General features: G+C 42.6%; 1 protein-coding gene across 1 annotated transcript; it reads left to right on the forward strand.

Moving 5' to 3' along the window:
- Positions 1 to 5,649: 5,649 nt before the first annotated feature.
- LOC145395286 (juvenile hormone esterase-like) lies at positions 5,650 to 35,887 on the forward strand. Its single transcript, XM_080268965.1, has 4 exons — positions 5,650 to 5,827; positions 11,744 to 11,873; positions 22,441 to 22,564; positions 35,813 to 35,887. Exons 1-4 carry the CDS (start codon positions 5,650 to 5,652, stop codon positions 35,885 to 35,887), a joined length of 507 nt encoding a protein of 168 aa, XP_080125091.1.
- Positions 35,888 to 72,089: the final 36,202 nt, after the last annotated feature.

A 72,089-nucleotide genomic window follows, 5' to 3' on the forward strand; every position in this document is an offset into this window, starting at 1 on the left:
AGACTTCTGTCACAGATCACTCCTGTCACCTTCCTCCACCCACTCCATCCCGCCTGCACTCTCTTTTTTACCTCTCTACCACACTCTCCGTTACTTTGTGCAGTTGACCCCAAGTATTTGAATTCATCTACCTTTGCCACCTCTACACCTTGCAGCCTCACGGTTCACCTGTCATCTCTCTCATTTACACACATGTACTGAGACTTGCTTCTGCATACTTTCATTTCCCTTCTCTCCAGTGCATATCTCCATCTCTCAAGCTCTGCCTCAGCTTCCTCCCGGCTCTCACTACATATCACAACGTCGTCCTCAAACGTCATTGTCCATGGAGGCTCCTGTCTAAGCTCATCTGTTAATCTGTCCATCACCATTGCAAACAAGAAGGGACTCAAAGATGATCCTTGATGCAATCCCACCTCCACCTTGAAACCCTCAGTCATTCCTACTGCACATCTCACTGCTGTCACACTTTCGTCGTACATGTCCTTCACCGCCCTCATTTACTTCTCTGCCACACCTGACTTTCTCATACAGTACCACAGTTCCTCTCTCGGTACCCTACCATAAGCCTTCTCCAAGTCTATAAACTCACAATGCAACTCCTTCTGGCCTTCTCTGTACTTCTCCATCACCATTCTCAAGGCAAATATGGCGTCTATAGTACTTCTTCACGGCATGAAACCAAATTGCTCCTCGCAGATCCTCACTTCTCTTCTCAGCCTAGCTTTCACCACTCTTTCCTATATCTTCATTGCATGGCTGATCAGCTTTATACCTCTGTAGTTGCTGCAGCATTGCACATCACCCTTGTTCTTGAATATCGGAACTAGGATACTTTTTCTCCACTCCTCCGGCATCCTCTCACCCTGCAAGATTTTGTTAAACAATCCGGTAAACCACATCACAGCCATCTCTCCTAAGCTCCTCCATGCTTCCACTGGTATACCATCTGGGCCCACTGCCATGCCATCCTTCATCCTCTTCATGGCATTCCTCACTTCCTCTCTGCTGATCTCTTGCACTTCCTGACTCACTACCTCCAACTCTTCCAACCTTCCCTCTCTCATATTTTCTATATTCATCAACTCTTCGAAATACTCCTTCCACCTTCTTAGTACACTCTCCTTACTTGTCAGTACATTGCCATCTGCATCCTTTACCATTCTAACATGCTAACATCCCGCACAGCTCTGTCTCTATGCCTGGCTAATCGGTACAGGTCTTTTTCCCCTTCTATATCATTCAATTTCTCGTACAGCTTCTGGTATGCATTTTCTTTTGCCTTAGCAACCTCTTTCTTGGCTATGTTCCTCGTCTCCTTATATTCCCGAATGCTTTCTTCGTCTCTGTGGCTATCCATATTCTTCTTTGCCTGCTTTTTCCTATTTATGTTATCCTGTATTTCCTCCTTCCACCACCAAGTCTCCTTGTCTTCTCTCCTCTGTCCCGATGTCACCCCAAGTACCTTCTTGGCTTTCTCCCTCACCACTTCCAAGATAACTGCCCATCCGTCCTCGTCTTCCCTGCCTCCGAAAGCCTGGCTCACCTCATCCCTAAATTTACTACTGAAGTCTTGCTCCTTCAGCTTCCACCACCTAATTCTTGGTTCAGCTCTCACTTTCCTCCTTGTCTTCACTTTCAGACTCATCTTTCCAACCAACACCCTATGCTGTCTTACTACACTCTCCCCTGGCACTACCTTACAGTCACTGAATTCTTTCACATTGCATCTCCTACATAGGATATAATCTATCTGCGTCCTCCTTCTACCACTCTTATACGTAATCCTGTGCTTCTCTTTCTTCTTGAAATAAGTGTTTACTACAGCCATCTCCATCCGTTTTGAAAAATCAACAACCATCTGACCCTCAGCGTTCCACTCCCCGACACCATACCTGCCTATCACCTCCTCATCACCACTATTTCCTTCTCCAACATGCCCCTTCAAATCCGCTCCCATAACCACTCTTTCCTCCCTGGGTATGCTCTGAATCACTTCCTCTACTTCACTCCCAAACTCTTCCTTTTCCTCCAAGTCACACCCCACATACGGGGCGTATGCACTGATGACATTAATCAGGACGCACTCAGTTTCATTACTCTATCCGACACTCCCTTCACCTCCAGTACACTATCTATATACTTTTCCTTCACTACCACCCCTACACCATTTCTCCTCCCATCCACGCCATGGTAAAACAACTTGAACCCTCCTCCAATCATCCTCGCTTTACTTGCCTGCCATTTTGTCTCCTGCACACACAGTATATCCAACTTTCTCCTCTCCATCATATCGGCCAGCTCTCTCCCTTTACCCGTCATCGTGCCCACATTCAAAGATCCCACTCTTATCTCCACTCTTCTACTCTCCCTTCTCTCCCGCTTCCTCTGGGACTGTCTTCCTCCTCTTCTCCTCCTCTCCTTCCTTCGTCCAACAGTCGCATATTTTCCACCGGCCCCCTGTTGGACAACAGCACCAGTGGCGGTCGTTGTTGACCCGGGCCACGACCGATCCGGTATGAAGTTTCCTTTTGTGCTCCGCATATTGAGTTGGCTGGGGTTTTTACGCCGGATGCCCTTCCATGACGCAACCCTCCCCATTTATCCTGGCTTGGCACCGGCACTGAGTTGCACTGGCTTATGCCCCCAGTGGCTGGGTTTTATATATATATATATATATATATATATACAGTATATATCTATATATCTATATATATATATATATATATATATATATACAGTATATATCTATATATCTATATATATTTATCTCTATCCATCTGTGTATCAATCTATATCTATCTATTTATCTATTCATCTACCCATCTATATCTATATCTATCTATCTATCTGTCTATCCATCTATACTGTATATGCATGTATATCTATCTAGCTTTCTGTCTGTCTATCTGTCTATCTATCTGTATATATTTATCTATTCATCTGTCTATCACTCTCTCTATCTATCTATCAATCTATCTTTTAGATTTTTTTAAATTTTAATAATGAATGGAGGAAGGAAAAACAATGGAAAAAAAAATAAGTCCATGTTCCTAAAGGCATCCTCCATTCATAAAATATTTATAACAACTGGATTTAAATTGAAGTGGATTAAATGTTTGTGGGAAACAACTCCCAGGAAGTGAATTCCAGAGAGTAGTAGTTCTGGGGAAAAATGATTCTTGATAAGCAGAGGTTCTGCATTGCAGGGGAGAGAGTGTGAGTTCATGGGCGCTCCCAGCTGCCCGAGTATTTCGGGAGAAAATGTGTAGGGGAGGCACAATTGAAGCCAGTTCTTCAGAGCACTTACGGTAAAAATATCGATAAAATAATGCTAAAGAAGCAACATTTCTACGTACTGATAATGGAGAAAGGTTCTGTGTAATGGCAGGAATATTGATTAATCTAATGGCTTTATTTTGAATTTTGTCCAACTGCCTCAGTGCAACCGCTCCACATCCACTCCACAGTGGTGAACAGTATTCGATCTGAGAAAGCACATGACTTTTGTATATTGTGGCCATCTGCTCGTCAGTGAAGAACTCACGAACTCTACGTAAGTCCCAGTTTTTTGGATGCATTTCTAGCAAGGGATTTAACATAAGCTGTCCAGTGAATAAAACCCACACTTGTAGACGAAGAATATAATTACCAAACAGTTTCGGTGGACACTGCCACCATCTTCAGTGGTCAAGATAGTGAGAGGGAATGACATATTGACTATACAAGGGTTCCTTTTTATGCGTGTGTGTGTGTGGAAGGGGGGGTAAAGGTGAGGTGGGGTGGGGTAGATTGTAAGCGGGGGTTAACCCCAGAGGGGACATTACCGGGCAGGTCAGGTGTAATTCCTATCTGACCCTACCTGTGTCTTAGCAGGAAGGGACATTTCCACTAGGGACCTCATTATAGGATCTAGCTTGTACATACCTTCACTAAGGTTGAAATTCTCGTATTTCTGGATACACATGGCTTCAATAATCTTTCGTTTCCGAAAGTCATGACTTCTATACAATAGATGGCTACCTTGCCAGTCAATTCTGTGGTTGGCTTCACAAACATGGTTAAATATTGCATTATTTAAATTACATGTTCTTATGGCATACTTGTGTTCCTTAATCCGTGTTTCCAAACTACGACCTGTTTCTCCTATGTAAACTAGTTTGTGAAGGCAACCACAGAATTGACTGGCAAGGTAGCCATCTATTGTATAGAAGTCATGACTTTCGGAAACGAAAGATTATTGAAGCCATGTGTATCCAGAAATACGAGAATTTCAACCTTAGTGAAGGTATGTACAAGCTAGATCCTATAATGAGGTCCCTAGTGGAAATGTCCCTTCCTGCTAAAACACAGGTAGGGTCAGATAGGAATTACACCTGACCTGCCCGGTAATGTCCCCCCTGGGGTTAACCCCCGCTTACAATCTACCCCACCCCACCTCACCTTTACCCCCCCCTTCCACACACACACACGCATAAAAAGGAACCCTTGTATAGTCAATATGTCATTCCCTCTCATTATCTTGACCACTGAAGATGGTGGCAGTGTCCACCGAAACTGTTTGGTAATTATATTCTTCGTCTACAAGTGTGGGTTTTATTCACCGTCTTTGATTATCACGCAAGAGTGATTCATCCAGCCATAAGCTGTCCAGTTTAAGTTGGGGTTTAGAGTAACACCTAAGATATCAATTGTAGTGGATATGGGAATATTGACATCATTTAATATTATGTGAGAGTCTGAGGGATTCTTTCTGTTGGAGAAATTAATGTATTTAATTTTCTGAGCATTAAATGAGACCAGATTTTTTTGTCCCCATTGATTAATTTTAGAAAGGTCCTGGTTCAGAGAAATTGTTGTGTTTATTTGGGAATTTATAATATCAAACTGTGTAAAGGAGGCACTAAATGTGAAAGAACTATGAAGGGTCGAGTCATCAGCATAAGAGTGTATTGGGTTCTGGGTAATAGATAGGAGGTCATTTATATGAATGAGAAAGAGGGTTGGCGCCAAAACTGATCCCTGAGGTAAGCCAGCATTTATGGAACGAAACAGAATTAATTCCATCTACCATGACCCGTATTTATCTATTATGAAGGTAAGAAGAAATTAGAGGAACCAGTGATGCAAGGCCATAGTGTGACGTCTTAGACAATAAGGCCTGGTGCCATACTCTGTCAAATGCTTTTGATATATCAAGTGCTACTGTGTGTGTTTCACCGTGTTGGTCTGTTGTTTTGTTAATCTGATGAGGAAGAAGGCAAAGAATGTCTACAGTTGAACGTTCCTGTCTAAATCCATACTGCCGATCAGTGATTAATTTATTGATTTCTAGATGCTTGAGTATGTGTTTGTTAATTGGTGTCTCAAAAATATTACCGAGAATGGAAGTTATTGCAATTGGTCTATAGTTTGATGGATCAGAAGTTGCCCCCCTTTTAGGAACAGGATGGATATTTGCTTCATATATATATATATATATATATATATATATATATATATATATATATATATATATATATATATATATATATATATATATATATATATATATCAGTCTCTCTCTCTCTGTCTCTCTTGCACACACACACACACACACACACACACACACGTATCCTCTCATTTCTCCCGCAGCTGATCGGTGACCGCATGTTCAAGACAGGCCACGAGGACAGCGCCTTGATCCACGCGTCCCACGGCCAGAGGGTGTACCAGTATAACCTGGAACACTTGGGTGAACACAGCTTTACCGACATCTACAACAAAACCGTCGAAGTTGATTGTGAGTTCCCCGAACCTTTGACTACGTCTTCACACGTGTCCTCAAGTATTTGTTTACAACTCACCTGGCAACATGTTTGGATGTACGAACATAAATGCAGCCTGATCTAGAGACAAATGTATACAAACGTTTCAGGCTTCTTTGAACTAAGTGGCAGCAGAGGTAAAGCGATGAGTGTGTTCACACGAGGTACAATATTTCACGATATTTCCAACATGATGTAGATGCTGCTGTTACGTATAGCGTTTGGAGCTTGTTCATTACTTTGTTGTGTTGCTTACATGTTGCCAGCATTTGATTCAGCACACGTGTGGACGCCTCCTGATCCTTGATGCACGTGGGAAATCTTAACTGTTTCTCTTAGTACCGCTGTACTAGTTTATTGAAATAAAAACGTTCCTGTAGATGTGTGCACATGTGTGTGTGTGAAGTCGTGTGGGAGAAGGGCTGTGTGTGTGTGTGTGTGTGTGTGTGTGTGTGTGTGTGTGTGTGTGTGTGTGTGTGTGTGTGTGTGTGTGTGTATGTGTGTGTGTGTGTGTGGCAGAAATGTTTTCCTTTTATATATTGGAATTTATAGAAAACCGATCGTGGGCGTAGCTAGGATTTTGTTATAGACGGGGTCCGAATTTGGTTACCATTAAGCATGAGATATACCTGCTTGGAAATAGTTATAAAATATCTACATTTCTACATTAATTTATATATATATATATATATATATATATATATATATATATATATATATATATATATATATATATATATATATATATATATATATATACAGTGTCGCTTACTATAAAGTATGCTTGTACGCAGTCGGCTTGAGCAGGCCGATTACACTTGGTTCAAAGACTACACACACATCCAAAGCCACTCCAACACTACAATTACACTTACAAGCACTTCTCACCTTACAGTCTCTACCAGACAGCCTAAGCCACTTGGTAATGATACATTGGCTGTATCGTCACGACTTCGGTCGGGATAGGTCAGTCTTGCAGTGGATACTCAAACGGCTGATGATGATGATGATGATGATGATATATATATATATATATATATATATATATATATATATATATATATATATATATATATATATATATATATGTCACGGGGGGATGGGAATTTGTGAATTAAAATTTACTTGATATTACTTGAAAATATACACAAAGAATCGACTTGTGAAAATCAAGTAGTAAGTTTTACTTAATGCTGGCTTACTTCGCCGATTCTCTAAGAATGAGAATTTATAAACTTTCTCAACAGTACACAGCAGAGACTAATTACTCATGAGAGCTGTTTATTAGTACTGTTAGCCTCTCGAGAAAGTGACTCCACCCCTGACAATCAATAATGCTAATAATATTAGACAGATTCTTGCCAGTGTTTAACTCCTTGCTGGCACAACAGATTTAAGTTTGATACAAAAGGTATGAATATTGTAAAGAGTTTGTGGAAACTAGGAGCGGCAACTAAAATAAGCTTAATGTGGAGAAATAAAACACGAGTCTAATTACATTAAGCTCAAAGAAAAGAACTGTAAATTTATTAATTACAGTAAAATAAATTTACGTTATATGATCCTTGAAATAAATCAAAAGGGGAATTTCATGGTCGTTAGGGGGCTCATGAATTCAGATAACAAGAGAATACATTCACTCGCTCATTCAAAAGCTCATTAAACTCAAGCCTAGAAAAACGAACAGAAATACTGGTCAGTGGAGGGGAGCCTAATGAAAAGTCTGGGTGCCTGTGTGATGAATACCAAACGCTGCTATTTGCTAAGCCCGCTTCGCCAATTCACCATCTAGGTGGAGATTCAGGAATCCACTGTACAATGAGGCGCTGGTCTAGGCTAGGCACAAACGATCCTATCCTCGAGGCGACTCAAACCTGACTAAATTCAAACGAGGATAAGAGGTACGGGTTGGCCGTGTTTGCCGGATGTAAGCGTGGCCTAACTCAATGGTCAACGAGAGAGGGTGAGCGATAGATGCTCAGAATAAATCATTCAGTGAAAGCACTATTGTCGTGTGTAAGAGTGGTCACTTATGATACAGTGACAAATGTTCTGAAAACCATCCCGATCGAAGTGAATAAGAGGACGGTTGAACTGAGTGATGCCCAGTGGGAATTCCACTAGAGTTCGTGGTTTTCTCACTAAAGTACAATGTCACGAATATATATATATATATATATATATATATATATATATATATATATATATATATATATATATATATATATATATATATATATATATATATATATATATATATATATATATATATCATCAGCAGCAGCAGCAGCAGCAGCAGCCATTACAAGTCCACTGCTGAAGAAAGGCCTCCCCCAACCTTCTCCACGAATTCCATGACTGAGCCAATCTTTGCCACGTTTTCCCTGCAAATTTCTCTATCTCATCCCTTCACCTCCTCTCTGGCCTTTTTCTGCTACGCTTAGAATCTCTTGGTGTCCAGTCAGTCAATCTCCTGCTCCATCGATTATCCCTTGTTCTTGCTACATGGCCTGCCCACCTCCATTCCTGCTCTTTTCTAACTTCTATAATACTGTATCTTTGACTTTAGTCTGCTCTCTCACCCAAGTTGGTCTTTTCCTGTCTCCTAAAGATATTCCCAACATTGACCTTTCCATTGCTCTCTGAGAACGAATTAATTTATTTTCCATTGATTTTGTCAGTTTCCAAGTCTCACAACCATACGTCATAGATGGAATTATACATTCATTATATACTTTTAGTTTCATACAAATTGGCAAGCTACTTTTCATAATGTCCCTATGTTTACCAAAAGCTTTCCATCCAATTGTTAAGCGTTTTTTTATTTCGCTATCATTATCTTTCGTTAATTTTAGTATTTGTCCCAGGTAATTGTAATCCTCGACTTCTTCATGAATTTCTCCACTTATTCTTATGACGCTCTTTGGTGTTTGAGGATTAAACATTACGTTAGTTTTACTCCGGTTCATCTTTAGCCCTACTTTGAGTCTTTCTCTGTTCAGGTCATTTAACATTTCTTGCAATGTCTCTGCTTTTTCTGAGATTAGGACAATGTCATCTACAAATCTTAAATGGTTTAGCTTTTCTCCATCTATGTTTACTCCTTTGTTTTCCCAGTCTAGCTTTCTGAAAATACTTTCTAGGCATGCTGTAAATAACTTTGGTGAAATTGTATCTCCCTGACGCTCGCCCTTCTCAATCTTAATTTTCTCTGAGTCCTTATGTAATTTAACTGTAGCAGTTCCCTCTTTATATATGTTTTCGAGCAGCTTTACAATGTTCTCATTCACTCCTTGTTCTCGCAATGAATTTATAATTGCTATGTGCTCCACTGAGTCGGAAGCCTTTTTGTAATCAACAAAACCTAAGCACAGTGGTTTATTATAGTCTGTAGTTTTCTCAATTAGCTGATGCATTGTGTGTAGATGATTAGTAGTCGAGTATCCACTTCGGAATCCTGCCTGTTCACGAGGTTGGTTTTCCTCCAAATTTGTAGTTATTCTGTTTGTAAGGACTATAGTGAAGAGTTTGTAAATGACTGATAGCAAGCTAATGGGTCGATAGTTACTAAGGTCTTTTGAGTCACCTTTTTTGTAAAGTAAAATAACTATTGCATGACATCTTGTTTTGGGAATTTTCTTCTGTTTTATACATTGGGTAAATAAGTGAGCAAGCCTATTTTGTACATCTGCTTCTGCATCCAACAGTAAATCTGTTACTATTCCATCTTCTCCCGGAGCTTTCCCTCTCTTCATATTTTTGAGAGAATTATTTACTTCGTCTGGTGTTACCGCCGGTATTTCACTTGTGTCAACTGAAACGTTAGTTATTGGTACTACGGTCTTTGATGCATATAATTCTTTGTAAAATTCTTCAACTCTCTTCAACATTTTATCTCTGCATTTAATGACTTCACCGTTTTTGTCTTTTAGTGATGTAATTTGTTGCTTTCCATGTGCCATTTTATTTGGGACCTGTTTCAGACTTTTTCCCTTTTTGATGATTTCTTTGATTTGGTCCATGTTTCTCTTTCTTTTTTCTTCTCTTTGTCTTTTGTTGATAAGCTTATTTAATTCCACTCGTGCTGTTTTACCTTTCTTTATTTTCACTTTCATTTCATTTCTTTTTTTCATAAGCTCGAGTTAATTTTCTGAATATTTCTTGGATTTGGTTGTATTAGGTTTTCCTACTACCTCCGCTGATTCTGTTAGCACTTTTGTTAGTCTGTCATTCAGCTTATCAGTGTCACGTTCAGCATTACTTAGAGCTTGAAATCTGTTCCTTATTTCCAACTGAAAGGCTGCTTTGTTTTCATTTACTTTTATTGGGCATATCTTTTTATATTTAATCATCTTCATTCTCTCACTTTTGAAATTGAATCTTGCTGTGCAACTCACCATTCTATGGTCACTTCCAATATTTACTTTGATGATAACTGTGACACTTGTGATCGTGTTATTCTTATCTGCTGTAATGAAGTCGATTTCGTTCTTTGTTTCACCATTTGGGCTTTTCCAGGTCCACTTTCTCCCTGTTCTTTTGTGAAAGAATGTGTTCATTATTCTCATGTTAAACATTTCTGCAATGTTTACCAGCATTTCTCCTCTTTCATTCCTTTCTCCCACTCCAAAGTTTCCCATACATGCTTCTCCATTATTTGATTTTCCAACTTTCGCATTGGAGTCTCCCATGAGTATACTGTAGTATAGGTGGTCTTTTCCTCTTCCATAATTTGGGAGATGTCATCGTAGAATATTTCAATTTCTTCATCTGAGCTCTGAGAAGTTGGTGCATATACTTGCATTACTTTCAGGGTATATTTTTTGCACAGTCTGATTACAACCACGGCTGCTCTGTCAGATACACTACTGAATTTAACGATGTTGTCTGCAAGATTAGAAATCCTACACCACTAACTCTTTCATTTTCTCTTTCTCTGTAGTAAAATAGATGGCCACTGTCATTGAACTGAATTACTTTTTCTTCTTTTCTGTAGGTCTCACTCAAACCTACAATATCCCAACTAATGTTTTCCAGGTCAGCCATTAAGTTATCAAGCTTGTAATCTTCAGCAAGGCTTCGTACATTGTATGCATAGATCTTCATGGATTTAAGAGTGTTTAATATCCTAGGCCCTAACTTGTCAACACAGTGCCTACTCACTTTCAGTGGCACACTGCCCGAAAGCACAGGAGGCAGTGCGGTTGGACCTTTAGTAGACGATGATCCAGTAGGAACGCCCGTCCAATACTTTGCAATAGAACTCATGTTTAGTTGGGAGGATTGTGGCAAATAATCTCACCTCCTGCCACATAGTTTCTGGTGAGATATAATTTTTCTGCCACCTTATTTGTTATATTAGGTGGAGCCCTATATATCTATAGGGGGTCCCATGGTCCGCGCCGTCTGAGTCGGTACCTTGAATATCTACAAGGCCTTCCCCTATCCGCCACCCGGGGAGGCGGGTTAAACAATATAAAACCCTGGAAACAATCATTAATAACGAATGAATGTAAAAATATAATAAAACAATACCTTCCCGTTTATATTATAATACCATTCTTCTTCTTCTTCTTCTTCTTCTTATTATTATTATTATTATTATTATTATTATTATTGTCATTATTATTATTATTATTATTATTATTATTATTATTGTTATGATGATGATGATGATGATGATGATGATGATGATGATGACGATGATGATGATGTTGATTATGATGACGATGATGATGATGACGATGATGATGATGTTGATTATGATGACGATGATGATGATGATGATCATGAAGATGATGTTGATGATGATGATGATGATGATGATGATGATTAGAGAAAAGATGCAGGTGGTTAACTCCCTCCCCCCCCAGCTGCGCCCATGGTCCAAGTATTATAGAGGTGCCTTGTATTGATTCCAGTGCATGTTTGTACAGATGCCTGCCATGGAGACGACCTGCTCTATCTCTTTGACCACCTGCTGCCTCACGCCCACCTGACGAAGCCCGAGGACCGCTTCGTTAGGCACGTCATGGTTAACCTATGGACCAATTTTGCTGCTTACGGGTATTATTACTATTATTATTATTATTATTATTATTGTTATTATTATAATTATTATTATTAACTTTGCCAACAAAGTTGGAGGAGGTAATGTATTCATCAGTGTTTGTCTGTTCGTTTGTCCACACGATATCTCAAAAAGTTCTCAGCGAATTTCAATGAAACTTTGTGGGTGGGTGAGCCACAGGCCAAAAAAGAATTGATTAAATTTGCAGCGGATCCGCATCCGGATCCGGCATTGGCGGAGGCATGCGCTTTGAGTGCTTTCTAGTTATTGTAGTTGTTGTTGTTGTTGTTATTATTATTATTATTATTATTATTATTATTATTATTATTATCATCACCATCATCATCATCATCATCCGAACCTCCCTTCCCACCCTAGGGCGGGGTGAGGAGTAGCAGCGTCCAGAGAGCTAGAGTTTGTCCAATCCAATGGGTCACGCTTCCATTCACTCATCATTCAAGCCCACGGAATCCTCTCTCCATCTGATAAGCCAAAATGTTTAACCACGTACTATAGCTTCACATATACCTACCCGACAGAGACAGTCTAAAAGCTGTCACATTAAAAAGGGGTGCCAAATCCCTGGTCATGCACTTCTATGCACAAAATTCATCCAGCCAGCGCGATCTCTTGTCAGTCCCTTCACCTCACCAACTTACATACCTCTCCTCACACACTCATCCACCATATCTCTCCATCTTCTTGGCCTACCTCCCCTCCTTTCCTCTTCAAATTCGCTCTGATATACCTTTTTCACCACACTATTTTCATCCATCATCTCCTCATGGCCATACCATCTCAGCACACTCTCTTTGATTCTGGTGGCCACAGACTTACTCACTCCGCATCTTTCGCGAATCACATTATTCCGTATGGTATCCACTCTCTGTGCTCCACATAAATTCCTCAACAGTCCCATCTCCACTGCTCTTAGTCTTGACTTTTCATTTTCATACCACACCACACTCTCACTTCCAAATGTTAAAGTTGGCACTAACACTCCTTCATGCAAGCCTCGCACTGCTGCAACACTCAATTCTATTTTTCTTATCAAGGCCTTCATAACACCAGTAACTTTCTTTCCTTGTGTCACTCTACGATCCACTTCCTCTGCAGGTTTTCCCCTCTTTTCTATCACTGTCCCCTGGCATTTGAACTCCCTCACTAATTCCAACCTGTCTCCATTCACTGAAACATCACACTGGGAGTGACTGGGAGTCATCTTCTCTCTCGTAGCCATCACTTTACTCTTTCTACTTTTAATTATACTCTCAAGGCACGACGCACACAAACATCTACAGAACTCTGCACTAGTCTACCAAGTGGTGGCTCAACCGGTAGAGAGGTGGCCTGTAGTCCTATTGGACCCAGGTTCAAATCCCCTCTGGGGCAGGGAACAGTTTAAGGATTTGAATTTCACAAAATCATACTTTACTGATCTACCAGAAGACTCGCCGACATGTCGTAAAAATACCCCCGCTAATACCAATACACCAGTCCTGTATGAGACAGCCCTAGCATGTATTCAATATGGACGGTGGGTGTTAGCGCTGAAGCGGTGACATGTAGAGGTGTATGGTATGTAGGAGGACTACTGGGCCTTGAGAGCAGGCTGTGAAGCCTATGCCCAGAGTCGGACACACACACACAGAAAAAAGCTCTTGTTTGGTGGTTGCAAGTAGCACTGCATCATCAGCATACAACAAATTTTAGATATTCCACCATTCATTACCAATACCATGCCCCTCTCCATTACTCATGTTTTTACTTCTTTCTTCACCCCATCCATATATATATATATATATATATATATATATATATATATATATATATATATATATATATATATATATATATATATATATATATAAATAGAGAGAGAGAGAGAGAGAGAGAGAGAGAGAGAGAGAGAGAACAACCATGGGGACATCACACAACCTTGTCGCACGCCCGCACTGATCGTGAACCATTGACTCAGATCCCCATTTACCCTTACACATGCCTCACTACCATCATAAAAACTCTTAAAGGCAACTAGTAGCTTACCATGCATACCGTACATACAGAAAACCTTCCACAATCCTTCTCTGTCTTCTTTGTCGTATGCACCTTCCAGATCCATAAATGCCATAAACACCATATAGTCCTTCTCACAAGCCTTCTTCTTTATCTTTCTCACCGCAAATATTTGATCAGCACATCCTCTGCCACTCCTAAGGTCACAGGCCTTCTGATATTTCTCTTACTTTCTCTAAAATTATTCTTCCATATACCTTCCTTACAACACTCAATAGACTGATGCCACAATAATTCCTGCACTCACTTCGCCACCCTTATTTTTGTACAGGCATACCACAGCCTTCTTCCAATCTACTGGCACAGTTTCACTCATCTATGCCTTCTTACATATCTCCAACAAGCATTTCATCCCGCTCTCCTCACCTCACTTAATCATCTCTGCATACATGTCATCAACACCAGCTGCTTTCCCATTTTTCAAACGTTTCACAGCGTTCTTCACTTATGCAAGCGTTGCGAAATCTAATCGTATTTACAGCTGCTCTGCTCTCTCCACTCCCATTCAGCAGACTTTCAAAATATTATTTCCATCTGGTACTTCCTTCATCATCATGAGTTAATGATGTACCACTTACATCCTTCACGTTTTCACATTTCTTTCCACTGTCACATCTACATTTCTGCATCTCTTTCCAGAATAACACTCTATTTTCTTGGTAATTTGCATAAATTTTCCTTCCTAGATGATCATTTACCTCCTGTTTTTCCATCTTCACTAGCCTTTTTACGTGCTTCTTCCTCTCAGTACATTCAATTCATATTTCAATATTGAACTCCAGTTCTGTATCCACTTTAGCCACTTCTTCCTCTTTTCCTCCACTGTTCTCTTAACCTCGTCATCCCACCATGCCGTACCTTTCATCTTCGTTGTTACTCTTGCAACATCACACACCCCTTTAGCATCCCTAACTAAGCAATCTCTTTATGCATTCCATAGTGTCCAAATCCATTTAATTCCAATTCGCTGATTCCAACTCCTCCCTTACCTTGGCCCTGTATTGTGAGGCGTAGACTGTAGCACCAGTCGAGCAGGGGAGTACTCCCAAGGTGAATGGAAAGCTGATGACAGGGAGGGCTGAAGCTCCCGTTTCATCAGCCCTCAGGACTAGTTCCTGACCAACCCCCTTCGCTGAACTTTTTCAGTGTTTCAGAACCACAGAGAGTAGGCCAGCATGCTCTCCAATACAAGCTTCTCTAACTAACAACACCAAACTACTGTACATGCACAGTACACACTACACCTCCTAAAAAAAAAAAAAAAAAAAAAAAAATGGCGCACTACAACAATGCCTCGGAGTTCCCAGGGGGGGGGGACAATAAATTCCCCCATCATCCGCCCCTCTCTCGGTGTCGACTCTTTGAGCTGCCTGGATCCACTGTCTGACTCACTTCTTCATTTCTTCAACATTCGAGGCCTTTCCTCTATATCTGTCTGTCGAACACCACCTCTCCTCCTCTAAATCTCACCTTCTTTTCTGTACTGAGACTCAGCTGTTTGAGGCAACTGACAGCAAATCTTTTTCTGTATCTTCCTACTTTCTCTATACTCATTTCAAAGCCAAAGGTGGATGTTGTGTATATGTACGCAACGATCTATCTCGCTCTCATGTTCCTGAACTTGATTCTTCTGAACTCTTTACTCTCTGGTTTCGGCTTTCCTGTCATTCTCTGACTAAGTATATCTGTGCTGTTTACTTATCTTCTAATTCTACTGACTATCAAAAATTCATCGACTATCTTAGTTCTACGATGGAACACATTCTATCCATTTCTCCTCTGAAATTTCCATTCTAGGAGATTTCAGTGTTCACCACCACCACCACCTTTGGCTCTCCACTCCTTTCACCGATCCACCTGGTGAACAAGCCTTCATCTTTTCTATCCTTAATGACCTATAGCAGCTTGTACAGCACCCTAACCATATCCCTGACCGCCATGGAAATAGCTCCAACATACTTGATATCTTCCTTACGCCTAAGCCTTCTGCTTACACTGTTAATCTTTTCTCTCAGTTGGGCTCCTCCGATCATAACCTTATTATCTTAACCTGTCCTATCGCTCCGGTATGGCCTGTGGAGCCTCCAAAGAAACGTCGCCTGTTGCACTTTGGAGCTGCGGATTGGGAGGCCCTCAGGTAGTACTTCTTTGATTTTCCCTGGGATGATTATTGCTTCCATGGCCGGGAGCCATCTGAGTGTGCCTTGTGCATTAAGGAGGTTATTCTCTCGGTCATATCCATTGACTAATGCAAGAAAGTCTTTGTTTAATCACGCTTGTTCTAATGCTGTCCGCAACAAGGAGAGGGACTATAAAAGGTACCGGAGCCAATCCAGCCCTAAATCACATCTTTTTAATGTTTCTGCCCCGAATTGTGCTAAATCTGTTCTTTGCTCTGCTAAAAATAATTTCATCCGTACTAAATGTTCTCAACTCTGCAACTAGAATTCTTCCCGCTCCTTCTGGCACCTTGCCAAGAACCTTTCTAACAACTTTACCTCATCATCCTTCCCTCCTCTTTTCTACTTAACTCTGATGGCTCTGTAGCTATTTCTTCTACTGATAAAGCAGATTCTGTTTGCCCAGGCTTTCTCCTCCAATTCCACCTTAGACGATTCCGGTGCTGTTCCTCCATCACTTCCTCCCTCGGACTTCCTCATGGCTGACATTGAAATTTCTTCGGCTGATGTATGTAGAGGACATTTTGCCAGCCGAGAGAGATTTGCAGATAGAAACAGAGGATATAACCTTGGAAGAGGTAGCAAAATCTATAAAGGAATTAAAGTATTTTAAAATCCCAGGAGAGGATGGAATATTTCCTGAAATCCTTAAGGTGGAAAATGACTAGTTGATGAATGCGCTTTTGAAACTTTTTAATGTGGCTTAGAATAGTGGTGGAATTCCAGATGACTGGAAAAATGGAGCGATTATAAAAATACCAAAAAAGGGAGATTTAAGTGTGTGTGGAAATTGGAGGGGGATAACTTTCACACTTGAAGTTGCAAAAGTTTTTTTCCAAAATCTTGTTGAACAGAATAGAGCCAGTAATTGATAAAATTTTAAGAGAAGAACAAGCTGGATTTAGAAAGGGTCGAGGTTGTAATGATCAGATATTTATTGTAAGGCATCTAATGCAACAAGCTAATGAGATGAAAATGCCACTTAGTATGTGTTTTGTGGATTTTGAAAAGGGATTTCATAGTGTTCCATATGGAGCTATGTTGAAAATTATGAGATTCTATGGTATGCCAGAAAAGTTTGTAAATATTATTAGAAGCCTGCATGAAGGTACTTTTTGTAAGGTAATGGTGGGTGGTTCTTTGAGTGATCCATTTGAAGTTAGGTCAGGAGTGATTCAAGGAGGAGTTGTTTCGCCTTTGCTGTTTGTTTTGGTTATGGATTATGTTATGAGAAAGGTTGTAAGGAGAACAGGTGCAGGAATCACCTGGAAAGAAAATAAGAGGCTGATGGATTTGGGCTATGCTGATGGTATTGTACTGATTTGCGAAAGTAGTCACGAGATGCAGAGGGTGCTTGATTGTCTGCTGGAGGAAGGAGAAAAAGTGGGATTGGTAATAAATTGTGGAAAGGCTGAACATATTAATATGAACGTGGAGAACCAAATCGATTGTGTAATTGGGAATAATGTGGTGAAGAATGTAGAAAATTTTAAATATCTGGGAACGATTGTATCATCTAATAGATCATTAAACAATGAAATTGAGGAGAGGATTAGACAGGCTTGGCGAGCTGTTAGAATGTTGATATATGTTTGGAATAATAATATGCTTTCGACACATACTAAAGTAAAAATTTACAAGTCTATGATTAGACCAATTTTTTTATTTATGGGCATGAGTCATGGTACAGTACAATTGCAACAGATCAGAAAGTACTAGGATTTGAGAATAAAATACTGAGAAGGATACTTGGGGTACAGTGGCAAGACAGAGTTACAAATGAAAGAGTAAGTGATATTACGAGAGTGGAACCAGTTGATGAGTATGTGAGACTGTCTCGCTGGAAGTGGCTGGGGCACATATATCGAAAAGAAGGCAGTTTAATATAGGATGTGCCAGAGTGGACTGCTAGAGGAAGAAGAGGCAGAGGTAGGCCGAGGGAAACCTGGTTGAGGACAATGAAATGAGAAGCAGGAGAGGAGTGTTGGTGGGACTTGAAAGAGATGGCAAGAGAAATATTGGTGTAGTCGAGGCCCTATGCATCCCGTGGGGTGCCACAGGAAACGATTGATTGATTGATTGATGTATTTTCTGCCATCGCTGGCCTCAGTAGTAACAAGCCGTATGGGCCTGATGGAGTCCCTCCTGTTGTCCTTAAGAACTGTGCTTCTGTGCTTACACCCTGCCTAGGTAAACTTTTTCGCCTTTGTGTGTCAACTTGTGACTTTCCTTCTTGCTGGAAGTTTGCTCTCATTCAGCCAGTCCCAAAGAAGGGTGACAATTCACAACCCTCTAACTACCGTCCAATTGTTTTAACATCCTGTCTCGAAAGTTTTTGAGTCAATTCTTAAGAGAAAATTTTTAAAGCATCTTCCTATTACATCCTTCTTTCTGATCGTCAGTTCCGTCAGGGACGCTCCACTAGCAATCTTCTCACCTACCTTTCAGACTCCTAGTCATCCTCCTTTCGGGATTTTGGCGAAAGCTTTGCCATCGCTCTTGATATCTCAAAGGCTTTCGATCGAGTCTGACATATCTTTAATTTCCAAACTGTCCTGTTACGGTTTCTGTCCTTCCCTCTGTGCCGTCATCTATAGCTTCCTCTCTAGTCGTTCTATAGCTCCTGTTGTAGACGGCCATCGTTCTTCTCCTAGATATATCAACAGTGGTGTTCCTCAGGGCTCTGGCCTATCACAGACTCTCTTCCTTTTATTCATCAATGATTTTCCAAGGTGTACACCTAATCCGATCCACTCATACGCTGATGATTCCACCCTTCACCTTTCCATTTGGTTCCTGCAATGTCCATCTCAGCAGTTACTTCAACAAACAAGGGATGAGGCTATGGCAAACCTAATGTCTGACTTGGCTCATATCTCTGATTGGGGTAAAAATAAACTTGTTTTTAGTGCATCAAAAACTAAATTTTTACACCTATCAAAAGCTTCCACAGGAATACCCACTAAAGTTTAATAATATACAGCTCAATCCCGCATCATCCTTGAACATGCTGGGGGTTTCATTCACACGAGACTTATATTGGAAAGATTATATTGGATCTCTTGTACAATCTGCTTCCAAGAGATTAGGTGTGCTAAGCCGACTCCGTGCCTTCTTTACCGCTGAGTAGTTGTTTACTTTATACAAGGGCTTTATTTGTCCCTGTTTAGAGTACAACTCTCATGTTTGGGGAGGCTCCCCACATACAGCTCTTCTCAATAGGATGGAGTCAAAGGCTATTCGTCTCATCAACTCTCCTCCTTTTACTGGCTCCCTTCAACATCTGTCTCTTTGCCGCACTGTTGCCTCATTATCTCTTTTGTATTGCTACATCAATGGCCACTGCTCCTCTGAACTGTCTGCTTGCATCCCTCCACCTCTACTGCGGACGCGTAGCACCCGTCTAGCAACAAACTCTCATCCCTCTTCTCATGCAACGGGTCAGGTCTGGAACTGTCTCCTTCCGTCTGTATTTCCTGCTTCCTATGATCTCCAGTCTTTCAAATGCAGTGTGTCCAGGCATCTCGAAATGAATGGATCTTGAATTTGGCTCTTTTTTGTATTTTTTCTTTCTTGGAGAGAACGTTCATGTGGGCTCAGCGTTTGGCTCCTTCTTCCTCTCGTTAAAAAAAAAATCATCTGCCATTTCTTTAATCCTCAACTTCTCAAGTTTCCGTCTCTCTCCCTGACAGCCCTTTTCTCTTTAGGTCCACCTCACTCCTCTCAGCTTGAACTTACATACCACAGTTATATGATCTGACAAATCTCCACATCGTCCTCTCACGGCCGTCGTATCAGCAACCATTCCCAGCATCGACCTCTCTACGAGCACGTAATCAATCGCGCTCCTTTCAACTTGATCCCCTCTTCCTCTATACCATGTATATTTATGTGCATCTTTATGTTTATAGTAAGAATCACAAATGCACAACCTCTTTTCCTGACACAAGTCCTTCAGTCACTTTCCATTATCATTCTCTCCTGATACTCCATTACTACCCATTATATCATTCACAGTATAAGTGGCTACTCTCCCATTCATATTACCCATTTCAAACAATATAATTCCTGGACATTTCTCCAATATTTCATTCAGCTCATCCCAAAACCTGTCATTCTGTGTCTCACACCTCTCATCTCACGGTGCATATGCTACGGTTATTGCCACTTTCACTTTCTCTAACTTCACATACATAATTCTCGAGCTGATACATTTGTAATCCCTCATTCTACACTGCCACACTCCATTCATCAACAAAGCAGCTCCTTCCTTCCATCTTCCTTGCCCATGCAAGCCTGACCGTACACATTTCACGCCCACCCACTCTTCCAATTCACGCCCTTTCATCTTTGTTTCACATGATGCCATCATGGCTTATCTCGCACTCTTGAACACATTCACTACTTCCACCCTCTTGCTCTCCTCATTCACACCTCACATTCCTCATGGCCATGCGAATCTGCCTTGGTGGTTGGGACCCTGGGCAGGTATTAGGCTCCCCGAGGCTCTCCAGAATAACTGCCATGAAATGTGTGATTTTAGATAGGGGAGTCTGGGGAACACTTAACCCAACCAGAATCCTCGGGTATATGGTTACCACCCAGCTTAGTAAATGGTTTCCTAGGAACAGGAAACCATTTGGCTTGTCACTCAGTGTAGAGACCATAAGGCAACACTACACTGAGTGAGTGGATGATGGGTGCCTCACCTACCACACATTATTATTATTATTATTATTATTTTTATTATTATTATTATTATTGTTAGTAGTAGTAGTATTGTCCTTGTTACTATTATCATTACTACCCGGGCTTACAAAGGTACCGCTGGTATTGGGTATTGCTCTGATAGGTGTGTGTGTGTGTGTGTGTGTGTGTGTGTGTGTGTGTGTGTGTGTGTGTGTGTGTGTGTGTGTGTGTGTGTGTGTGTGTGTGTGTGTGTGTGTGTGTGTGTGTGTGTGTGTGTGTGTGTGTGTGTGTGTGTGTGTGTGTGTGTGTGTGTGTGTGTGTGTGTGTTCAAAATAATTCATACACCTTGCTCTAATTTGGAAGACACTTGATGGATGAGTGAAGGATCACCCAAGACTTGACCTATTGTTTCTATGAACTGTAGGTTAAAAAAATAAGGTCACATTGCAAGGTCAACTTAAACAGTTTATTGTCTACATAGACTAGCCTTTATGGAAGGGTTCAAATTAAAATAAGGATAAAGAAATTCGATTTTCAAAACAGTCAAAGGTGAAGGCCAAAGAGAAGGGTCAAATGGTCAAGATCACAGGCCAAATCAAGTCAAACATTTGTGATGTGATATGAAGTGAAGCTGCAGGAAGGGTTAGGATTAGCTAAGAATAATGGATTTAGAATTTGAGAGTAATCTGTGAAGGTGAAGCTCACAGGGAAAAATGAAAATATTTGGCCATTAGTACAGTTGGTGGCCAGCAGCAGCAGCAGCAGCAGCAGCAGCAGCAGTAGTAGTAGTAGTAGTGGTAGTAGTAGTAGTAGTAGTAGTAGTAGTAATAGTAGTAGTAATAGTAGTAGTAGTAGTGGTAGTAGTAGTAGTAGTAATAGTAGTAGTAGTAGTAGTAGTAGTAGTAGTAGTAGTAGTAGTAGGAGAAGGAGGAGGAGGAGAAGAAGGAGAAAGAAGTAAGAGTAGTAATTGTAATTGTAGTAGTGGTAGCGGTAGTAGTAGTAATAATAATATTAGAAGAAGAAGAAGATGAAGAAGAAGGAAAGAAGAAGAAGAAAAAGAAGAAGAAGTAATAGCAGTTGCAGTAGTGGTAGTAGAAGTAGTAGTATCATTAGTTGTAGTAGAAGTAGTAGTAGTAGTAGTAGTAATAATAATATTAGAAGAAGAAGAAGAAGAAGTAAAAGTATAGGAGGAGGAGGAGGAGGAGGAGGAGGACTAGAAGAAGAAATAAAAGAATAGGAGGAGGAAGAGGAGGAGGAGGAGGAGGAGGAGGAGAAGGAGGAGGAGGTGGAGGAGGAGGAGGAGAAGAAGAAGAAGAAGAAGAAAGAAGTAGCAGTAGTAATAGTAGTTGTAGTAGTGGTGGCAGTATAGTAGTAGTAACAGTAGTACTAATATTAGAAGAAGAAGAAAAGGAAGAAGAAGAAGAAGAAATAGTAACAGTAGTAGTAGCAGTAGTAGCAGTAGTAGTAGTAGTAGTAGTAGTAGCAGTAGTAGGAGGAAGAGGGGTTTTTTTGTTTTCCATTTCCTACCTCACCCCATCATTAGCTGAGAAATCGGTCGGAATGACAACGATGATGATGTTGAACAAATACGATTTTTTCTTTCCTCCTTCGCCTCCAGCAACCCCACTATCAACGGGAGTCTAGGCTTCCGCTGGACCCCTATCCCCGTGGCGGACGACAAAGAAGGCCTCACCACCCTCGGCATCTCCATCAGGCCTCATATGGCACCCTCCAGCGTTAGGGTAAGAGAAGCGTTTACTTCCTTCATAAGTTAGGGTAAGAGAAACGTTTATTTCCTTACCGTATACATTCTCCTCATGGAAACGTTTGATTGGATTAATTATTGAAGTGCTTGTGTCTGTATTTACCATTATTGTTTTACTAATTGTTATTATTATTATTATTATTATTATTAACGTCCTTATGAGTATCCCTGCTTGTCGTAAAAGGCGACTAAAAGGGTTGGCGGAGGGTTAGTGCCCCTCCCCGGAAAACAACTAACTAAAAAAACAAACAAGAAGCCTCGGACAAGGACTGACCAAACGATGACGACCCAGGACCGGACAAAGGACTTGGTAATGAGTACATGGAATGTAAGAGGAGCGAATGATGAGGTGAAAGAGAGAGAGATTGTCCAGGTGCTTGAGGATGCGAAAGTGGATGTATGTGGAATAACTGAAACTAAATGGAAGGGGAGAAAGTGTGAGAGAATGGGAGTATGGATGGGGTATATGTGCAGGAGTAGATGAGAATGAGAGGGCAAAGGAAGGAGTGTGTATAGTTGTGAGTGAAAGATGGAAGAAGAGCATAAGACAGTATGGATCAGTTGGGTCAAGGATTGTGTGGGTAAAGTTGAAAGTTGGAATACAAATGTGGGCGATTGTGTGTGTATGCGCCAACGCAAGATAGTGCTAGAAGAGTGAGAGAAGAGTTCTGGACAAATGTGGAAGTGTGCATGGAAAAGTTTGGAAGGAATGAGAGAGTGTTTTTGATTGGTGATATGAATGGTAAAGTTGGTAATGTGAAGGTGGATGGAATAGTTGGTGAGTGGGGTGTGCCTGCTGAGATAGATGAGAATGGGAGTGCGTTAGTGGACATTTGTGCTGGGAGGGGGTTGGTGATAGCCAATACCCTCTTCAGGCATAAAATGATCCACAGGTATACATGGCGAGTGATGAGAAGGGTGGGTGGTGAACTGAATGAAAGGAAGGCAATGATTGATTATGTGTGTGTGGATGAAAGGATGCGAAGATGTGCAAAGGATGCAAGAGTGTATAGAGGTTGGGGGAGTGGACTTTCTGACCACTACTTGGTGGTGGCCAGAATTAGGATGCAAGAATGATGGAGGAATGGAAGAAGGGAAAGACGAGAGGAAGGAGTAGTTGCAAGGAGAGTGGAAAGATTACAAGAGGATGAGAAAAAGGCAGAGTATAAGAGAGAAGTGGAGGAACGATTGGGCAAATATGAATTGGAGCAGATGGGAGACGTGGAAGGTATGTGTAAGATATTTACAGAAGAAATATGTGCAGCATGTGATGTGGTGTGTGGAAGGAAGAGAAGACGGAGGAGGGTGCAAGGAACAGCATGGTGGACTGAAAAGGTGAAACAGGCTGTGGCACAAAAGAAGAAAGCATACAATGAATGGATGAGAAATACGGGCGTGGAAGAAGTTGAGAGGCGGAAGAGAGAGTTATATGTGGAAAGGAAGAGAGAGGTGAAAAGATTGGTAAGAGAGAGTAAGAAGAGAGTGGATGAGGAATTTGGAAGGAATTTGAGTGTAAAGTGGAGGGACTGTAAGAAAATGTTCTGGAGAGAAGTGAAAAGAGTTAAGACAGGGTGGAAGTGAAGTTAGCAGGGGAGTGAAAGATAAAAATGGTAGATTACTAGTGGAGAAGGGAGAAAAAGTGAGCAGATGGAGAGAACACTTTAAGGAATTGTTGAACGTAGAGGATGGTAGTAATGCGAGTATAAGTGGCTGGGGAATGGCTGGGAGAAGGAGGGAGGTGAGAAGACAGGAAGAAATCAGTAGGATAGAAGTTGTGGAAGCAATGAAGAAAGTTAAATCGGGGAAAGCCCCAGGAATTGATAGAGTGTGTGGTGAAATGCTGAAGCATGGGAGATAGTAGTAGAATGGATGTGGAAGATGTGCAGACTGGCCTGGTAGGAAGGTAGAGTCCCGGAGGATTGGAAGTCAGGTATAATTATTCCCTTGTACAAAGGAAAAGAGGAAAAAGAAGTGTGTGGTAATCATAGGGGCATTTGTCTTCTTAGTATAATAGGAAAAGTGTATGGTAGGATACTTATAGACAGAGTTAGAGAAAGAACAGAGAAATTAGTTGGAGAAGAACAGGGAGGCTTTAGGAAGGGAAGAGGTTGTGTAGATCAGATATTCATTCTTAGATCTTTAGTGGAAAAGTTTCTAAAGAAGGGAATGAAGTTGTATGTGGCTTTCATGGATTTGGAGTAAGCATATGACAGGGTGGATAGACAAGGATTGTGGAAAGTGTTAAGAATATATGGAGTAGATGGGAAGTTGTTGAATGCTGTGAAGAGTATGTACGATGGTGCGAAGGCTGCAGTGCGTGTGGATGGTGAACTAAGTGAATTTTTCTCTTTGAAAGTTGGTTTGAAACAGGGATGTGTCATGTCTCCATGGTTGTTCAATCTGTACATGGATGGGGTAATAAAAGAGGTACAAGGTAGGGTAGTGGATGTTGGAGTGGCACTGGTGAGAGAGGATAGTGTTTGGAAACTCCCTGTACTGTTGTTTGCAGATGATACTGTGTTGTTGAGTGAAGACGAAGGGGAGCTGCAAGGCTTGGTGGATGAGTTTGAGAGAGTGTGTAAGAAACGGAACCTAAAGGTGAATGTAGGGAAGAGTAAAGTGATGGTCTTTGAGAGAGGTGAAGTTAGGGAATGTACAGCGAGGTTGGATGGTGAGGAATTGGAAAATGTGAGTACGTTTAAGTATTTGGGTAGTGTGATGAGTAAGGATGGAGGTTTGGAGGGTGAAGTGCTTGAAAGGGTACAGCAGGGAAGAAAGGTTGCTGGTTCCTTGAAAGCAATGATAAGAAACAGGGAAGTGAGCATGGAAGTGAAAAAGTTACTACATGACAGTATTGTGATACCAACTCTAACGTACGGAAGTGAAGCTTGGACATTGTTGGAAGGACACAAGTCAAGAGTGAGAGCAGTGGAAATGAGTTATTTAAGAGGAGCCTGTGAAGTCACGTGGAGAGACAGGCTGACGAATGAGGATATAAAGGAACGTTGTGGTGTGGATGTGGATGTGATAGGAAGCGTTATGAGGAACACACTGAGGTGGTTTGGCCATGTGGAGAGGATGGAGGGTGAAAGACTGACGAAGAGAGTGTATATGAGTGAGGTGGAGGGGGAGAGAGGGAGGGGGAGGCCGAGGATGAGATGGAGGGATGAGGTGGAGAGGTATATGAGAGAGGGGGGTGAGTTGGGAGCAGGGCAGTGAAATGGCTGGGGACAGGGCGACTTGGAGGCGATTTGTTTGTGGCCACCCCAAACGGGATTGAGGCGTCTGGCAATAGATAGATAGATAGATAGACTACTATTACTATTATTATTTTCTAAATTACAACTAATGTTATTGTTGGGTGAATTATTCTAAAGCTGGGACATGTATTCATTGTTGTTGCTGTTGTTGTTATTACCGGTACTATTAACCCTCCTCAAGTAACCTTAAAACTTTACCCTACCCCAGTTAACCTGGGGTCCATCAGACCCCAATCTTTTAAAAAATTCGAAAAAAAAAATACTTTCAATAATATTATTGAAACAACGACTTATACACAAGTTCTGTAGACCTTTTTATTCAAGTTGGCGGAAAATTTATAAAAATATAGTGAAGAAATATTTCAGGGGAAATTAAGGAGATAAACATTGAAAAATTTTATACTAACTGAATAGTGGCTGCCATACCAAAACTGAAATGTTCCACAAGTTCTCTATCATTGCCAGTTGTAGACTAATGGCCAAAGTACCTGTCTATTTATCTATCTATCCATCTATCTATCAGTATATATATATATATATATATATATATATATATATATATATATATATATATATATATATATATATGTATATATACAGTAATTCCTCGTTTTTTGCTGCTTGGATGTTCCATCAAAACCTTGCAAACCGTGAAACGTCGAAGTGTGAAGTTAAGAATCATTGGGAAAAATAGAGGAGCATTCTGGTAGGACACATACCTACCCTTTTAGAAAGTGCTATAACACCAAACAGATCCTACCCAAAATTAAATGAAGAGTGTTTGCTACTGCTAAAACAGCATAACACAATAAGCATGTGCCTGAAAAGACGTTAAAACTATTATAAAGAGCTGCAACACCAAAAATCCTTACCAGAAATAAAGTGAAGTCTGGCTTGAGTGGCATGTGAAGGTGTGTTGAGAGTGGATGGGCTCTTCTTCTTTTTTCTTTTTTTTTTTTTGTTGCTTCTTTTTTTCTTACCTATCAACCATTGTGGCCGAAGCCCCTGGTCATTAAGGCCGTATATATATATATATATATATATATATATATATATATATATATATATATATATATATATATATATATATATATATATATATATATATATATATATATATATATATATATATATATATATATATATATATATATATATATATATACACACACACACACAAAGCTGCCACTTTTCACCAGATTATTAAATATTCGACATCATAGGTCAACTAGACCCCGATCATTTTATGTGCCCTCTTTGTCACTAAAAGGAAGGGAAAAATTATAACAACATTGTTTTACTCACTGCTAAAAGGAAGAGAGGCTGTAATATAGTCAAATAAAATAAAAAAAATGGTGAGCTGAGTCTACCATCTCTGTACTGGGACGGTTATTATTCTTTCCTTCTTTAAATATCGATAAGCTTTATTTTACATCCATTTGAGGTATTTGTCCATCAAAACAAAAATAAATAGTGTTACGAGAAACATGTAACGATTCTTTGTTAAGAAATAGTAGCACGACACAGGAGCTCGTACGTTACGATCACAAACAATAAAAAATTCATGTGTGTCTGCTTCCCAGCTAGACCTGCTGTGTAACGAAAGGCTGAAGATCGTACGTTACGATCATAAACAATAACAAACTCACATACGTCTACTGCCCCCGCTGGACCTGCTGTACAAAGATCATGGATAACTGTTGCATAGAATAATGGACAGTGCCTAGACTGAGCATCGGTACGCACCGTCTGCTGAGTGTCGGCTGCCAGCTGGGAGCATCGAATTGTGGGGAAACCCGCGAATTGTGAGACAACTGGGAAACATTTTTCTTGTGCGAAAAACGAGGCGTCGAAGTAATGTGCGTCCAAATACGAGGATTTACTGTATATATATATATATATATATATATATATATATATATATATATAGAGAGAGAGAGAGAGAGAGAGAGAGAGAGAGAGAGAGAGAGAGAGACAGACAGACAGACAGACAGACAGACAGAGAGAGACAGAGAGACAGAGACAGATAGATAGATAGATAGATAAGCGTGGTCCTTATTAATAAGGGGGGAAAGTCAGTTCTGGAATATTTTGCTTGCTGGAAGTGTATATTGTGAGTTTAGGTGTAAACTCTTGAAACATCAAATTTTAGCCAAATTGGATGTTTTTTATCGGTGCTGCATTTTACCAAAAATTTGACCCTAATGAGCAAAATTATTGTTGTGATAATTAAAATGCTGATTGTTACTGAGGGCAGCATGACACCCCCAGGAGGAGCCTCCTACAGAGGGGCGGACGGAGCATGGCCAGACTATAGGCGAAAGGGAAGTAAGTCCGCCTGGGCCGTGCGCCCCTGACACGGAACTCTCCTGCCGCCACCATAGCAAGAAACAGAAACTACCTTGTGGGCGAGCTAACCATCAACAGGATCGGGGTGGAGCTACTCCTATAGCTCCAGGCAGCACCCCTGCGATGGCCGGTAGCCGCATCCTTTTTGAGACGGCCTGCAGCTGTTCACCCCTCCTTCAGGAGACAGCCGGTAGCTGCTCCCACCTTAGTCAGGAGATGGCTGGTAGCTGTTCTGAAGGTGCCCCTAAGATGGCCAGTAGCCGCTCACCCCTCCTTCAGGAGACAGCCAGTAGCTGCTCCCCCCTTCGTCAGGAGATGGCCGGTAGCCACTCCTGCCTTCGTCAGGAGACGGCCGATAGCCACTCTGAAGGTGCCCCGGAGACGGCCAGTAGCCGCTCCCCCACACAGGCCATGGCCAGTAGCCCGGCTTCAGTGACAGCTAGAAGCCGTGCCCTTAAAAGGCCATGGCCAGTAGCCAGGCCCTACGGCAGAAGATGCCCAGAGGCCGCTCCTCCGTCAGGTGTTGCCACACCCCCACAATGTGACGACCTTCAGGAGAAGGGTCCCAGTCCCGAGGACCAGTGGAGAGGCCCTGTGCTATCCCCAGGGTTGTTCTCTGCCCATCCGGCTCCCAAGGGATCCTACCTGATGGACTCCGACAAAGGCCGACACCCCTGCTCACCCCTGACGGCATCCCTGAGAGCAGGAGACTGCAGCCACCGGGCCCCCGAGGCCGCCCCCAGGATCCCCGGGAGATGCCTCTCCCCACCCCGACGCAGATGACCCTCGTCCTCCTTCAGGCACCTAAGTGAGTGCTTCAGGAGGCTTTTTGGCTCCAGCAATGAGGGCCGCACTCCAGCTCCCAGCCCCGACAGTGCGGGGACCTTCGCCACCCACAGCCCCAGATGAGAGAGGATGCCCCTATGAGTGATCCCATGGCCCCTGGACACAGAGGCCACAGGCGGGACTCAGCCCCCATCAGGAGTTGGACTGTGAGTTCTCCCGCTGCACTCCTAACCATGCTGCCGCACCATGGACAGTGAGTGACAGTGAAAGTGCAGTGACAGTGTAATCATGACCTGAATTTCGGACAGTGCACTGTCCGAGGAAATCTGAGTCCTAGGCCTATTAATGTGTGATAGTTACGGTTTGGGCAGATAGTGAAATAGTGAGAGCAAGAAGGAAGATCTAATAAGAGTGCAGTGATTTCAGTGAACATTAGACTTGGCATTCATAATGTGATTCCTATGCACTGCAAGACCTGTGAATAAGTTGCCCAGCCTAAGCGCAGTTTATATTTCCCTCAGAGTGACCATGATCTATTCCCCTGCCCAAAAGACCTCAAACACTGTTCGTTGTGCTGTTCACCTGCTATTGTGAACTATTGTCTAAATAGTATCCTGCATGATACTACTGCCCATGATACTTGGATATGACATAATTACCGAGATAACTGTTGTTATGACATCTACCTGTTCCACATATAGAATTTGTCAGTATACGTGTAAGGTTGTTGCCTTGAGTTTTTGTGTCCTGCCTTTCTCTTATTTGTCTAAGCTCCGGTCTAGCAAGAGAACCCAGCTACACACCAGGCATTCAAGGGACGGGAAGCTGACTCTTCAACACCTAGGATAACACTGGTGGACAGTGGTGGCTCTTGACCTGGGCATGTGAAAGAGGCATTCAGGAAATGCCAACAAAATGGCAACCAAACCTCACATGCAATTGCCTAAATTCGATCCTGAACTGTGCAATGTTCATACATATCTGGCAATTATTAAGCCATTGCTAGATATCAGGTTCCAGGACGACAAGCAAAAAATAGCAGTGACACTCCTACTACTGGGTAAAGCGGCAGCAAATATTGCACCAAAAATCGTCCCGGGGCTCACCTGGCAGAATTTCACGAAGCTCATGATCCGAGCCATCACACCATCACTAGGTAAAGTGGTTGCACTATCCCAGTTGGATAGCCTGACATAAGATGGCAACTTGGATGATACCTTGATCCAGGCCAGGCGCCTGGTCACCGCTGCCTACCTGGAGGCAGATGACAAAACCCGGGAACAGCTCATGTTTAACACACTTATCAGGATCCTCCCCAATTTCATTAAAAACCTTTTATAATACATGACCCTACAGGAGACCTGGATAAAGATATCCAAGTAACAAGGCACCTTCTAGCCATCCACTCCACCCCTCAACACATTGGCGCAATCAGTCAGTTTCCCGCAAAGATCATCACGATTTACCCATGGGAATTTTCTGCTTGCAGCCACGAGTGCCCCATTCACGACATCCACAAGCAGCTAAAAGCTGCCCAGCGCAGCAGAATGACCCAAGGACGCCTACAAGCCGCCCCACCATACGCCAATTGCCCCGAGCCTGAGGGAAACAAAACCCAAAGAAAAAGGCACAGAAGGTGCCCCCCACTGCCCCCGCACCCCCCTATACTGATGGGGGCCACCTCACATTCCCCCCCCCAGTCTACAACAGGGGGAATTGGCACGTTTCCTTTTGCTCTCCTCCCTCTACCTCTTCTCTTTTACTCCCCTCTCTCTCTCTAACCTACCCTCACCAACCTCCTTTTTCTTGGTCACCTCCCTTACCCCACCCCTAACCTCACCATCCCCACGGACCCCCACCTCATCCCCAATAACCTCACCAGACACCTCACCACCCACCACACCACACACCTCAGCTCCAGCCACCCCACCACTGCTGCCAATACAACCACCCCCAACCAAGCCACCACAGTTCCAGCACTGCACACTACCTGCCACCACCCCCACACCTGCACCATCCCCTTGCTTCTCACCCAATGCCCACCCCACATCGTGAGCTCAGAACCCTGCCACCACCCGAGCCACCCCAACACCAAACAACGGGATGGCACCACAAGACCACAGTCCCTCCTCACTGCCCGCACCTCACGCCACCACACCCGCCACCTCACCACTGCCACAAATTATTTTCCACAGCCAGCCTCCCACCTCCTCATCTCGAGCCTCTTCGCCCTCCACACCTAACGCCACCTCACCTACCATCTCACCACTGCTACCCTCCTCCAGTACCAGAGCACCCTCACATCCCCACGCACCACCAACCTCAAGCCCCACTGCCTCGCCCATGCCCACCATCAGTGCCGCCTGAAACTACCGCACCCCAACGCACCACCTCCACCTCCATGCCACACACAGCCAAAGCAACAAAGGGCTGCACACCCACCTCACCACCCACTCCCACCCTAAAACCCGCCATCAACTGCTATGGCCGCCTTTCACACCTGCCCGCAAGATACATCGCCACTTCCCCAACCCCAACCCCACCTTCCCCACAACCAGTCAACCCCCGCAAACTCTCCCCCTAACTCCTGTGACTGCTACATCTCACCCTCACCCTCTCTACCTGCCTTCCCCTCCCCGTCTCATCCCACCCCAACCCCCGGCATGCCGCATCACACCTCACCTGAGGACACACCAACACCACCAAGCTCAAACCTCTCTCCCACCCCCTCCCGCTGCCCTCTCCATCCCTCACGCCCACCACCGCATGTTCTGCGCATGCACCAACCACTCCTCCATCCACCCAGACCCCACCGTACCCCCCACCCCCCACTACCCCCAGCCTCATCGCCACCTCACCACCCCCATGCATCCTGCCAACCTCTCCACCACACCCAATCCAGACAAACCGACACCACACACCCAACTCACCGCCCACACCCATCCTAAAAACCACCATCACATGCTCTGGCTGCCTTGCACGTCCGTTCGCGCGATATGCCCCCACCCCAACACCATCCACTTCATCGCAAACCTATACCCTTTCCCCTATCACAAGCCCCATCAGACTCATGCTACACCAAGCACAAATCCCAGCCACCTATACTTCCCAGAGACTCCATGACGCATTGCCCCATCATAAAACCCCACGTTCCCTGGCAATCTCCACCATTCAGCACAGCCCTCTACGGAAGACAGGATGCAAACACCGAGTCCATGGACCCCTCCACTTCCTGCAATTCCTCCACACCACTGCTGATCCATCACCCCTCTTCATCACCCGTGGCGCTCAGATGGACGGAAACCCGGCCACCACAGCATGGAATGCCCTCCTTCAACACCTACAGCCAATGTACCACACCGACAACACCAAAGTTCATCACCTCCAGTCACGGGGACGTGACTTTTTCCCCAACAATGGTGGTAAAATGCCGATTGTTACTGAGGGCAGCATGACACCCCCACAAGGAGCCTACGGAGGGACAGACGGAGCACAGCCAGACTACAGGCGAAAGGGACGCAAGTCCGCCTGGGCCACACACCCCTATGACATGGAACTCGCCCGTTGCCACCATAGCAGGAAACAGAAACTACCTTGTGGGCGAGCTGACCCTCGACAGGATTGGGGTAGAGCTACTCCTATAGCTCCAGGCAGCACCTTTGCAACAACCGGTAGCCGTGCCCATTTTGAGACAGCCGGCAGCCGCTCACCCCTCCTTCAGGAGACAGCCAGTAGCCGCTCCCACCTTCGTCAGGAGATTGCCAGTAGCCACTCTGAATGTGTCCCTGAGACAGCCAGCAGCTGCTCATCCCTCCTTCAGGAGATGGCAGGTAGCCGCTCCCGCCTTTGTCAGAAGATGGCCGGTAGCCGCTCACTCCTTCTTCAGGAGACAGCCGGTAGCTGCTCCCCCACACGGGCCATGGCCAGTAGCCAGGCTTCAGTGATGCCCAAAAGCCGCTCCCCTAAAAGGCCATGGCAAGTTGCCGGGCCCAAATGCAGGAGGCGGCCAGAAGCCGCTCCTCCATCAGGTGCTGCCACACCACCACAACGTGATGACCTTCAGGAGGAGGGCCCTAGTCACGAGCACCTGTGGAGAGGCCCTGTGCTATCCCCAGGGTTGTTCTTCGCCCAGCCAGCTCTCAAGGGACCCTACCTGATGGACTCCGACAAAGGCCGACATCGCCACTAACCCCTGAAGGCATCCCCAAAGGCAGGAGACCGCAGCCACCGGGCCTCTGAGGCCACCCCCAGGAACCCCAGGTGAGGCCTCTCCGCACCCCGAAGCAGATGACCCTTGTCCTTTGTCAGGTGCCTAAGTGAGCGCTTCAGGAGGCTTTTTGGCCCTAGCCCTGAGGGCCGCACTCCGTCTCCCAGCCCCGACAGTGCAGAGACCTTCGCCACCCACAGCCCCGGACGAGAGAGGACGCCTCTACGAGTGATCCCATGGCCCCTGGACACAGAGGCCACAGGCGGGACTCAGACCCCATCAGGAGTTGGGCTGTGAGTTCTCCCGCCGCACTCCTAACCACGCCGCCGCCCCAGACTGTGAGCAACAGTGAAAGTGCAGTGACAGTGTAATCATGACCTGGATATCGGGCAGTGTACTATCCGAGGGAATCTAAGTCCGAGTTACGGTTTGGACAGAGAGTGAAATAGTGAGAGCAAGAAGGAGGATCTCATAAGAGTGCAGTGATTTCAGTGAACATTGGACTCAGCCTTCATAGTGTGATTCTTCTGCACTGCAAGTCCTGTTGCCCAGCCTAAGCGCAGTTTATATTTCTCTCAGAGTGACCGTGATCAATTCCCCTGCCCAAAAGACCTCAAACACTGTTCGTTGTGCTGTTCACCTGCTATCGTGAACTATTGTCTAAATAGTATCCTGCATGATACTACTGCCCATGATACTTGCATATGACTTGTCATTACCCAGATTCCTATTGTTGTGTCATCTACCTGTTCCACATATAGAATCTGTCAATACACGTGTAAGGTTGTTGCCTTGAGTTTTTGTGTCCTGCCTCTCTCTTGTTTGTCTAAGCTCCGGTCTAGAAATGTTTATATGTGAATCTATCTATCTATCTATCTACATCTATCTATCTGTCTATCTATCTATCTATCTCTATATCTATCTATATATATGTATATCTATATCTATCTATCTATCTATATGTATATCTATCTATATATATATCTATAATTATATCTATATCTATCTATGTATCTATATCTATATCTATGTATCTATATCTATATCTATCTATATATATATCTATAATTATATCTATATCTATCTATGTATCTATATCTATATCTATGTATCTATATCTATATCTATCTATCTATCTATCTATCTATCTATTTATCTATATCTGTCTATCTATCTATCTATCTATCTATCTATCTATATATATATATATATATATATATATATATATATATATATATATGTGTGTGTGTGTGTGTATAGATAGATAGATATAGATATAGAGATAGATAGATATATAGAGATATATAAAGGTAAGGACATGTCATTAGAAACAGTTTTATGCATGAAAGATATGGATGATATATATAGTGAAAAAAAAAAAAAAATGTTAGGTAACCTGGGGTCAACTGGACCCCAAAGGCCCTCTAGCGCAAAAACAGAACCAGATCCCAAACTAACCCCATCACCTTTCTAAACTACTCTACTATAGTCGCGGCGTGCGACTCTGAGGTTGTTATTATCGTGCCCTGGCAACCTACCATTCAAAAGTGCGTCTGATTTCATGTATAATGAGACTCATGTGATCCGTGTATAATATGTTCGTGTATAATAATATTTGTATATAATATATTCGTGCATAATAATATGATTCGTGTATAATATGATGCGAAATCTGACGCACTTTTGAATAATAGGTTTCCAGGGTATGATAATGACAACCTCAGAGTCGTGTGCTGTAACAGTAATCAGGAAGGTAGAGGGGAAAGCAGATCCCAAGACCTTACAGTAATATATGAAAAACACTAAGAAATGTAGTGTGGGGTCTCAGGGACTCCACGTAACCTGAGGAGAGTTAAGCTGCGCCATATATATGGCGAAACTTATTGTTTTGGGAAGTATTATTAATGTGTTTCTTTACACTTTTTTTTTCTTAGATCTTGATACTGTGGAGGAAGGTAACCCAAGTATGTGTGCCAAAAATATTAATGACCTTGACCTATTTCTGAAGATCTTATTCTTATTGCAAGAATTATATTTTTAAAATTGAAATAGAAACTAATTGAGAAAAGCTATTTGAATGACAATCCTATGATAATAATGTTTGCTGAGAATTTTAGCTGAATATTTGGCATTTAGCTTAGTTGAAAGTATAGAATTCAAATCTCTTCAGTGTTATCTTTGTAACACGTTTTAGACACAAGTCGCAATATCTGTGAAGCTGTAACTTTACAGAAATATAGCTGTGGTCCCTCTTATTATCTGAACGGAATATGATTACAGTTAAGCATAGTGTTAGCCAGTTACTGAGACAAGTGTAAAATGTATCCATGCGTACAAAGTAAATCAGTATCAAATAGTTACGGCGAAGCTTCCTTATTGTGGCCACACAGAAAGTAAACAAGTAACTAATTATTATCATTATTATTATTATTATTACTATTATTATACGCTTTGTAACTTCTGGGTATTCAATTATTCAAATATTTTAGCAAAGTCTTTTCTTCCATTACTGTTTCCTGTTAAATAATTCAAACGTTTAGGTAAATTTAACATTCCTTTCTTTAGATATATTTGCTGTATTGAAAAGGAATTGGTTGATGTATTTACGTATTTATCTTAACAGGACTTGGACTTCTGGCGCAACCTTCCCACCAAGAGCAACAAAATACTCTTCCCTGATCGCTTCTTGGAGGAGTAGTGACGCTTCTTGGAGTAGTGACGCTTCTTGGAGGAGTAGTGACGCTTCTTGGAGTAGTGACGCTTCTTGGAGGAGTAGTGACGCTTCTTGGAGGAGTAGTGACGCTTCTTGGAGGAGTAGTGACGCTTCTTGGGGGAGTAGAGACGCTTCTTGGACGAGTAGAGACGCTTCTTGGAGGAGTAGAGACGCTTTTTGGTGGAATAGTGACGCTTCTTGGAGGAGAAGAGACGCATCTTGGAGGAGAAGAGACGCATCTTGGAGGATTAGTGACGCTTCTCAGAGTAGTAGTGACGCCGACGCCTCAGAATCCCACCATCCCCTACACCCTACCTCCCCTCTTCCCTACCCTTCCTTTCCCCCACAACCTTCCATTCCCACCTTTCCCCTTACTGATTTTCTACCCTTGTCTGTGCCGTTTGTTTTTCTTGTCCTCCATTGTACTGTCTTTTCCCATCTTTCATCTCCTCCCCCTCCCCCACTTCCTACTCTTCCCATCTTCTCTCTCCTCCCCCTCCCCCTCCCCCACTTCCTTCTCTTCCCATCTTCTCTCTCCTCCCCCTCCCCCACTTCCTACTCTTCCCATCTTCCCTCTCCTCTTCCTCCAGTTCCTTCTCTTCCCATCTTCCCTCTCCTCCTCCTCCCCCACTTCCTTCTTTTCCCATCTTCCCTCTCCTCCTCTTCCCCCATTTCCCTCTTTTCTTGTCTTCCCTCTCCTCCTCTTCCCCCACTTCCCTCTTTTCATGTCTTCCCTCTCCTCCTTCTCTTCCTTTCCCCTTTCCTTCCTCACCTCAACCATTATCCTAGTCTTTGTACTCCTTTGTGCACCATACCTTCGTCCCCATCCACCATAACATCCTCACTACAACACCCCTCATCTCCCGCGCCTTACCCCTCTTCCCCTCTCTATAGCCTCTCCTCCCCTCACTAATCCTCCGCTCCTCACCTTACCTCTCCTCCTCTCATCACACCCCTCCTCCCTTCATGATACCTCTGCTCCCCTCACTGTACTCCTCCTCCCCTCACCGTAACCCCTCCTCCCCCCACCCGTTGACCCCCTCCTTCCCCCACCCGTTGACCCCCTCCTTCCCCCACCCGTTGACCCCCTCCTCCACCTTTCACAACACCACCTTCCCCCTCCACTTCCTTTCCCTTATTCCCCTTCCCCCAAAATACATTCTTTTTTTCAGGGTCTTGTTGCTCTTTTTTTCTCAATGCGCTAATACGACACAGTTTGGCTTCCCAAGGCGGATTTGAATGCTTTTATTCATAATTAATTTGTAAAACGGCCGGAGCGGTATTAAGGGTGCCCGGAGAGAAAACCCTATAACTCTGGGAAATTATGGATGAGGAAATTATGGCCAAAATCCAACATTATCATGGTTCCAAACCTCAAATAGTACTGAACTAAGTTACTGATGCTTTTCTGGATGAATTAGGAGGAGACCATTCTCTCCGTTTAGGTCATCAGTAAATGTAGCAAGGTAACAGCTGAGGCTTTTCTATGGATGGGATCTAGAGAAGAGGACAGGAAATTTACAAAATTCCTCTGGCCTCAAAACCCTAAAATGAGGATAATCCTTTGAAAACTTACTGTTTCCGATCGATGCTTTTTAGCTCTTGTGCTAGTCCTTTCTTACTATGCAACACTTTGAAGCATCATTTTGAAAATGCCAAATGACCAGAAATAGGGCCGGCCTTCTATATGGATAATTAACAAGGTGTTGCTGATACAGAGACTGAAGCATTGAAGGTTTATGAAGTAGCCAATTCCGGATGTGGGAAGACAAATTTGCCGTTACAGAGCTGGAATACAAATTATCCTCTTTTATGGAATACAGTACAAGAGGACTATCCTAATACTGATATTCCCAAAACTCAAAATGTTTTGGGTCTTAACTGAGATACAAGGGAAGATGAAATAAATTTAAAACCAATTAAGTTCTCTGTTGTCACTCTCACCAAGGGGTCCTTGTTAAGTTAGGTACCCAGTTATTTGACCCATTAGGACTGGTCAGTCCCATAGTTATTAGAGGCAAATGTTTAGTGCTTGAGGGTTGGCGAGGATACTGTGACACTGAATTTGGTGAGACATAAGTTGAACAATAGGAGCAGATTAGGTAGGAATTTGAAAAAATCATCAAGCATACATATTCCCAGGCAGATACACATACGGTCAAAAGAAGTCACATTTGCATGTATTTTGTGATGCTTCTTAAAAGGGATATGGAGCAGTAGCTTATTTTGCAAGAGGAGATGATAGTAAGATTATTATGTCCAAAGCCAGAGTTGCACCAATTAAAAGAACTAAATTGGCCAGGTATTAAACCACAACTCTTGATACTCACTTTGAGGATATTTATACATGGACTGACAGTAAGATTTGTCTTTACTGGATAGGAATAGAAGACAGCTAAATTAATTTCATTCGCAATAGACTGAAGACTATAAAACAACTGTCTTCCATTTCAAATTTTATGCATATATCCTCCAAGCAAAACCCAGCTGATCTGCTTTCGAGAGGCTCGATATTAAAGAGGCTGATCAGAGATGACTTGCGGTTTAAGGGTCCTTAATGGTTACTTTCTATAGAATGGCCTCAGCAGAAACTGTATGATATTGCTGAGGTTAGTGTTGTAAACCTGGATCCTGTATTACCTGAGCCAGCTGTGACACATTAGTGGGTTTTCATCAATAAAACAACTCCGTAACACTGCTAAATTACTTGTAATTTGTTTTTAAATAAGAAAGTGGGGTTTGAGGAGTTTGATCCCATGGAATATTGGCTGAAAAGATTTCAAAGAAAATATTATGGAGGGAATTTTTTTTACCTTTTATGCCAAAGCAACAGCAGCAATAATAAGCTGATAAGAGACATGGACGTATTTGGGATCTTGAAAGATTGGGGACTTAGCCCAGCCGAGAAATCTTTAGATTTTCACTGGATTAATTTCGGGTTATTTTAAAGAGAATATAAGATGTGAGACAGTACTGTGCTCTACCAAAAGGTTCCGATCAGATGCTCAGACTAACTTTCACAACATGAATTAAAAATAAAGTGAGTACAATCTGAGTTGTGACAAAACTGTGTTAACTCTGTGTCTTGTCCATCTGATACTGTTCTCTTCATCTCTCCAGGGGATCTTTTGGTGTCCCATCTGTCTGTTGCACTCCTCATCTCTGCTTTCTCCTCTTGTTCTCTCCTCATCTCTTCTGCCCTGCTCATATAAGGGATGCGGTCAGCATATGCCAAGCAACATCTAAACAAATCTCTCATTTTTTGATGTGATGATTAAATCACAAAGATATTTATCATTTTATACAAAGACATGACATGTTAATTTTTTTTCTTTTTTCTGGAGAGGAAGGATCTGGAGGTGGCGTCTTGATTTTAGTTGGGCGAATGTGTCAATTACTTTGTCAAATCAAGGCTTCCAACCAACTCTCAATCGTTTGACAACACTGTCAGATCATTGAGCCTCTCTTGGCCCATGGTGCTCCTAGGCCAAGTATGTAGTCGGCGAAGAGCACTAAATGATCGCTCACAACTGTAACTACTGACCGGGATGGTAAGGGCCACCTGTAAGATCGTCTTCAGTGATGAGAACATCATGGGATCAAGGAGCTTGAACACACTCAGAATGTCTGGGATGGCTTCTAGCCCCTTCCTGCTCAAAAATCTTTTTACCACCATGACCACTTCTGGGACTAATATATTGTATTGCAAGGCTAGTTTCTCTAGGGACTGCATGCACTGGAGGTTTCAGAGGCGGGGTGACATGCTTGGATGCCAATCATGACTTTCTCCCAACACTAGAAAAACGATTCTCCAGCTCATTGGTCATTCGATCGATGCAAGGGTAGAAAAGTCTCTGCTTGAGATGTTCTGAACCATTAGGCAGGTCCTTCTCGGACCAAGAGAAGAATCCTGGATGTTGTTCTCCTCGCATGCTGCCTTTTCATGGCATAGATCTCTTCAGCCACCTGTGCAGTTGCTGGCTAAAAGTATTGTCATGGACTGCATTCTTGTAGTGCACTACCTGTGCCAAGTCGACGGTTTCTTCTGAAAAACCTTGTGAAACCTTTCAATGATGCCAAGCAACTTTTTGAACACAACCAACAGGTAGACCACAGTGAGTCTGGATAATTTTGATCTTCTGAAGATATTTCATGACAGTAGGAACATTCTTCAGGAGTGCATTAAAAGAGGTTGATCCTGGTGCCCTGGAGATGTCTTTCCTAATGTGCAGGTTCTGCAGGCTTCGATGACTTGCCTAGCAAAGGTTGATGGTTGGGGTGTCCAGTAGACATTCTTATAAACAGGGAGCAGTTTCTATTGGCCTAGGTGGCTCCCTTGTTGGAGTGTAGATTCACCATTACTCCTATGATGTCAGTTGGGTCGACGACGATGCGGCCTGGGGGGCGTATAGGTGGTCTGCTATACATTCCAAATCCCTGAAGATGTTAGCTGGCATTCAGTTGGGTTTTACTTTTGTCTCCCATTGCCACAGCAATGTTTGTGTGAAGTGCTGTGGCACGTTCTCTGTTTTTTGGTGAGCAATTTCAGAGGAAGCCTTGACAAACTGTCCTTGCTGGTACGGAGTTTGCCAAGGCAGTACACGATGTCGAAATCAAATCCCTCGAGGATTTCTCACCATCTTACCAGGAAAGCGTGGATTGTTTGTGATCTACACAGCCATTTCAGGGACTGATGATCCGTGACCATCATAGGAACCCCGAGGATGTATAACCGGAAGTGTTTGAGGGCCCAGACTACTCCTGGGCATTTTCACATTTTGTGGCTGCGTAGTTTCCTTTGGAAGGGTTTAGGGTCCTGCTGGCACAAGCAATAATGTGTTCTTTTTCTTCCTAAACTTGAGTAATGACAGCACCTATTCCGACCAAAGAGACGTTGGTATACAACCAAAAAGGTTGTGTGTAGTCAGTAAAGGCAACTATTGGTGCCATGTTGAGTGGTGTTCGAGCTTTTCAAAGTCTTCAATCGTGGGGGTAGTCCACTGGAAGGTTTTGTCTTTCTTTGTCAAATCGTGGAGTGGGTTTGCGATGGTTGCAAAGTTCATGATGAAGCAGTGGTAATATGATGCCAAGCCTAGGAAGGCTCAGACTCCTTTTACGTTGGCAGGTGGGGCTATCTCCACAATGATGTGGAGCTTGTCGGGATCCAGGGCTAGCCACTAGCAGGAGATGACATGACCAAGCAATGCAACAGACTCTTGGGTGTGGTTGCATTTCGAGGGCTTCAGCTTGAGGCCTGGTGCTTTAATATGGCCCAGCACTTGCCCCTCGGGGTAGGGGGGTTCAAGAATACTCCCCCAGTATCCCTGCTTGTCGTATGAGGCGACTAAAAGGGTTGCTGGTGGGTTAGTGCCCCACCCCGTAAAAAGAACTAACTAAAAAAGCGAACAAAGCGCCTCGGACCCGGACGGACCATACGTTGACGACTAAGGAACGGACGAAGGACATTCTTAGGGTGGGAACGTGGAATGTGAGAGGAGCGAATGATGAAGTGAAAGAGAGAGAGATTGTTCAGGTGCTTGAGGATACAAAAGTGGATATATGTGGATTGACTGAAACTAAATGGAGAGGTGACAGGGTGAGAGAATGGGAATATGGTTCAGGTATATGTGCGGGAGTCAGTGAGAATGAGAGGGCAAGAGAGGGAGTATGTCTGATGATAAGCAAGAAGTGGAAGGAGAATATAAGAGAGTATGGAACAGTGGGTGCAAGGATTGTATGGGTGAGGATGAAAGTAGGTATACAAGCGTGGGCGATTGTATGTGTGTATGCCCCGACAGAGGATCGAGTGGCAAGAGTGAAAGATGAGTTTTGGGCGAGTGTAGAAGCGTGTATGGAAAAGTTTGAGAGGAGCGAGAGAGTGCTGTTGATTGGAGACATGAATGGCAAAGTTGAATGTACGAGTGGATGGAGTGGTTGGTCAGTGCGGTGTGCCAGCTGATGTAGATGGGAATGGAAGTGCTTTGGTGGACATCTGTGCTTGTAAGGGATTGGCAATAGCCAACACCTACTTTCGGCATAAGATGATCCACCGGTATACATGGAGAGTAATGAGGAGGATGGATGGTGAACTTGTTGAATGAAAGGCAATGATAGACTACGTGTGTGTGGATGAGCGAATGAGAAGACAAGTGTTGGATGCAAGAGTGTGGAGAGGGTGGGGGAATGGAGTCTCGGACCATCACTTAGTGATGGCCAAGGTAGAGCTGCAAAGAAAGTGGCTGAGGAGACGAAGGGGAAGACAGGAGGAAGCAACTCCTGTGAGAAGAGTGGAGAAATTGCAAGATAGTGAGAAAATGACAGAGTATAAGAGCATAGCGGAAGAAAGATTGGAAAGGTATGAGCTAGAGCAGATGGAAGGGGTGGAAAACGTATGTAAGATATTCACGGAGGAGATAGGCGCAGCGTGTGAGGCGGTTTGTGGAGTGAGGAGGAGATACAAGGGTGTGCAAGGGACAGCATGGTGGAATGATGAGGTGAAACTAGCTGTGGAACAAGAGAAGAAGGCATATAGTGAATGGTTAGCGAGTAGAAGTAGGGGAGAAGATGAGAGAGAGAAGAGAGAGGTATATGTGAGCAGGAGAAGGGAGGTTAAGAGACTGGTGAAGGAGAGTAAGAAGAAAGTGGATGAAGAGTTTGGGGGGAATCTGAGTGTGAAATGGAGGGAGAGTAAGAAATTGTTTTGGAAGGAGGTAAAGAAAGTAAGGCAGTGTGAAAGGGGAAATAGTAGGGGAGTGAAAGATAGGAATAATAGATTGTTGGTGGAGAAGACAGAGAAACTGAAGAGATGGAAGGAGCACTTTGAGGATTTGTTGAATGTGGAGAGTGAGAACAGTGCAAGTATAAGTGGTTGGGGAATGGCTGGGAGAAGAAGAGATGAGAGGAGGGAGGAAGAGATCAGTAGGGCGGAGGTCGTGGAAGCGATGAAGAATATTAAGTTGGGAAAGGCCCCAGGAATTGATGGAGTGTGTGGTGAAATGCTTAGGTATGGGGGTGAGATTGTTGTGGAGTGGATATGGAAGTTGTGTAGATTGGCTTGGGAAGAGGGAAGGGTTCCAGAGGACTGGAAATCAGGTATAATTGTTCCTTTATACAAAGGAAAAGGAGAGAGAGAAGTATGTGGTAACCATAGGGGTATTTGCCTACTTAGTGTGACTGGTAAAATATATGGTAGAATACTCATTGATAGGGTTAGGCATATGACAGAGGAGCTAGTTGGAGAAGAACAAGGGGGATTTAGGAAGGGAAAAGGGTGTGTAGATCAGATATTTGTTCTAAGATGTTTAGTGGAGAAGTATCTAGAGAAGGGAAGGAAAGTGTATGCTGCCTTCATGGACTTGGAGAAAGCTTATGACAGAATAGATAGGCAAGGTATGTGGAAGGTATTAAGAATGTATGGAGTGGAGGGGAAATTGTTGAGTGCTGTGAAGAGTATGTACGAGGGAGCTAGGGCTACGGTGCGAATGGATGGTGAGCTGAGTGAGTTCTTTGATCTCAAGGTGGGACTGAAACAGGGTTGTGTGATGTCTCCATGGCTGTTTAATATATACATGGATGGGGTTGTAAAGGAGGTGCAGGGTAGGGCAGTGGATGTGGGGGTGGCTCTAGTGAATGAGGGTGAGATTTGGAAGCTTCCGGTGTTGCTGTTTGCTGATGATACAGTACTGTTGAGTGAAGATGAATGGGAGTTGCAAGGTTTGGTGAATGAATTTGGGACAGTGTGTAGGAGGAGGAATCTGAAAGTTAATGTAAACAAAAGTAAAGTTATGGTGTTTGAGAGGAATGAAGTCACAGAGTGTGCAGTGAGGTTGGATGGTGAGGATATGGAGAATGTGAGTGCATTCAAGTACTTGGGTAGTGTGATGAGTAAGGATGGAACTTTGGGGGATGAAGTGCGTGAAAGGGTACAGCAGGGAAGAAAGGTTGTTGGTACACTGAGAGCAGTGATGAGAAATAGGGAGGTGAGTTTGGAAGTTATGAAGTCACTGCATGATAGTATTGTGATCCCTACCCTGACATATGGAAGTGAGGCATGGACCTTACAAGAGGGGAACAAGTCAAGAGTGAGAGCAGTGGAAATGAGTTACTTGAGAGGAGCATGTGGAGTGACGTGGAGGGACAGGTTGACGAATGAAGAAGTGAAGGAACGCTGTGGGGTGGATGTTGATGTGGTTTAGAAGATTAGGAGAAATACACTGAGGTGGTTTGGACATGTGGAGAGAATGGAGAATGAAAGACTGACTAAGAGGGTGTATGTGGGTGAGGTGGGAGGAGGGAGAGGGAGAGGTAGACCAAGGATGAGGTGGAGGGATGGAGTTGAGAGGTATATGAGGGAGGGGGTGGTGAGTTGGGGGGAGGGTAGTCAAATGGTGGGTGACAGAGCGACTTGGAGGCGTTTTGTCTGCGGCCACCCTTTGCGGGATTAGGGCGTCGGGCTATAGATAGATAGATAGACTTGCCCTAAATGCTGGAGATGTTCTTTCCATTTTCGTCCAAACACAATAACATCATCCAGGTAGGCCACACAAGTCTCATACGTTAGCCCTCGTAGCACCAAGTCTGTTAACCTGAGGATGGTGGGTGGTTCACTGCAGAGGCCAATGAGGAGGAGGCTGAACTCAAGAAGGTAGGGGGGTTGCATCTTTGATGGTTACATAGTTGAGTTGTCAAGAGTCAAAGCAAAATAACATGAATCCATCTTTCTTTCTCACAGGAGAAGACCATAGGCTTGTTAAGGGGGATTCACAATCCCTCTACTCAGCATGTCATAGATTTGGCAGTTTTGGTGTTGTATTGGATTTTTCCTGTGTAATGTCTCTCATATGGGGGGAGGAGTCTCATAGTGAGTATCTGATGGTAAAGGATCTTGGTCTGGCCTAGATCTCCTGGGTGCTAGGTGAAGACATCCTGGTAATGAAGGAACAGCTGCTCCAACTCCTGTTGCTGTTGGGGTGGCAGATGAGAGGGAATCTGAGGTAGGGAGGGAACATCAGTAGAACATGGAGGCTCAAGGGGGGTATCAAAACTCTCCATCTCTCCCATGACAAGGCCTCTGAGAAGCATGAGGGGCTCGTCAAAGGCATTGGCGATTCTGATGGCATTGAGGTCGGGAGGAACTATTGCCGGTTAGATGAGGCAACTCGTGGTGAAGAGTTGCTCCATCTGCGGGGACAACAGCAATGGGTGATGGGTAGGGGTATCGAGCGGCACCCAGGCTTGATGGTGGGGTTGGATGGTGGTTGTCTTCTTGTTCACGGCCTGCATGACTGTGTGCAGGCAGGCAGTGGAGTTGTGGGCCCTGAACTGGATGTGTCGGTGGTGGCAGTCAATACTCACCCCCAGCTTTTGTAATGGATCCAACCCTAGCTAGCAGTCACAAGTCCTACACTTTGAGATGAAGATGATGAATGGGTCGTCAGTGTACTGTAGACTGATGGCTCCAGGATGGTGACCATCAGGGGGAGAGTTTTGCCTTTCAGGGCTAGTTGTTCATCTCCCGCCGGAATCAGGTCAGTGGATGAGGCTTGGAGAGACTTGAAGGTTGACCAATTTTTCTAGTAAAATCGAGTATACAGGCAAGAACACACGGTGCCAGCATCCACTTGGAGCGTTACAGGAATTCTGTGGAACCGAATCTTAGTGTAGACAGGCATTTTGAGCTTGTTTGCTAGTTGCCCATGCCAGGGGATAGAAGTGGCAGTTTTGACTCCATCAGTCCTCAGTCTTCTGGCTTGGTTGGGTGGGGACATTGTGCACAGCCCCAATCTGCTTTTGTTTGCCTGTGTGTGCCGCCAATAGCCTCTGGATCATATTGATAACCAAGTCGAATCCTTAAGGGTTGTGGATCACTACAGTAAGTGTTCCCAGATGATACCAGCTTTTCTTTTATGCTAGGAAGCAAGAACCTAAGGCCACAAGCCCACAACAGTTCCTTCCAAGAGAAAAACAAAATACAAGAGAGAGTCAAATTCAAGATCCGTTCATTTCAAAATCCCTGGACACACTGCGTTTGAACGATTGGAGATCATAGAAAGTAGGAAATGCAGACAGAGGGAGACAGTGTTGACCTGTTGCATTAATGAAGGACTGGGAGTAACGGTTAACACTTGCATTAGAGAGTTGGACAGAAAAGGGATGAGTTTCTTGCTAGATGGATGCTACGCATTCGTCATAGAAGTGGAGGGTTACATGCAGACAGTTCAGAGGAGCAATGACCAATGAAGTAACGGTAGAAAAGAGATAAAGATGCAACAGTGCGGCGAAGTAACAGAGGTTGTAGGGAGCTGGTAAGAGGAGGAGAGTTAATGAGATGAAAAGCCTTTGACTCTACCCTATTGAGAAGAGCTATATGTGGGAAGCCTCCCCATACATGAGAGTTGTACTCCACCCAGGGGCGAATAAAACCCATGTATAACGTCAACATCTGTGCAGGGGTAAAGAAGGTACAGAGTCGGCTTAGCACACCTAATCTCTTGGAAGCAGATTTTACAAGAGATGTAATATGATTTTCCAAGATAAGTCTCAAAACAATGAAACCCCAAGCATGTTCAAGGATGATGCAGGACTGAGATGGATATTATTAAACATTTGTGGGTACTCTTTTGGAAGCTTTTGTCTGATTGATAGGTCTAAGAACTGAGTCTTTAATGCATTAAAAACAACAAGATTGTTTTTACCCCAGTTAGAGATACGAGCCAAGTCAAACATTACATGTAGGTGTGCCATAGCCTCATTCCTTGTTTGTCGAAATTACTGCTGAGATGGACGTTGTGGGAACCGAATGGAAAGGTGAAGGATGGAATCATCAGCATACGAGTGGATAGGGTTAGCTGTATTGTACGGCTTAGAGGGTCATTGATGAATAAAAGGAAGAGAATTAGTAATAGGACAGAGCCCTGAGGAACACCACTGTTGATAGATCTAGGAGAAGAACGATGACCGTCTACAACAGAGGCTATAGAACGACCAGAAAGAAAGCTATAGATGAAGCCACAGATAGAAGGATAGAAACCGTAAGAGGGCAGATTGGAAATTACACATTTATGCCAGCCTCGATCGAAAGCCTTTGAGATGTCAAGTGCAATGGCAAAGCTTTCGTCAAAGTCCCGAAAGGAGGATGACCAGCAGTCTGAAAGGTAGGTGAGAAGATTGGCAGTGGAGCTTCCCTAACGGAACCCATACTGACAATCAGAAAGAAGGTTGTGATAGGAAAGATGATTTTAATTTTTCTGTTAAGAATTGACTCGAAAATTTTTGAGACAGGATGTTAAAGCAGTTGGACAATTGTTAGAGGGTTGGGAATGGTCCCCCTTCTTTGGGACTGGCTGAATGAGAGCAAACTTCCAGCAAGAAGGAAAGGTACAAGTTGACAGACAAAGGTGAAAGAGTTTACCTAGGTAAGGTGTAAGCACAGAAGCACAGTTCTTGAGGACAAGAGGAGGGACCCCATCAGGCCCATATGCCTTGTTAGTATTGAGGCCAATGATGGCAAAATATACATCAGCTGAAGAAATATCGATGTCAGCCATGAGGAAAATCAGAGGGGGGGTAGTGATGGAGGAATAGCACCGGAATCACCTAAGGTGGAACTGGAGGAGATAGTCTGAGCGAAGATATCTGCTTTATTGGTACAAGAAATAGCTATACAGCCATCAGAGCAGAAAAGAGGAGGGAAGGATGATGAGGTAAAGTTGTTAGAAAGGTTTTTGGCAAGGTGCCAGAAGGAGCAGGAAGAATTCGAGTTTGAGAGTTGGGAGCATTTAATAGGGATGAAATTATTTTTAGCAGAGCGAAAAACAGATACTGTGTTGTTAAGCGAAGACGAAGGGGAGCTGCAAGGCTTGGTGGATGAGTTTGGGAGAGTGTGTTAGAAACGGAATCTAAAGGTGAATGTAGGGAAGGGTAAAGTTATGGTCTGGGAGAGATGTGAAGTCAGTTAATGTACAGTGAGGTTGAATGATGAGGAAATGGATAATGTGAGTACGTTTCAGTACTTGGGTAGTGTGATGAGTAAGGATGGAAGTTTGTAGGGTGAAGTGCTTGAAAGGGTACAACAAGGATGAAAGGTTGCTGGTTCCTTGAAGACAGTTATAAGAAACAGCGAAGTGAGCAAGGAAGTGAAAAAGTTATTACATGACAGTATTGTGATCCCAACTCTAACGTAGGTAAGTGAAGCTTGGATGTTGTTGGAGGGACACAAGTCAAGTGTGAAAGCAATGGAAATGAGTTATTTGAGAGGAGCCTGTGGAGTCACATGGGAGACAGATTGACAAATGAGGATGTGAAGGAGCGTTGTGGTGTGGATGTGGATGTGAAAGGAATTGTTAGGAAAAATACATTGATGTGGTTTGGTCATGTGGAGAGGATGGAGAGTGAGAGACTGGCGAGGAGAGTTTATGTGAGTGAGGTTGAGGGGGAGAGGAAAGGGGAAGGCCAAGGATGAGATGGAGGGATGGAGTGGAGAGGTATATGAGAGGGGATGTGAATTAGGAGCAGGGTAGTGAAATGGCGAGAGACAGAGTGACGTGGACGCGATTTGTTTGTGGCTACCCCTATGGGATTAAGGCTTCTGGAATAGATAGACAGAAGAAGAGACTTAGCACGATTCCAGTCAAAAATATAAAAAAGATGTGATTCAGGGTTAGGTTGGCTCTGGTACCTTCTATAGGCCCTCTCCTTGCTGTGGACAGGTTTAGAACAAGCGTGATTAAACCAAGGCTTTCTTGCATTAGTCAGAGAGAAGGGAATATATGCTTCCATTCCGGAGGGAATAACCTTCGTAATGCGCAAGGCACACTCAGATGTCTCTCGGCCATGGAAGCGATAATCTTTCCAGGGAAAGTCAAAGAAGTACTGCCTTGGGGCTTCCTGATCCGCAGCTTCAAAGTACCGAAGGAAACCTCTGATCATCTACTGAGCTCAGGGATAAGGTTTGCTAAACAGAATGTGGAATCAGATACTGTGGGTCTCATAAAAATTATAATTGGTTCTAATTACTGTGGATGATTCCTACATAGGACTTTCAAGAAGAATAAAGAAGAGTTGTTCAAGAGTCCAGGAGGCAGCATGGGTCAGTTGCCTTATCAAAAGCAAGGCAGAGGAGAGGCCAAATTTGTAGACTCAGGCCTTATTACCCCCATAAAGTCATTGAAGGTAGCTAGAATAGGTGCAGAATTAGAATGTATTCTGATAATGACTTGCTGGATGAAAAAAAAAATGAACCTGTACATAAATTATGGGACCTAGATAGTGTAGAAATACACTCTGAAGAACCAACTCCTGAAGATAAAATAACGTTGGATTTGTATGATCAGTCTGTGGAACTTAGAAATGGACAGTACTGGGTTGAAATACCATGGAAACTAAACGATTCGGAGTTACTAGCTAATTACCAGGTTGCTAAGGCTCAATTATATTCTCCTCCAAGAAAGTTGAGAGACAACCCAGAACATCTAACAATATATGACAATATTGTAAAAGATCACTTGAAGAATAATTTTATAAGAGGTAGGAATCCCTGTTAACAGTAAAGATGGACGTTATTTACCAAATCATGCTTTAAACAAGGATTTAGCAACTCACATAAGGATAGTTTTGAACTGTAGTTGTAAAGCGTCCAAAGGATTAATTAGCTTGAACAATTGCCTGTATTGTGGACATACACTAACATAGAAGTTGGGGAATACGCTAATATGATTTAGAGTGAAACCTTATGCTTATACAGCAGACATTGGTAAGGCTTTTCTATGAATGGGATCGAGAGAAGAGGACAGGAAATTTACAAAATTCCTCTGGCCTCAAAACCCTAAAATGAGGATAATCCTTTGAAAACTTACTGTTTCCGATCGATGCTTTTTAGCTCTTGTGCTAGTCCTTTCTTACTATGCAACACTTTGAAGCATCATTTTGAAAATGCCAAATGACCAGAAATAGGGCCGGCCTTCTATATGGATAATTTACAAGGTGTTGCTGATACAGAGACTGAAGCATTGAAGGTTTATGAAGTAGCCAATTCCGAATGTGGGAAGGCAAATTTGCCGTTACAGAGCTGGAATACAAATTATCCTCTTTTATGGAATACAGTACAAGAGGACTATCCTAATACTGATATTCCCAAAACTCAAAATGTGTTGGGTCTTAACTGAGATACAAGGGCTGATGAAATAAATTTAAAACCAATTAAGTTCTCTGTTGTCACTCTCACCAAGGGGTCCTTGTTAAGTTAGGTACCCAGTTATTTGACCCATTAGGACTGGTCAGTCCCATAGTTATTAGGATCAAATGTTTAGTGCTAGAGGGTTGGCGAGGATACTGTGACACTGAATTTGGTGAGACATAAGTTGAACAATAGGAGCAGATTAGGTAGGAATTTGAAAAAATCATCAAGCATACATATTCCCAGGCAGATACACATACGGTCAAAAGAAGTCACATTTGCATATATTTTGTGATGCTTCTTAAAAGGGATATGGAGCAGTAACTTATTTTGCAAGAGGAGATGATAGTAAGATTATTATGTCCAAAGCCAGAGTTGCATCAATTAAAAGAACTAAATTGGCCAGGTATTTAACCACAACTCTTGATACTCACTTTGAGGATATTTATATATGGACTGACAGTAAGATTTGTCTTTACTGGATAGGAATAGAAGACAGCTAAATTAATTTCGTTCGCAATAGACTGAAGACTATAAAACAACTGTCTTCCATTTTATATTTTATGCATATATCCTCCAAGCAAAACCCAGCTGATCTGCTTTCGAGAGGCTCGATATTAAAGAGACTGATCAGAGATGACTTGCGGTTTAAGGGTCCTTAATGGTTACTTTGTATAGAATGGCCTCAGCAGAAACTGTATGATATTGCTGAGGTCAGTGTTGTAAACCTGGATCCTGTATTACCTGAGCCAGCTGTGACACATTAGTGGGTTTTCATCAATAAAACAACTCCGTAACACTGCTAAATTACTTGTAATTTGTTTTTAAATAAGAAAGTAGTTTGAGGAGTTTGATCCCATGGAATAAATTATTGGCTGAAACGATTTCAAAGAAAATATTATGGAGGGAATTTTTTTTACCTTTTATGCCAAAGCAACAGCAGCAATAATAAGCTGATAAGAGACATGGACGTATTTGGGATCTTGAAAGATTGGGGAATTAGCCCAGCCGAGAAATCTTTAGATTTTCACTGGATTAATTTCGGGTTATTTTAAAGAGAATATAAGATGTGAGACAGTACTGTGCTCTACCAAAAGGTTCCGATCAGATGCTCAGACTAACTTTCACAACATGAATTAAAAATAAAGTGAGTACAATCTGAGTTGTGACAAAACTGTGTTAACTCTGTGTCTTGTCCATCTGATACTGTTCTCTTCATCTCTCCAGGGGATCTTTTGGTGTCCCATCTGTCTGTTGCACTCCTCATCTCTGCTTTCTCCTCTTGTTCTCTCCTCATCTCTTCTGCCTTGCTCATATAAGGGATGCGGTCAGCATATGCCAAGCAACATCTAAACAAATCTCTAATTTTTTGATATGATGATTAAATCACAAAGATATTTATCATTTTATAGAAAGACGTAACATGTTCATTTTTTTCTTTTTTTTCTGGAAAGGAAGGATCTGGAGGTGGCGTCTTGATTCTAGTTGGGCGAATGTGTCAATTACTTTGTTAAATCAAGGCTTCCAACCAACTCTCAATCGTTTGACAACACTGTCAGATCATTGAGCATCTCTTGGCCCATGGTGCTCCTAGGCCAAGTATGTAGTCGGCGAAGAGCACTAAATGATCGCTCACAACTGTAACTACTGACCGGGATGGTAAGGGCCACCTGTAAGATCGTCTTCAGTGATGAGAACATCATGGGATCAAGGAGCTTGAACACACTCAGAATGTCTGGGATGGCTTCTGGCCCCTTCCTGCTCAAAAATCTTTTTACCACCATGACCACTTCTGGGACTAATATATTGTATTGCAAGGTTAGTTTCTCTAGGGACTGCATGCAGTGGAGGTTTCAGAGGCGGGGTGACATGCTTGGATGCCAATCATGACTTTCTCCCAACACTAGAAAAACGATTCTCCAGCTCATTGGTCATTCGATCGATGCAAGGGTAGAAAAGTCTCTGCTTGAGATGTTCTGAATCATTAGGCAGGTCCTTCTCGGACCAAGAGAAGAATCCTGGATGCTGTTCTCCTCGCATGCTGCCTTTTCATGGCATAGATCTCTTCAGCCACCTGTGCAGTTGCTGGCTAAAAGTATTGTCATGGACTGCATTTTTGTAGTGCACTGCCTGTGCCAAGTCGACGGTTTCTTCTGAAAAACCTTGTGAAACCTTTCAGTGATGCCAAGCAACATTTTGAACACAACCAACAGGTAGACCACAGTGAGTCTGGATAATTTTGATCTTCTGAAGATATTTCATGACAGCAGGAAAATTCTTCAGGAGTGCATTAACAGAGGACAACAGCCATGACCATCGGGTGTTTGATATTTGTAAAAGCTTTCCCTGCTCAATTTGGAGCTCTTTCTGAACGGCAGCAAACTGGTCGTGGTTGACTGTAGACACACTGAAAAATGAGTAGAGGTTTTCAAGCAGATCAAAAAAATCACTGGCTTCAGCAGTGGTCTGGCAGGTGTGGGAAAGGACCAGGTTTAGGTCGTGTGCATAGCAATGCACATAGGCAGTCTCTGGATGTTTTTCCCGTAAATGAGCTTGCACCCCTTGAACAGATCCACTCATCACTGCTGCAACGCCATATGCTTGAGCGACAACTTTCAGGTCAGCAATGTTGGACACAAGAAGCTGCTCAGCTGCATTTGTGATTGCTTCTGCACCATAGCCATTCAGTTTCTTCAAGCAAAGGAAACTTTCCTTGATGTTACCTTCTGGTGAAACATAACGCACACATACAGCACACATAAGAGGGTGTATGTAGGTGAGGTGGAGGGAGGGAGAGGGAGGGGTAGACCGAGGATGAGGTGGAGGGATGTTGAGAGGTATATGAGGGAGGGAGGGGTGAGTTGGGGGAGGGTAGTCAAATGGTGAGTAACAGAGCGACTTGGAGGCGTTTTTATCTGCGGCCACCCTTTGCGGGATTAGGGCGTCGGGCTATAGATAGATAGATGGATATTTGTCTACATTTGATTTATTTCACTCCTGTTATCCTATGTGTCTAATTTAATCATCAACTTGTCTTTTATGCCTTTCATTAATATCTCTTTTATTCTCCTATATGAAATGTTCTGAGCAACTTTTTAGTTATTAAGTGTGATTCTCTATACAAATTAATGTATTCTTATTAATTGCTTATCACACACACACACACACACACACACACACACACACACACACACACACACACACACACACACACACACACACACACACACATACATACACACACACACACACACACACACACACACACACACACACACACACACACACACACACACACACACACACACTAACTAGTCGTCTTTGAATGGTACAGAAATGTGTATGGGGAAATAATACAAAACACACTCAAATAATGGGTCGATTTTTTCTTTCAAATAACTGAAAGTGGCACTGACTGAGCAGACAGTTTTTCCTATGAAAAAATTGAGCAATTTAATTTGTAAATAATATTACTATTACGATATCACAGTGAATGCAGGCTAGCCACACACACACACACACACACACACACACACACACACACACACACACACACACATTTACTAACTGGTCATCTTTTAATGCCACTGTTGGTACGCTAATGTGTATGAGGAAATTATACAAAACACGCTTAAATAATGGGTCGATTTTTTCCTAAATAATTAACAGTGGCACTGAGTAGACTTTTTTTTTTTCCTATAGGAAGATGGAGCAATTTACTTTGTAAAAGTACAGGCTAACTAGACCAGTGGTTTTGAAATTGGTGTACCTTAGAATTATGCTTATTTGTTGATTGATTTGCATAGATATAGCCAAAAGTGTTCCTTAAATACTTGGTGTGCCTTGTGTGACAAAAACGTTTGAGAACCACTGAGCTAGACTGGCTACTGACTAGCTAGCTAAAGAGCCCTCTGCTTCACCAGCCTGAGCTTGTAGACACTGTAGAGGCAGCAGCAGTCTCGCAACCTGACTCATCTGTTGCTACAGCAACAGCAGGAAGTAACTCTTCCTCCGCCTCCTCTAGCCTTGCAGTCTGTACCTCATTGCCTTGGTCCCTTTTCTTTTTGAAAAAAGCTTCTTGTATCCATAGCCTTAGGTCTTGCTGGCTACCACCAGGTATAAAGAAGCCCTGTAACCTGCGCACTCTGCTTGATCTCTCTATCTCTTGCTCACACATGCGTGCGTGAGTTGGCACCACTGCGTGACTGATGGTCAACTGGAGAGTGGCCGTGAATACGTGATAGGAAGAAACGTGAACCGGACGGGATCAAACCGAATGTTTTCTATACGAGATCTATCAATGCCAGCACTAACAAAAATTAAAATTTTGTGTTGGCCCGGACGGGGCTATGTTTATTTCTTTAAAAAAAAGGGGGGGGGAGGGGGGATTTGAGATCCGGGGCTATTCATAAAACATTTGAGGCTATAGCCCCAACGCCCAGGCCTAACTACGCCAATGTATGAGATTTAGGATTATTCTTAGACGGAAGGGGTCTGATCAGATGGCGTGGCAGAATAGTGAAGGCTGATTTGCCTCTCCAAACTAGACGTCCAGTATTACTACCCAAGAATGATTATTTCGTACAATTAATTGTTAAGGAAGCCCAAGAATAAGCTTTTCATGGAGGTGTGCCGCAGACTTTGGCCCGAGTCCGAGAAAGGTATTGGATTCCTATGGGTAGACGGGTTGTAAAGACATATCTCAAGAGCTGCACTCTAGGATGTATGAACAACGACCATATGACTATCCAGGTCCAGCTGCTGTACCAGAGGATGAGGTAATGTAAGTCGGCCCTTCAAGGTAATTGGAGCTGAATATACTGGAGCTATAACTCTTATGGGTGAGGGAACTTACACCTGCACAAGGGCAGTCCATCTAGAAATGGAAGAAGATTTTACGTTCAGAAACTTTCCTGAATGTTTTCTGAAGATTTACAGCTTGTCCTATTAAATTAATAAGTGACAACGGAACCAACTGCGTTGGAGCATCACCTCTAATTTTAAACATAATGAATGACCGAAAGGTTAAGTCGACATTGGGAATCCGAAATTGTACCTGGCAATTCACAGCTGCTAGAGCACCATGGCAAAAGGGATTCACTGAACAATTGATTAGAGTTGTGAAGAACTGCCTTAGGAAAACCTTACACATGACTAAGATCAATAGAGAGGAGCTAAGAACAGTAACAACTGAATCTGAGGCTAGGATTAATGATAGATCTTTAACTTACCTGGATGATGCTAGCATATCAATTGTGGCTTTGACACCAGCTCATATGTTGTCTCCAGAAAGCTCCATCCGGTGCTTTGTGTGAATATCCAGGAGGAAGTACATGATCCCACGATAGAGAAAAATGAACTAGGACAAAATCTGCTTGAGGGTTATCAACGTTTGAAAAAAGTATTGGTCACCTGGAAGAGACACTGGGGTGAATATTGTCTTTTGAGCCTAAGGAAGAGACTTTATGGGGCTCAAACCACCAGCAACAAGTCAATCATAAACAGAGATGTGGTCTCAGTAAAAACAGACCAGCCAAGATCCTAGTGGCCATTAGCTAAAGTCATCTCCAGACATCCAGATTTGGAGGGAGTGCCGAGACTTGTAAAAATTAAATGTAGGGTTTATATAAAAAAAAAAAATTGATAAATTGGTGTCCCTTCAGTTAACAGCTACCCCAGAGACTGTGAATGGTGGAGAACCATTGGACCAAGATGCGCAACCTAGAAGGGCTGCAGCACAGGGTTCTCCAGATTTGTAGAGAGATCTGGCTAGGAGTCACATTACATGATACCATGTATAATTTTTCGCCTGGCGCCAAACCCGTGGAAAATATTTTCCAACAGAGTGTGTATCTTGTGTCAGTGGTATTTGTGCTCCTTCACCTATGAAAATGATTGTCCCTGTTGAAAGCAGAGGAAAATCCCCAAAGAATGTTTGTTACTAATTTAACCCATAGATTTAGCTCTAGTTCTTATTATTAATTAATTAAATGCTAGTGCACTTAACATTTGTGGACAACTATATTGTAAATACGTGTAAATACTTAGGATGTTTCCCTTGTCATGACTGTATCTGCATGGTAGAATGACGTGGTATCCTGATGGGAAAACGGAGGAAGGTTTACCATATCTTGACATAGATATATGTCAAGTTTACCTTAAGTTGGATTTTCCTTATTGATTTCATGAAGTAATTCACTGTATTTAGGCAATTGTAATTAAATAATATATAGTTGGCATGTCTGAATCCTATGAGGGAAGAGAGACTCGCCTTTTAACAGTCTTTTCCTGAAGCTCATTTGAGCCACACATTGTTAACTAGTACCAAGGACGCTTGCAGAGGCCCAGGAAAACCAACCAAGACCTCAAGCCCATTGTCATGTTATTCCGACTCTATCTAGCTAAGTAACCTTTATGATTTGGCCAAATCGGGGGAACTAGGTAGGATATAAGGAGATAATTACTGATGAGTTAAAATATTAATTATACCTTAATTTCCTAATAGACTTTTAGTATTAAAATTTAGTATTTGTTGTTAGACTAACACTTGTCAGAAAAAAGAGAGCAAAAAATTTCTGACACACATGAAATCAGCATTATCTCACAGTGTACCTCTAATGCTTACATCTTTTATGCACCCACATATCACAAACACTGCACAAGATGGAATTACTTCCCACGCTTTTGTAGCAAACTGTACATGGCCACTTTCCCTCTACTTTGACAGTACCACCACCAACCCTAGATACCATCATCATTGTTTCATCTGCATTCACTCTCAAGTCCTAGTGCCCCATACCATCCCTCCACTTCCTAAATCTTTCCACCAACTCCCTTTCATTCTCTACATGCAACAGAGATCACTGGCATAGAACATCTTTCACGGAAGTCCTTTCTGTAGTCATGTGAGAGGGCATTGAGCACCATGACTGACCCCCTGACGCACACCAACACTCACAGAAAACTCATCATTCAAATCTCCGTTCACTCTCACCTGAGTGTGAGTACCCACATAGGTATATTGCCATAACCACTCTAACCAGCCACTCCTAGATCACAAGCTTTCTCACTCCCCACTTCACCACCTACCTGGGGTCTTTGTTAACCCACCGCATTCCATCAATGTATGGGTACATTGGAACTTTTTTTCATGCTGAGACTCGTCAACATACTGGTATGTTCTGCAATTGTGAGCTCCATCATTTGTATATTTTTCAAGTTTCGTGGGTGATTTTTCGTAGGCATATGTGGGAGACCTTCCTCTACCAACCGCAAGGTGGGGACACTCCCTGACCCCGCGTCATCCCCGCACACCATTGTCTCGGCAACTCACCTGCTAGCAGTGACCTGGCCAGCAAAGACATATCGCACCACGGTTCCTCCGATGACGAAATTTAAGCCGCCCTTGATGCCTTCACAGGCAAGAGTGATTCCCCAATCGATGACGATGTGGAGGACAAAAAATATATGGCGCCGGAGGAAGAAATGAGCAGAAGTGATGAGGAGGTAATGTCGCCAAGGAAGGTGCGGTATGTTGATGTGTTTAGTGAGTGAAATAATGCTTATATCGCCTATATTATTGTGTTAAGATCAATATATTCTTGTACTACATATAAATTCATACCAAATGAAGAAATATCTACCCATTCTGAGTGGTTTGCAGTAGTTACCCCTACCATAGAAAACGTGACATCAGCAGCATGGCTCCAGAGAAGATGGTACAAGGTGCTCGGAGGGACACCTGTATAATGGTGTATTTTCCAATGTTTCTCATAAAAAGCAGAGGTTTTAGCCAAATGTTTAAAAAAAAATGAAAATCTGTCGGGATTCGGGATGGGGGTAATGGGTGAAAAATCTGCCGGGTGGCGCCGAGTTAAAGACCTTCTCCAAATCAGCAAAAACAAGGTAGAGCTCCGTTTTCTTTCCTATGAATTTTTCTTGAAGCTATTGAACAATGAATATCGCATCAATATTACCATTGCCTGGCATAAACCCAAACTACATCTTCTCCGTATTCATTCTTTCTCTAATCACACCTTCTTGAACTCTTTCCATTACCTTTATTGACCGATCCAAAAGTTTTATGTCTATATCTCCTTTTTCCAAGGCATTACCTTTTCCCTTGTACAGATTAACAGTTACACTCGTCACCCAATCATCAGGGACAACACATTCTTATTTAATGGTATTTATCAAATCAGTAACCAACCCCACTCCTATGTCTCCTGAGGCCTTCAGCATATCAGCAGTCAGTCCAGACACACCTGCCACCTTGCCCAGCTACATCTTACCTATTGTGCTGCCCACAACAGCAGTGTCAACCAAATACCAATGGCTAAACATTGGATCCACTGACTCCAACCCTTTCCTGCTCCATTCCATCTCATCATTCAGCAAGCTGGTTACAGTGCTCTGCTAGTGTCTTCAGTATCGTCACAGTTCACCACTACTTTTCCTTCATCAGTCTTCCCACACTGCCATGCCTGTTTTTCCTATTCATATGAGTTGCCACCTTAAGTATCGTATTCTTCCCTTCAGTGCTATTTGGGTCATCCAGTAAAACCCTATGAGACTCACATTTTACCCTGAACGCCTCTTTTCTAACTATTCCTGGCAGCCAAGTATTCTCTTTGTTATTATCCCTTTTCCATATCCAAAAAAGCCTTAATTTCTCCTTAACTGCAGCTTCTGCACCCTTATCCCACCACAATGTAACCTTATGTCCTGGAGGTCCCCTTGTCCATCTACACACTGAATCAGTAATTCTAACGAGATTTTTGCGAGAGCTCTGTACAGTTCATTAAAACTTCCGTGAACAACATTCTGCTCAGCTACCGCTCTACTAATCTAGTTATAGAAGGCATCCTTTATTGCTTGTTTATTTCAACTTTCATATTTTCCTCCTAGGTGCATAGGTCTTCTGCTTTCACCAACCGCCCCTTAAGCACCATGTCACATATCAGTATGTGTTGCTGCACACAGTCATAGCTTCCTATAACTTTAACATCGCTCACCAATCTCCTATCAGACCTACTGACTAAATTTCGTCAGTCTGGTTACTATTTCCCCAAGACTTGAATGTAATCAACCTGCTCTCTCTCTCTCTCACTTCCTAAAATGTGTGTTGCACAGAATCATGTTCATTGCCTCCCCAAACTCGAGTATCGTTTCCTCCTCCACATTCCTTATATCATACGCCCATGCCTCACATACCCCTTCATATTCTTGAATTGCTTCACCCACATGACCACTTCAGTCCCCTGCCAGAACTAGAATCTCAACATCCCCCATAACACTTACTGTACTACACATATCATGTCGTCCCACAATCCATCTTTTCTATAGCATCCAAGCCAGCCTGTTGAGCATATCCCGATATAAAAGAAATTGTCAGCCTACCAAACAAAATTTTCACTGATTTAATCCTTTCATTCACTCTCGTTGTATACATGACATTTTTTCCACCCATTTTTCCCTAACTAGCACACCTACACCATCGTATCTATCTGCACTTCCCTGCCAAAATAGCTAATATCTACAATCCCTCCTGGAAGTCATTCTGGCTAATCCACCCCTGTACCGAATCTCCTGTACACAGCTAACATCCACCCACCTCCTACTCATGGCCTCAGCTACTTCTCTCACTCTGCCTTTCAAACTACCCACATTCCAAGATGCTACTCTGATCCCCTTGGGTGATCTAGTTTCCTCAGGCTTGTGCTTTTTTCTTTTTTTTCATGTCGGTAAAATTAATCAAATGGGAGAAAAAGACCACAGGCCCCACCCACCTTCACAGTCCCAAGTCCAGGCATGGAACCTTGGACTCAGCCCACCAGATGTGACCACTGGCTGTGGCAGTGGAACTGGGGCACCATGCTAGGATAGCTTTCAGAGACACCCTCCAATTTTTTTTTTTTTTTTTTTTTTTAAAGAACAGAATGGAGGAAGGAAAAACAAATGGGGAAAAAAAAAAAATCCATACACCTGATTACTGGTGTCCTCTATTCATAAAATATCTGTAACAGTTAGACTTGAACAGTTGTGGGTTGAAATTTGGAGGAAAACAACTCTGGGGAAGCGAGTTCCAGAGAGATGCAGTTCCGGGAATGAAAGAATTCTGATAGGCAGAAGTTATGCAATATGGTTGAGTGACATTCCAGTCATGAGCGCTACCAGATGCCCGTGTAGCACGAGGGAAGGCATGGAGAGGTGGCACCATGGACGCAACTTCGTCTGAGCATTTGCCAAAAAAATATCTGTAAAATAATGCAAGGGAGGCAACATTCCTTCTTACTTGCAGGGGAGGTAGTTTATATGTAATGGTAGGGTTGTTAATGATTCTAACAGCTTTATTCTGAATTTTGTCTAGTTGTCTTAATGCAACCTCTCCACAACCATTCCACAAGGGTGAGCAATATTCAAGCTGAGAGCGCACAAGACTCTTATAAATTATAGCTAACTGCTCATCGGTGAAGAAGTTACGGACTCTGTACAATAATCCAAGTTTCTTTGAGGCGGTTTTAGCAAGTGATCTGACATGAGAGGTCCAGCTGAGGGCACTGTTAAGTGAGACACCAAGAATTTCAATACTTTTGGAGATGGGAATATTAGCAGCACTGAAGGTTATGTACGAATCTGGCAATATCTGTCTATTAGTAAACTGTATATATCTACTTTTACTAGCATTAAAAGAGACAAGGTTGTTTTGTCCCCATTCACTGATTGTAGCTAGATCTTGATTTATGGAGATGGCTGTACTGAGTTGAGAGGTAGAGATATTAGACTTTGTAAATGGATGTCTGAGTGTGAATGAACTATGTAGTGTTGAGTCATCTGCATATGAGTGAACGGGATTGTGAGTGACAGACAAGAGATCATTAATATGAACCAGAAATAGGGTTGGCGCCAGAACTGATCCCTGCGGCACGCCGGCATTAACTGAGTGGAAATTGGAATATACATCATCTACTTTTACTCTTATTTTCCTGTCACTAAGATAAGAAGAAATCAAAGGAACAAAAGACGTTAGTCCATAGCAAGGGAGTTTGGACAGCAGGGAACGGTGCCATACTCTGTCGAAAGCTTTAGAGATATCAAGAGCTACTGCATGAGTTTCTCCATAAAGATCAATTGATTGATGGATGGTGTGAGTTAAGAGATTGAGTATGTCAATGGTGGATTTTTCGTGGAGAAAACCGTATTGTCTATCACTAATTAAGTTGTTGGATTCAAGATGTTTAACAATATGCTTATTAATTAAAGTTTCAAATACCTTACCAAGAGAAGATGTGACAGCTATTGGTCTGTAACTGGAGGGGTCAGACGAACTTCCTTTCTTCGGAACTGGGTGGATATTGGCTTCTTTCCATGAATTTGGGAATAAAGAAGTACGTATGCATAGTCTGAATAATTTGGCTAGGACAGAGGCAAGTTCAGGGGAACACTTCTTCAAAACAATTGGCGGAATTCCATCTGGGCCTGGAGCTTTGTTGGTAGGTAAATTGTCTAGGATGGATTTTACGAATCTTGTCTGTATTTTAAGTGGGGCAATTTCGGGAGAATCAAGTTCCAGTACTGAGACATTCTGGCTGGTATCATCTATGGTAGAGTTTCTTGCAAAGGTACTAGCAAAGATATCTGCTTTCCCACGTGGGTCATTTGTAATATTGCCATCTGAAGATTTTAGTGGGGGAATGGAAGATGACTTGTTAAAGTTATTATTGAAAGAATTAAGAGTTGACTAGAATATTCTATTGTCATTAGGGTTGTTAAGTAGTTTTGATGATTGCTTTTGAAGAAAGTTTGATTTAGATAGATTTAATACAGCTTTTGCATGATGTCTAGCAATTTTAAATTGGGAGAGTGATTCAGATGTTTTTGATTTTAAGTAAGGGTTATATGCTAATGACTTTTGGGCTATTGCTCTGGCACAATTGCCATCAAACCATTTGGAGTTTGATCTTTTAGTGAGGTGTTGACTTGGTATGAATAAATCCATACCAGCTAGTATTAAGTCGCAAATGTGGGACTGGGTAGAATTGGGATCACTAGAGAAGAAAGACTGCCATGGAACATCAGCAAGATAATTTCTAAATCCATCCAAGTCTGCCCTGTCAAAGTGCCATCGGGTCACCCTGACAGGTTCGGAATGGGGAGGTGTAGGAGGGTTAACTATTGAGGCTTTGATGAGATTGTGGTCAGAGGATCCAAGTGGTGACAGTACCTCTATCCTGTATTGATCTGGATTATTTGTCAAGAATAAATCCAAGAGATGGGTATTATGGTCAGGATTATCAGGTATTCTGGTTGGTTGCTTTACCAACTGGGTGAGATTAAACGATTCCGCAAACAGCTCCCATTCTAGACCAGCGTCGTCAGTCCGGGCAGAATGCAATAACCATTCAACATTGTGTATGTTAAAATCACCCAAAATGGTAATTTCATTGCCAAGGGCAAGGTCAAGGTTACTCAATTGAGTGGATATGGAATCAAATACACTGGGTTCCAAAGAAGCATTGGGGGAACGATAAACTACACAGATATATTTGGTAATGTTTTGGCAATTTAATTTATATAATGAGTAATCAAAACTGGATGAAGTGAAGTTTAAAATAGTATCAACTGCATATTGGGATTTGATATAACAACAGGTGCCGCCCTTGTTTCGAAAGTTTGTAAGGAGATGGTAACCGGGAAAAGAAAATGGAGATATATCGGTAGAGGGTGAGATTTGTGGTTCTGTGAGGAAAAGGGCCAAAGGGGATATGGACTGAAGGAAAAAATGAACTGAGTTTAAATTTGTGGTAAGGCCGCGGATGTTGGTAAAGAATAAGGCCGCACCGTCACCTCTTCGCCGACGAGCATTCCCGGAAATAGCAACAGTCGCTGCCGGCACAGTGAGTGTTGGCACTGTAAATTTCCCACCATTATGCACCCACTGATGATGCAGCCTCTTGGGGCGCTATTCCTGAGTTCGGGCCCACTCTCTGTTGGGTAGAAGTAGTATCCTGGGAACCGAAATGTCCTGTACCCTCTAGCACAGATCTGAGCCCCATTTCATCCTGGTCCCCAAAACTACACTGGCTGAGCCCGGTTCACGCTTCCCCTCAATAGGCCCGTCACAAGGTACCAGGGGCAAAGTTTTCTTATCGTATACGTCAACCCTGTGACGTAGTGGGGTACGTTGTGTGATACATAAAGCTCGTGTACAGTAGTGCATGAGACAGAGAAAAGTGTTCGGGAGAGTATGCTAGCCTACTCTCCAAGTTAGTGTCACGATGAAAAGGTCAGCAAAGGGGGATGGTCAGGATATTCTGAGGACTATCGAAACAGGAGCTCCAGCTTTCCATATCACCAACATTTCCATGCCCCTCGAGAGATAAGACGTCCTTAGGTAATTAATCATGTGAGGAAAATGTCGACGGTACCATTATCTGCATCACAATGGCCAACACATCTATGATAAGGCCCAGCAGTACACAAGACAAAGGAGGTGAGAGATGTGTCAAAAAAAAAAAAAAAATCAATCTATCAACAGGCTACAAGGGTCAATAACAAAAGACTAGGAGAAAATCAGTCTACGAATTTCATCTCGCTACAAAGGTTAATAAAAATCAATATATCATCAGGCTACAGATGTTAATAAATAAGGTTAGGAAAAGGTCTATCTATCATCAGGTCACAAAGGATAATAAAAAAGCTGGGAGAAAATCAGTTTATGATCAGGCTACAGGGGTTAAAAGTTAAAAAAAAAAAAAAAGAGAAAATCAATCTATCAACAGGCTAAAGGGAATTAAAAAAAAAAAGCTAGAATCAATATATCAACAGGTTCCCAGGGTTAATAAAAAAAAAAAAAAAAAAGCTTGGACGAAGTCAGTGTATCAACAGGTTACAAAGGTAAATAAAAATGACTTCGAGAAAATCAGTCTATCATCAGGCTACAAGGGTTAATCACGTGAGAACTTAGTAAGCGGCACTATGAACTTCTCCATCGCAAAGGCCAGACCAGCAACGATAAATCCCACGGGAAGGAGTGATAGTGGACCCTGAAGATGCCTGATGGTGAGACTAACCCTACGACCACTATCAGCACCCTTGTCTGACCCTTCACTGTCTTGGATCTGTTCTTGTATCCGTAGTTGGTTCTGCTGTGTTGTCCTGCTGGTGTGGGATACCTCCACCAGCGTCTCTTTCTCCCATTGCACGTACAGCCCAGCCTAGGATAGAAGTGTCAGATTTAGTGTCGTATTCTAAGAGTATATTTAGAATTCTTAGGATGTCTTCTATAGCCATGTTCAGTCTATCCAGGTGTCCCCAAAGTGGTCAGTATCGACCCCCAGGGGTCGATGGAACTATCTGAAAGGTCAATAAATGGCTGTAGGGTCCAAAGGGGGTCGGTAAATCGCTGAGGTTCAATTGGGAGTCCATGAATGATGGAAGGTCAATTGGGAATCAATTAATCTACTGGGGTCGAAATCTGAAATGCTTATAAGAAATTTAAATTAACTACAATATCATGCAATAAATTACAAATTATTGTTACGTGATTTATGTATAATTAGTATTTATCTTCTATTTTAGATTAGTTTTATTGATGCAAAACGATATCTCAATTACCTATCATTAGCCAGATTCACATGGTGTGACCACAGCATTATAATTTCTCTTTCACATGGATGAATTACTTTGACTTTCTTTTTTCATGTGCAACTGTTTTTACTAATACTAGATAAACATGTCAATTGTCTTCACTGTACAGACGACATCTTCATAACTCTTCTCCCGCCCACTTCCTGGATATCTGTAACCCATCCCTCATACCTCCCACCCTACCTCTTAGTCTCTCTCATCTTCCCTATCCCGGGAGGGATATACGTTCGTGTAATTTTCCTGTTCATTTCCCTTACTGAGCTTACGTCTTCCATGAGGAAGTCCCGACAACATTCACAAGAATATTTGAAATTTGGACGCATCACTTCGTTTAGCGATGAAACAATGCCTATGTGCCCATTATGTGAAAAGATTTTCAATAAGGATGTAATGAAACCTACGAAGATGAAGTACCACCTTGAAAGAGTTCACTCTGATAAGAAAAACAAAAGTCTTGAATATTTTAAAGTACTGAAAGAAAAAAAAATCGACCAAAATGAAAAACATTATTCAAAACACCTGCCTACACTGATAATGAAGGAGGACTGAAGGCATCATACAGTGCCTCCCTCGCCGTAGCAAAAAAAGGAAAATTGCATACAGTAGGTGAGGAAATCCTAACTCCAGCAATTAAAGAGGTGATTGAAACTGTTATGAAGAAAGACAATTAACCTGCCCTAAAATGTTTTCCATTAAGTGCCAATACAGTGCAATGATGAATTGATGAGATGGCTGATGATATGGAGGAAACTTTGACATCTGAGCTTCGACGCTCCAAGCTTTCTGTCCAGTTCGATGAGTCAACTGTAGGCAGTTCAAATATTCTTATGGTCTATGTGAGGCATTACATTCCAGGTCAAAATTGTTATGTTGACGAATTTTTGTTTCCCAAGCATCTTAAAGCCAATGCAAAAGGCGAGACAAGTTTTTGGTGTTTGGAGGAGTATTAGGTGAAGCACAGTATACCCATCAGCAATATTACTGCATTGGCTACTAATGGTGCCCCAGCAATGGTCGGCTGCTACAGAGAATTTTCCCACTTTCCCCGAGGAAAAGGTACCTACCTGATGTATGTACTGCTCATTGTGTATTACATAGAAACCAACCTCTAATCAAGAAACTCAGTGGTGAACTGTATAATACTTTGAGAGTTTGTATCAGAATAGTTACTAAAATCAAAGCACATCCATTCCACACGCGATTGTTTGCAATGCTGTGTGAAAAGAATGATGATACTCTGAACCAATTACTTTTGCACACTGAGGAACGGTGGCTGTCTAGGGATGATAGCTTGCAAAGACTTGTAGACTTGTACAACTTCACTGTGCTGTTTCTAACAGATTTAAACCCATCACTATGCGAAGTTAAAGAAAAAAAAAGTGTAAAAATTCTTTCTATTTGGGAAACCTCTATTCAAAATCTAATGAATTTCACTAATGTCTCCAGGGTAAAGATGTTACGATTATTCAGGCCAGGACAACTCTATTAGACTTCGACGCCAAAATAGGTCTATTTAAAGATTCGTTGGCGCATAGAAATATTCAGCATTTTTTAAACTTATGGCAATTGGAAGAAAATGAAAACTATCAGATTTTTACTTGAAGATCTAAGCAACGCACCTTGTCAAATTAAGGTCTATCTATCTATCTATCTATAGCCCGACGCCCTAATCGCGCAAAGGGTGGCCGCAGACAAAACGCCTCCAAGTCACTCTGTCACCCACCATTTGACTCCCCTCCCCCCAACTCACTCCCCCCTCCCTCATATACCTCTCAACTCCATCCCTCCACCTCATCCTCGGTCTACCCCTCCCTCTCCCTCCCTCCACCTCACCTACATACACCCTCTTAGTCAGTCTTTCATTCTCCATTCTCTCCACATGTCCAAACCACCTCAGTGTATTTCTCCTAATCTTTTCAACAACATCCACATCTACCCCACAACGTTCCTTCACTTCTTCATTCGTCAACCTGTCCCTCCACGTCACTCCACATGCTCCTCTCAAGTAACTCATGTCAAATTAAGGTAATACTTAAAAATGGCTTTGAGGACCTGGAGAAAATGCACGTATCTGGCTAGATTCTTACACCTTTGGGTTTAGAAGAAGAAAATGCAGACACTGACACTCAATTACAGGAAGAACTTATAGAAATGGCTATGGAACTCGAAGCAAAAGCACTGTTCAGAAGTAAAAGCCTTGGTGACTGTTGGAGCGATGTAAATACTGTTGCTACATAACCCCGGCTTTGTGCAATGGTTGAGTTTTCTACTTGCATTCTAAAGTTCTTACATCGTTGAAGATGGCTTTTGCCATGCATATGTGCCTCTAACAAAGCAGAGGAACAGCCTGAGCCTGGAGTAGCATGGTGGCTTACGACTACAACTCACCAATATATCAGTGCCTTTGTTCATGCTCATTGGACGCATCCTTCCATTTAATGATATAAAAAATTTCACCAGAAAAGGTATGTTAAAAATATATATATATTTTTTTTTAACAATCACCTATTTTCTATGATGTCACATTATTATTATTATTATTATTATTATTATTATTAATATAATAATATAATAATAATAATAATAATAATAATAATAATTATCATTATTATTATTATTCACAATATTATTGATTAATTAGTGTTTTTAATTACTTTCATATAATAATGCTTGGAGGTTAATGAAAAATCTAAAATTGGAGGATGGGGAAGATGGGGCAAGGAGTTTGGAGACCCCTGGCTATACCAAGTGTAGAACGCGTGAAAAAATATATATAGATATTTAACCCGCCTCGTCCTGTCGACATATGGGTACGTTGCAACGATTTGCGTTTGCCAGTCCCGGCGACGTACCAGTACATCGTGCAATGGCAAGGATCATAATTTGCACAATTTTAAATTTTCGCGCGTGATTTTTCGTATGTATACACGGGACTCCTTCCTCTATTCCTCTACAAGATGCCAAGCAGGGACAATGCCTTACACCGCATAACCTCCCCCCTCCCCCACTCACGCCATTGTCTCGGCAAAGGACCTGTTACCAGTGACCGGCTAGTAAAGATATTCAGGGCCAGAATGATTCCCCAATCGATGACAATGTGGAGGACAATGTTTACATAGCATTAGAAGAAGAAACAGCCAGAAATAATGATCAGGTAATGTGGCAAAAAAAGGTCAGGTATGGTGATTACTTAGTGAGTGAAACAATGCTTATAATGCCTTTATTACTGCTTGAAAATCAATATACTCTCATTCTACATATACATTCATACCAAGTAAATAAATAAATACCGTTTATGAGTGGATAAAATAGTTACCCTCCCATAGAACTCGTTTTCTTTGGTGCCAGCATGTTAGAAAACCCAGTCAGGTAAGGAGGAACTCCTACCTGGATTGGGTATTTTAAACCTCAGGTGAGCGATTTCTCTATGAATTTTCGATGTTTCTCACCAAAAGCGAAGGTTTTAGCCAAAAAAAAAAAAAATCGAAAATACCTCGGGACTGGGGGATGTCGGAGGTGCGGAAAACCTCGGGACGTGATGGGTTAATGGATGATGATGATGGTTATGATGAATTAATTAGTGATGTACATTAAAACAGATGATGATATTGTTGATGTTTGACGTTGTCCATCCACTTACTCGATGTAGTGCTGCTTTGGGTGTCTGCCCTTTCGTCTCTTCCTTCCTCTTCTGTCTTTCTTTTATTCTTTCCTCCTCCTTCTGCCTACGGGTGACTTTACACTCCCTCTGCAGTCTTTCTTTGCTTCACTCTTTCCTCTTCCTTCTGCATCTGAATAACTCTACACTGAATGACAAGCCAAATGGTTTCATGTACACCAGGAAACCATTTACCAAGCTGGGTGGTAACCATATAACCAAATTATGGTGCCTGGTGGTTCAGTGGGTAATTAAGACGCTCCAATAGGATTCAGCCAGTGTAGGTTTATATCCAAGAGATGGTTGGGGTTTATTGCTCACATATTGCGACTCAGGGATGAGTGAGGCTGGCCACTCTCATCTTAAATGTCAGGTCCAACTTGCCTAGCCACAGGCTTCTATGCTTCTTATAGGACGGCATCTGATTAGATGATGGATGGATGGATAGACTGAAGTTGTTTTTCTGATGATGATGATGATGATGATGATGATGATAATAATGATGATGATGATGATGATGATGATGATGATGATGATAATGATGATGATGATGATGATGATAATGATAATAATGATGATGATGATGATGATAACGCCGAATAATAAAGCATTAATTAAATTATGTATTGAACGAACTATGATGATATTGTTAATGATGGATATTGTTCCTAATGATGATGATGAGGAGGAGGAAATAATTTGTAATGTACAAATGATGATATTGTTGATGTGTGACGTTGTTGTTGTTGTTGCTGATGATGATATAAGGACGAATGTATGAATGATGGGCGAATGGATATGGATGGTGGATGTATGCATATATAAGGTGGTAATGGTTGGATGGATGGATAATAATGGTGTAACCATATCTCACCTCCCTTATGGCCAGGATGTACTTGTCAAAAAGATGTTTGTAGGGAGCGTCATGGGGTAGTGGCCAGGCGCTAGGAACGGGCAGGATCCTCTCTCTTCCTATGTACACTGACTGAGATCCGTCCGCAGTAACGAAGTTCTGGGCAATGATGAACTTGAGGTAGATCTGGCCGTCGATGTGAGCCTGCCTGAAAGAGAGAGAGAGAGAGAGAGAGAGAGAGAGAGAGAGAGAGAGAGAATGACAAACTGCTCTATATTACTGCAACCTCAGTCTTCATAGTGTTCTTACATATAGCCGATTTTAGTCAGCTCTGGGGACAAATACTAAAGTGTATAGTTCTTAAAGGCTTGATCTAACTTGAGAAATTTCTTAAAAAAATAGTGAAGAGATAACAACATAACGCATACATAATAGACATGTAATTCTTGCTTTGAGTGCACTTTAAAAAAATTATACCATTAATAATACTATTTTTAGTCCTTTCAAGCACATTGGTGGGGTAAGACATGCATGTGAGGTGGAATCAGGATTCTAGGGGCTTTAATAGTGAGAGTGTGGCCCTTTGAACTGGACAAGTTGTTGATTAGTTCTTCCTCTGTTAGGTTCTCTCAGTCTCTATACCCTACCTCAACCCATCCTTGTGTGGGGAAAAACGGCCGGGATGATAATGATGAGGAGAAGGACTAGGGTGCATCATCTCCCCCTTGATTTTTTAATGTGTGTACTATGATCCTGTCCCTTGTTTCTGTTTGCTCCAATGTAGAAAATGTGTGTTTGTGCAGAATTTGGTAAATATTGGTCATGGGCTAAGGGGCACACCTGGTACCTAAGTACAGTATTTACTGTGCACCTGTTTAAAAAAAAAAAAAGTCAGTTAATACAATCACAAACTGTTACAGTAATCCCTCATTCAGCCGGACATAATAGAGCCAAAGGCATGTCCAGGTAGTGGTAAAATCCGGATAATGCACACTATTCCCCTACCATACACAGACCCTACCGACACCCAACCTCCAACCAATACCTAACCTTTTTGTGCTGTACTGTACCTATGCTTAATTTTGCAGTGTTTCCGGTCATTGTGGCATATTTAGACATCAAAACACACATAGGAATATCCAAAGTAATGCTAAACACCAAGAAAACCGTGCAGAAAAAATAATGAAAACCACCGCCAAAAAACACCCTATCGACACATGACTGTATGTACTGTGCCCCCTCCTTATTTTGGCGGTGTTTTCTTGTCATTCTGCCATATTTTGACTTCAAAACATACATAGGATTATCCAAAATGCAAACACACACACACACACACATACACACCGCTGGTGCAGTGGTAACGTTCCCGCTTGCCAACTGGTGGACGGGAGTTCGCGCCTCACTCAGGTTGCGAAAAGTTTCACTGACGAAGTGGGTGGTTACTGTCCCCCTTGAGCAAGGGGACGGATGTGTGCGTGTGTGAAGGTCACAGCCTTGCCCTTAGATCGGACTATATAAGCTCTCAGCTCCCTTCCGGGAGGGTAAAAGCTGACCATCACGACCATCAAGTGATCCTGACCGACCCGGTGAATTACACACAACGCACATACTGAAAACCAGATATCACCCTACCTATATACTACTGTATGTACATTACCATTCCCAATTTTGTCACTGTTTTCAGGTCAATCTCCATATTTAGACATCAAAACACACATAGGAACATCCATATTAAACCATGAAAAAAATACTGAAAACCAAAAAGCAACCTACCTATACACTACTGTATGTACAGTACCCCTCCTAATATTGGCACTGTTTTCCAGTCATTCTGTCAAACTGAAACATCAGAACACACATAGAATTTTCCATATTAACCCGCCCCATCCCAACCACTTTTCCACCACTGACTCCCCCCAGTCCCGACCATTTTAGGATTTTTTTTTTTTTTTTTTGGCTCAAACCTTCGCTTTTGGTGAGAAACATCGAAAATTCATAGAGAAATCGCTCACCTGAGGTTTAAAATACTTCATACAGGTAGGAGTACCTCCTTACCTTACTGGGTTTTCTATCAGGCTGGCACCAAAGAAAACGAGTTCTATGGGAGGATAACTATTTCACACCACTCATAAACGGTATTTATTTTTTTACTTGGCACGAATTTATATGTAGTATGAGAGTATATTGGTTTTCAAGCAGTAATATAGGCATTATAAGCATTGATTCACTCGCTAATACCTGACCTTTTTTTGCCACATTACCTGATCATCATTTCTAACTGTTTCTTCCTCTATGCTATGTAAAGTTTGTCCTCCACATTGTCATTGATTGGGGAATCACTCTGGCCCTGAATTTCGTACCGTGGCATGACATGGCTATACTGGCCAGGTCACTGATAACAGGTGAATTGCTGAGACAATGGCATGCAGGGGGGAGGAGGAGGTCATGCTAGGTAAGGCATTGTCCCTGCCTGGCATCTTGTAGAGGAAGGTGTCACGTGTATACATACCAAAAATCACTCACGAAAATTGAAAATTGTGCAAATTAGGGACCTTGCAATTTTGTCGCGTTTATGTACGTCGACGGGATTGGCAGTGACAAAACGTGTGGACGTTAAAGAACGTCGACGGGACGCCACGGGTTAACCCACTGCATCACGCTGATGTATTTATATGTCTGAATGGCCTGTCACTGTGACTCCCATTGACGTATATAAACACGCTGCAATTGCAAGTTCTGTCATTTGCACTTTTTTCAAATTTTGCGCATGATTTTTGGTACGTACATGCAGGAAAGGCTTCCCTAACTGCCACCAGGCGGGGACGCTCCCAGACCCTGTGTGAACCGCTCACTC

The sequence above is a fragment of the Coenobita brevimanus genome, chromosome 30 (genome assembly GCF_032717465.1).
Source record: "Coenobita brevimanus isolate Jiangsu-jjx chromosome 30, ASM3271746v2, whole genome shotgun sequence".
In the NCBI taxonomy this organism is placed as follows: domain Eukaryota; kingdom Metazoa; phylum Arthropoda; class Malacostraca; order Decapoda; family Coenobitidae; genus Coenobita; species Coenobita brevimanus.

What these genes read in the sequence shown, in the direction of transcription:
- LOC145395286 (XM_080268965.1), top strand. Translation starts at nt 5,650, where the DNA reads ATGTTCAAGACAGGCCACGAGGACAGCGCCTTGATCCACGCGTCCCAC. An exon ending in GTCTTCACACGTGTCCTCAA is followed by an intron (nt 5,828 to 11,743) that starts GTATTTGTTTAC and finishes ATGTTTGTACAG; the next exon opens with ATGCCTGCCATGGAGACGAC. An exon ending in TGGCACCCTCCAGCGTTAGG is followed by an intron (nt 22,565 to 35,812) that starts GTAAGAGAAGCG and finishes TTATCTTAACAG; the next exon opens with GACTTGGACTTCTGGCGCAA.